The sequence below is a fragment of the Vigna unguiculata genome, chromosome 5 (genome assembly GCF_037176805.1).
Source record: "Vigna unguiculata cultivar grain cowpea cultivar isolate G323 ecotype 2 chromosome 5, ASM3717680v1, whole genome shotgun sequence".
In the NCBI taxonomy this organism is placed as follows: domain Eukaryota; kingdom Viridiplantae; phylum Streptophyta; class Magnoliopsida; order Fabales; family Fabaceae; genus Vigna; species Vigna unguiculata.
Window position 1 is genome coordinate 19,662,021 of NC_140796.1, and position 72,089 is coordinate 19,734,109.

The window sequence follows — 72,089 nt, forward strand, 5'->3', positions numbered from 1 at the left end:
TCAGATACTCCTATAACAAAATATAACAAGTGGATCGCGTCCATAAAAGAATATCAAGAACTCAAATAAATACATGAAATCCGCTTACATTGCCAATTGCAATGTGCATATAATTCCCCTCAACAACATACCACTGCACTCAAAAACCAACTAAGCGAAGAACCAATTCTCAAAAAGACATATTTACATCAAACTTACCATGAATCTGTGGCTGTACGTGGGAACCGTTTGGTACAGTCCGGGCTGCATAACTGCTATTAGACTCAGCCGAATTCACCAGTGCAGGGTTTACCCTAGATTGCCCACCTTGTGCATTGTTATTAGACTTCTTGTTAAAACTAACACAGGCAACAATATATCAATAACAGAACAGAAACAAAATAAACAACAAAAGCACGGCACTTATAACGGTTAAAGGGAAAACACAAGCAAATCATATAACCCTAGGTCACCGAGCAAGAAACCCAATTTCAACCCATACCACCTCGCACTGAAAACAACCCTCCCCAACACGAAATAAAACAAATAAATAAATAAATAAAAATCGCAATCCCAACACCTATGAAAACAGGCAAAAGTTCAGAAAGAAAGAAAAAATAGAATCAAATAGGAAGAAAACCTCAAAATTGCAAACCCTACCAAACTCACCTCCGGTTAGAGGAGAGCGACGGAGAAGGCCCAGCGCCGCCACCGCCGCCTCCGCCCCTGCCGTACGCACCGCCGGAGGAGCCTCGCTGCTGATTGAAGCTGGCGGATCGCCCGGATTTTCGGTACACAGCGTCGCTCTTCTCGGACTTTGATTGATTGAAGGACATAAATCCCAACCCTTAATTCCTCAAAATCAAAGTTTCTTGAAAAAAAAAAAACAAAAAACACAAAAAGAGAGGAAAAAATATAAATTTTTCCTCCTCAATTTCCCCTGCAACGAAACAAGCAGATCCACGTCATCATCGCACGCAAGCAAAGAAAGCCCGTACGAGGAAGAAGATGAAAAAAGTGAGGTTAGTTGGGTGAGAGAGTGAGGCACCTGAAGAGTGTGCAATTAGGGTTTCTTTATGTTTTCCTTTTTTCCCTTTGTGTTGTTATTATTCGGTGGATGGTGCTTCGCAGTGGTGCGTGTATCTGAGACCGATGGATAGAAGAAGGGAAAGGGCGATTTGGGAAGAGAAGAGAGAGAGAAAGAGGAAGAGAGAGAAAGAGAGAGGGTAGTGTGCGAAAGCGTGGTAACAAAAACGAAAAAACTCGTCCTAAGAGTGAGGCTTAAGAGAGTGGTCAAAAGAAGGGGTAGGTTTTTTAGGAGATCACTTCATAAACGCCTCGCTCGCGCTTTTGGTGAGATAGATCATAGATACCCTCCTCTCCTTCAAATTCCTTTCTTCATTCACTTTCTCAAATCAAATAAATAAAACAAAAATCCACCTTTCTAAACAAATCTAATCTTTAATATTATGTTTCTTAAATTTACAACACATTTCATAATACATTATAACAAACTAACCCCGATTTGTTATGTTTATCATAATTCTTTTAAATTTATTCAAAAATAATATTTAATTACTTCACTGTATAAGTAATCTTACACCGCATAATACAAATAATACAGGTAGTATATAATATTAAAATCTACATTTATTCCAATTCTTATGTCAAATTTTATAGATTTTAATTGATAATAATTTATTCATAATTAAAGTATTTTTATTCTTATACTATTGAAAACTTTTAAAGTAAATGTATATCCTCCCTCGTATGTTAATATAATTTCGCTAAAGACCTCATTATAATAATTTAAAATAATTAGTTAAAAGCCTTACTATATAATTTCGCTAAAGAGCTCATTATAATAATTATATTAAATGATATTCATATCTTAAATATACATTTACGTTACCAAGTAATTTAATAAGTTATACACATTTTTTTATGTTTTTTCATAAAATGATTTTCTTTTTTATTTGAAAAGAAATATTTAAAAAAAAAATTGTTCATAACAAATTTTTAATTTTTAAAGATTATTTTTTAATGAATATGATATTTTTAATTAAATTAAGGAAAGTACGTATCAATTTATTAAAAATATTAGATTATTAAGTGTTATTTATTAAAATTATAATATAAGCAAATATTTATTTAAAAAATAAAAGAAAATCATTGTGATTTTGATAAAAATATAAAGGAGATAACGTTTATTTTATAAATACGATGAGTTTATTTAAAACAATAGTGAAATTTATAAGTATAAAAGTGACGGAAGATGAAAGAAAATAATAGATGATTTGTATTCGTTTTTTTTTATTCCAAATTTTTTTATGTGATAATAAATGATTAATATATAAGTTTATTTTGATCAAAAAATAAAACATTAATAATATATCCTATATTCTTATACATTACTTTTAATATATTAGTGGAACTCATTAAAATATAAGTAATGTAAAACTCAGGAAATAAATTTGAAATATCTTTATAATTTTCAGTAAATATTAAATAGAATTAGTGGATCCATTAGAATATATAAGTGAAATTCAGGAAATAAGAATAATAGAAAGATTTGCATAAACCTTATAATTTTCAGTAAATATTAAATAACACTAATCCAAATATTAGTGAGATTTACAAAATATTATAGATTTCAATTAATCTCATAAAGTATTTTAAAAATATTACCAACACTTTTTATTGAATTATCTAATTAAAAGAGTAAAGATTATAAAAATCTATTTACTAAATACATATTTTAATTTATAATATATAAATATTAACGAGACGTGCATTTTAACTGTTTACAAGATTTTAAAGCACGTTATCATATGTTTATGTCGTCTTAACCCAACCTAGTTGCTTTCTTAATATTCATTATTAAATATAGTTTTTAATAAATATGGAAAAGTTAGTCTTATATGGCACAGTTTTAATAGCAATAGAATGTATTATAAGATATAAAATTTTAATTGGTATTTTATTCGATTGTTGATATTTTAAAGATAATAAATATTTTGATTGATCAGGATTGATTTAAGATTTAAATCTTAAATTTATGTATTGAATAGATTTTATAGGACTCAGATTTTAAACAACCTTTATAATAAAGATATCTGCTTAAATTAATTTGAATAAATATTTACAATAAATATTTTATTTTGGAAGGAAATTTAATTAATGTCACACAAAAATCACATAACTTATTTATGGTAGTATTTCACTCACATAAAAAATAACACTCTCACAAAATTATCTACTTTATCATAAATTCAAGAAAGAGTTTGTATTAATACTTAACTTACAACTTAGACATATAATATATATATATATATATATATATATATATATATATATATATATATATATATATATATTACAAAAAGAGAGTCAAAATTAAATTTGTTTGATCTGTTACTTATAACATCTCATTTTAATAGCATAATACTACTAAAACAAAAAATATATTTCAATATGAATATTTAGAAAACAGATAATTCAATGTATATGCTAATATTAGTATAGTTTTGGACTACAGTAATATTTTCATATGCATTCTCAAACTACTATACTATGATTCTATTACAAAAGTATACCTAGCATGATCTAACATTGCTCAACTTCGCATGCAACTCACTCATGTGTCTCTACACATGCATCTCTATCTACTCACACCAACAAGGTGATCACCACAAAGAACACATAACACATAACAGACAAACAAATAAGAGAGGGTAAGTTAATTTACAAAAAAAAATATTAATAAATGCTTAAATACTCTTTTGGTCCATATTTTCGTCGTGTTTGTTCAATTTGGTTTTTATTTAGTTTCAATGTTAAATTAAGTCATAGTTTTCATCAATTTTGGTCAATTTGTTCTTTTTTACAAACTGTAACATTTGTGAACATTGCATTCCACGTGCCAGTTTGTGATTTTTTCTACTTTTCTATTTTTTTTTCTTTTCTTTTTTTTTATTTTAAAAAAATTGTCCATGTGTCAACTCCGCATTGTTCCATCACGTGACAATGTTAGTGTCACATGTCGGTTCGTGGTTGTGTCATTTCCTTTTATTCAATTTAGTACATATAAAAAATAATTATTTTTAGTTGGAGTTGTTTTTGGCGTTTCTGGGGGTTTTAACCCCCACTAATGACTCTATCCGGAGTTCTTTATTTTCCTGGTAGAGCCACTGTATCTAAGAGCAACTTACTAGAGGTTTACAAAACTCCTGGTAATGATTGGGGTTTTAAAACCCATGGTAATGGTCGGGGTTTACAAAACCCATGGTAATGGTTGGGGTTTGAAACCCTCGGTACTGCCTACAATTTTTTCAAAAGGTTTTAAATCCACCTTATGTTTGTTACTTTTTTTTAATTATACATAAATCTTATAATAAATGAAAACTTATAAAAGACAAAAGTTTTAAATTTTTTGTATTTATAATTTTCCTATAACATTCATAAAAGGATAAAATGAAATCTACAATTTTAAATAAAATCTACAAAAGAGTGAATAATACAAGTTGAGTTTTGTTTCTTCAACCACATTTCATAGTATTGTTAACACAAGCATCTTCTAATATCACAACACCTAAAACATCTTCTAAGATGTATTGTTAACAAAGGAGCAGTTGTCAAATTTTAGGGGCATTGGTTATGGTGTGCATAGACTGTTGTTACAAGCACCACCATGAAGTCACACTAAATTTTGCAAGGTTCATAAAATGACAATTAAAACCTTGAGCCAGATGAAGCTGAATGATGCAAAGAATTCATGTGATTAGGTAGCTACCTTGAGACACACTACTTTTTTAATGGCTAATATCAAGTCTAGCATGAGACACTACACATTCGTGATATCATGCTTGATAGAGTAAACCTGCAATAAGGGACTTGATGAACAAACAAATAACATAGTAATGCTTCCTGGTCAAGATTGAATGGAATTAGTTCAATTTATAGAGACCATGTGAACACTAACACAACAAGTTAAAAGCCTTATTCTCGCAACTACTCAAAACTTTATTACTTGAGGGAACTTCCCAAAAAATTGGCATTTGTATGCATTTGAAATCAATATGACATAGAAGGAACACACTTGCTTGGCCTTTCTTGCAATTGAAATAGGTTTCCATGAGTCCCACACACTCATTGGGTATACTAGCTCAAATGTATAATAAAAAAAATCATCAGGCATATAAAAAATCTTGAAATAGGTGGTTAAGCTTGTTTAGCTTCTGAGGTCTGTTTAACTCCTTTTTCAAGCAAAAATACCAAACATTTTCTAGTCCTATTCCCTTAAATTGGTTGTTCATCTAATTAATAGTTTACCTACTCCTTTTCTCAGTAATCAATCTCTTTATGAATTGGTCTATTCTACTAAACCCGATTTTTCTAATCTAAAAGTTTTTTGTTTTCTGGCTTACGCTAGTTCTACCAATACTAAAAGAACTAAATTGGATTCTCGAAGCTTAAAATGTGTTTTCCTTGGTTATAAATATGGAACAAAGGGATATGTTTTGTATGATCTTCACTCCAAAGTCTATTTTTGTGACTAGGAATGTTATCTTTCATGAAAATATTTTTCCTTACTCATTCTCTTTGCCATCTAATAACTTTATTGCTTCGATTGATGATTCTCATGACTGTAATATTAGTATGTATGATTTTCCAACTTTACCTGTTTCACATGCCACTTACCTTACTATGGACCCTATTACTAGTATTGTTTCTAATAATGTTGAAGTTATTGATCCTGATCTTAGAACTTCTCATAAAGTGAAAAATAGGCCTCGATACTTAGATCAATATTATTGTGGTGTTGCTTCCATTTCATGCTCTACTTTTTCCACACCTTATCCAATGCATTCATTTGTTTTTTATGATAATTGTTCTTCTGACCATACTGCTTTTTGTCATAATATTTTTGTCAAAGCTGAATCTTTCTCCTTCAAAGAAGCTGCTCAACACGACTGTTGGAAACAGGCTATGGATGCTGAGTTACATGCTCTTGATAGAAACCAAACTTGGACTTTAGTTCTTCCTCCTTCTGGCATCAAGCCAATTGGTTGTTGTTGGGTTTACAAACTCAAACATAAATCAAATAGCACAATTGATAGGTTTAAAGCACAGTTGGTGGCTAAGGGTTTTATTCAAACCGAGGGGCTTGATTATTTCGAAACTTTCTCTCTTGTTGTTAAACTTACTACTGTCTGCATCCTTTTAGCCTTGGCCACTGCTATTACTGTCTGCATCCTTTTAGCCTTGGCCACTACTAGTGATTAGTTTATTCATCAGTTGGATGTTGATAATGTTTTCCTCCATGGAAACTTACATGAAAATATCTATATGAAGCCTCCACCTGGTCTTTCTCTTCCCCAACCAAATCTTGTTTATAAGCTTAACAAGTCTCTATATGGTTTAAAACAAGTCAGTCGTAATTGGAATAAAAAACTAACTTCAGAGCTACTTCTTTTTAGTTACACACAAAGCTTTGTTGACCACTCTCTCTTTGTGAAAAAATATGCCTCTGTTATTACTACTTTATTGGTTTATGTCGATGATGTGGTTCTCATTGGCAATAGGATTACTAAAATGAATGTTGTAAAAGATCATCTTCATTCTAGATTTCATATTAAAGATCTTGGCCCTATCAAGTATTTTTTGGGCCTTGAAGTTTCTCGTTCTCTTAATGGATTAGTTTTGAATCAAAGGAACTACTATTTGGGCCTCATTTCATAGGCAGGGATGCTTGGATGTAAACCTGCACCAACACGATCTGATCCTTCTATCAAACTTCATGCCGACGAGGGAGCTCTTCTACCAGATCCTTCATCCTTTCGGCGTCTGATTGGACGATTACTTTACTTGACTAACACCAAGCCTGATATTAGTTTTGTTGTCCAACAACTCAGCCAATTTGTTTCTTCTCCGCGTGAACCACATATGCAGGCTTTATGGATCATTCATTACTTGAAAAATGATCCTAGATATGGCCTTTTGTATAAATCCAACACCTCTCTTAAAATTCAGGTGTTTTCTGATCCTGATTAGGCAACATGTGCCACTACCCGACGCTCTGTTTTTGGATATTGTGTTTTCTTAGGCACCTCTTTGGTTGCTTGAAAGTGTAAGAAACAAACCATTGTTTCATGGTCTTCTTCTAAGGCTGAGTATCGCGCTTTGGTATCCCTAGCATGTGAACTACAATGGATTCAATACCTTCTTCAGGATTTGCATTTTTTTGTTCTCACTCCCTACACTACCTTTTGTGACAACAATTCCACTATTCACATTGCTAAGAATCCTAATTTTCATGAGAGAACCAAACATATAGAACTTGGTTGCCATATTATTCAACAAAAGCTTGTTGATGGCCTTATTCACCTTTTCCATGTTCCTTCTAGAAGTCAACTTGCTTATATGTTTACTAAGTCCTTATATCTTTTTACTTTCGAGGTTGCTACTTTCAAGTTCGGCCTTTACAATCTTCATGCCGATCTTGAGAGGGGGTGATAAAGATATTATATATCTCCTGCTTTTATGTATATTGATAGAGATATCATATATTTGATTCTCTTTTATTATTATCAAATATATTCTGTTTTATTAGGTTTTACTTTTCTTTTGATATGATGAGATATTGTACTCTATATATTGAACAAAAGATTTTAATAAATCAATAAGCAAGTAAACTCTTTTTGAGTTGTTTTTCACCAAATATCTATTGAGCATTTTTGTACGCATTCCTTTCTTCTTTCTCTCATAGCTTATACATATCTAACACATAAATATCGTATCAAAACAAACATTTTGAAAAGTGTTATCATAATTAATTGTATAAATAATTATTCAAAATTAATTATTTTTTAACAAATTCTTTATAATCGAATTTCCATCCGTCAAATGATTCCCAGGGATGATTAGATTTTTTTTTTTCACCGGCCAAATTCCATTAAACTTACTATTTTTTACCAATTTCTCTTGCTAGTATTCCTGATGTTAGAATTATTTTTATAAATGAAAATAATTATATTTGATCCTTAAATTTATAAATAAAATATTCATTTAGTATAGTACAATGGCGATTTTCAATATATGTGATCATTAAATTGTAATATTTAATATCATTTTAATACTAACTTGTGTTGTAAGCACTGACAAACTTAGATTTTATTTCAAACGAAATATTTTCAAAAACTTATTTGATAATAAGTTATAAATATGTATACACCAATATGTCATTGAGGTATACTGCAGGACATTATTGTCAATTTATTTACCTGTTTAAGATTTTTTTTAAACACTAAATGTTACCACTTTACATATTCACAAACTAAAATGATAATTTCTTTTCAAACTTGAAATAGGTTTAAAATATTTGTATCATATAAGTTAATTTATTTATAATAAATTAATAGTATGGATTGGATTTTGTAATTGCTGTTTGGTGTAGATATTTTTTTATTTTTTATTTATTAATAATATTTTAGTTTTTATTATTTTAAAAAATAAATATAAATATTAGAAGTACTTCTACAGTAGAATTTTATTGTTTTTATTTTGACACTACAAGAAAATTTCTAGTTAATGATTAATTTTAGTGATAAAAAATATGTTTAGAAATCAATTTATTAATTTTTCTCATAACCAAAATCTTATAGTAATATTAATAACCGCTTCATAATAGAAATAATTTTAGTTATCAATTAAGAAATTATTTATAAATTTTTATTCATAAAAAAAATTATTTTAATTATCAATAAATTTTTATTATTAAATTGATATCTAAATTGGTTATTATAATAACTAATTATTTTTAGTCACTAAAATTAGTTATTGTTTAAAAAATATTTGGTAGTATAATAAAATGTAAGTATTCTTATTATATAATTATGACTTTAAAAACTAATAAAACATATTTTTATAATTATTTTCTGCGTATATAACTTCGTATAATTTTATTGTAATTTTTAGTAACATTTTTTAATTATATTATTTATTATTATACCAAAAGTAAATAAAAATGCATCATAGTTATCAAGAACAATTTATAATTATATATAAATAGAGTTGTGTTTTATGACTACTCTCTCGACTACATTTTTTTTCTAGCCTTATAAATATAATTATTTATAGGAATGGAGTTAGTAGGAATACTTTTTTTCATTATTTTACTCTTTAAACATAATGAATTTTATTAATTTAATGGTATGTAAAAACTTACTCACCGTAAATATTGATTATTTGTACTGAGAAATTACAAATATTATAAAATTAATAAAATATAAATATTATATATATGTATAATTTTTTATAAATTTAATAATACTTTTTTATTTTAATTATTATATATTTTTATTATGGCAAAAAAATAGCACACATAGACATTTGTGCATAGGTAATTTATAAATATTTTTTTAATTGACTGTTTATATTTTGTAATAAAATTATGACATAATCACTAAGTTTTAAATTTTAAGATAAATGATATCTCAACATACTGAAATAAGAATAACAATATCAAAACTATAATTTAGCTATCAGATTTTGAAATAATTGAAATGATCAGAGAATATATAAAAAAAAAATCAAATACAAAAAAAATATTATTCTAATTGTATGTAATTAATTTAGTTGATCACTGTTGTTGCTCACGTGTAACATTTTGTATTGAACCAAATACCGATGTGCATGTTAGACGAGTATGACATTTCAGTGGGTAATGTATTTATGTCCTCATTTCCTTAACGTCAAGGTTCTTTGGTGTTCAATTGCCACTTTGTGTTCACGAGTCACCAATGTTACTTTGAGCTTAATTCTTTTGTACCTGTCCATTCTACTTAGAAAGCTACTAAAAAATTATTTTACTATATAAGGAAGGAATATTAAAAACAAATACAAGTAGGTTACTTCATGGCAAAGTTAAAATAAAAATAGCAACAGGAAAATAGATCTAGTTCTAGTAGTTCTTAATAAGTAACACTAATATTAATTTGTTCGCAAAATATAACATCATCTCCTTTATTATTACTGTTAATGTGTGTACACAATTTTTTTATAGTAATAAAATAATGAATATAATTAAAATTTTATTATTATAATTGTTATTAAAATAAAATAAGGAGTATAAATGGTTATTGTAAATTATAGAAACTAAAGAATGGATTATCCGAGATAAGAGTGCCGAAAAAGAAAATCCAAGATAAAAGGAACTTAATAAAACTATATAATTGTAAAAAAACGTGAATTGAACAAAATGGTTACCAAAATCAATCTCTTCTGCTAATTATTATAATTATTTCTTAATAAAATGATACTTATGTCTTTCTTAAATTTTAAATAAGTATTAATTGCTTTATGTTTTACTAGCGAACACACAGATGTTAGATGTTGTGTTCGTATTTTCTTAATTTTTATAGAAATTTGAGTTAAGATGAATAAGAAATATATAATTAATTATTAAAATAGTTTTTAAATGTAAAATTTGAAAAATAAAATATGTACACAGAAGAAATTTTGAATATAACGTTTAAAGATAGAAGAAGTTTTAAAATAATAATTAATTTTAAAAATAATAATTAAGGGTAAAACGGAAATATCACCACTAAAATAAACATTACATGTTTGATAATTCAAAACAGTTAACGTAGAGTATAAATACGATCATCTCGAAAGAAACAACCATACATGAATAAAGGAAGATTTGCTATCGTATGGCTCAGGCTAGGGATGTCAACGGGGCGGGTAGGGTACGGGTAGTAGCTCCCCCGTACCCTACCTGCTGGATAAATATCTACTCCGTACCCGTACCCATATCCGTTGGGTATCCGTTATGCGGATACCCACCTATTTTTTTCATATCTGCAGGTATCCATGGGTACCCACGGGTATTTGCAAAATTATTTAAAAAATAAATATTTAATCATAAATTCAAATAAAATAAAATAAAATACATCACTATCATAAATTTTAAATAAATTTCAAATAAACTCAAGTTGATACATGTCCAAATAATTGTAAAAGTAAATATAAAATGACGTTTAACCCCATGAAAATTCTTTAATTAGTATTTTGATCAACAAACTCACTTTCTCCAATTGATTCTTGAAAAATAAAATAAACAAAATAAACAAATAATAAACCTCAATTGTCACGTGCCAAGTATTCTTATTTTGATTCCATCATTTGACAACAAGCATACTATAAACGTCATTGTATATATAAGGTTTGATGTATATGCCCAATTTCAAAGAAAGGAAAGAAAAGAATGTCGGGATGTAAGTTTAGCGGGTGCGGGTATCCACTGGTATGGATACTATGATAACCGTACCCGCCCCGTTAACACGCGGGTATCAAAAATACCCGTATCCGCGGGTAGCGGGTATCCATTTTTAATATTCGTTTTCTACCCATTACGGGTTTTATCCGCGGATACCCGCAGGTACAAATTTTTTTGACATCCCTAGCTCAGACGGTGAGTTGTACTATGTCATGTGGTGGCTCCATTCCTCTATCATTCCCTGCTCACACTAATGAATAACGGTCATTGCAAAAGAAGAAAATACACAAACAACACAATAAAATGAGGGTAAGCTAATGATAAATTTAAACATACATACTTTAACTTCATACATAAAATGTGCAAACAATAAGATATCACACCCAAGTTATATGTTCATCATTCAAAAATGACAAAGGAATCTAATCAACACATATAGACATAAGACTCGATTATCCTGATTTATGCATTGACTTGGACATAAGAAGCCTTGTACCTGTCAGTGGATTACAACAAAGGCTTTGGCTCCACCTGGCCTAACAAACCGATAAAATTTCTCTGGACAAAGTAAGTTAATTTATGGCATCGCCAAACGAGGGGTCTCACCCCTAATATCGCCATAAGAACATCTTTCAACTCTCACCTCCTAGACTACGACACTCTATGTGAGTTTATAAGCCTACTAAAGTATAGGCTGGCTTTTGAATAATACATATCCCTAGTCAATGCATAACACTAAATTAATAAGGATTTGTAATTCTTCCTTAGAATCCAAAACCCCAAACAATCATACAATTCAAAATTGTTCTCATTCCATTCCCTTGATCCACTTTCACTCTCGTAAAGCCATCATACTTCCTTAGAACACAATTCACAACTATTTTCACCACATTTCCACTTCATACATTACTTGATATCATAATATAACTTTCCCAATTAAGAATACAAATATCATAACAAAAGTTCACAATCATACATAGCTCATCACACCAAAACAAACAACAACAATGTTCCTCAATCATTCATCGTTCACAACACAAGAAACATCCATTCTTGACATTTCATATCACACCTTTCAGATAAATTGTACATATATACCTATATATTCTACAATTTGTACATCACCTAAATGGTTCACATGCTTTCAATGAATACTAAAATAAATCTGCACATTCTCACACAATATATATATATATATATATATATATATATATATATATATATATATATATATATATATATATATATATATATATATATATATATATATATATATATATATAAAGATACAAAATGTCCAAAACTGCAGTTTGTACAAAATTCAAAAAATTATGTTCTTTTATTCAAATTAAAGATAATTGACTCAAGAACTTAATGTAAAAAGAATCAACCCAATTGGATACATATAAAAAAAGTTATGCATTAAACAAGTGACAAAGGTTAAAGTTGTCAACAACCTAATCTATGGGAACATTACAAGAAAATCTGCTTTCATTATATACTTTCAAACAAAGATCACAACGGTCAAAACAGACCATCATATGTCTAGGAACTTTTGTAAAAATTTCAGCTCAATCTCACGGTTAACGAAACGAAAATTCAAATGTTTTTGAGATGACATCATTATTCACTTGCAATGATAATTTTTTTTATATGAATATAGGATAATGTAGGTAGGGATTGTCAAAACCTAGAAAATTATGTTTTAGAATTGATAGTGGTTTAAAAATAGAGATATTCGTTTATTTTAATATTAAAAGGTTTTAATATAAATATTATTTTAAAACACACTATCTCTCTAGAAACCATTTTCCTAAAGTTGTATGACTTCTCTCTAAGAGTTTTCCCTCCCTGTTCATCTATTTGAAGATTTGAGACCAGTAGAGTGATCTTTGTGGCGAGCTCTTCAAGTTGGACCAATCAATCTCTTCATTTGTGTAAGTTAGTTTTCATCATTTTTCTTGGTCCAATATGTTTTGTTGTTGCATGTTGTCTTTCTTTTGGTTGCATGTGTCATTTAAGTCATCAATATGAGTCTCTGTTGATTAGTGATTATAATAATATGTCCTTATTATTCTTGTGATATTTTTGTGTGTAGATAGAGCATCCTGTGGAGTTAGAGACGTTTTGGTATTCTAATTTTGGTCTCTACTTGAACTACAAGTTGCACATTAATTCTTGTTTAAAATTTGAGGTATTCGATGGTAATTTCTATCAAGATTTGTAATTGAAACTTGTGTTTAATTGAATGGAGTAAGATATGATTATGTGTGAAATTTTAATTTCAATGGTTGATTGGTAGTCGGATTCTAGTATGTGGTAGATTTTGATCTGTGATAGAATTGACATGGGGAAATTAGCCAATCTAGGGTTGTCAAAATGTGCAGTGGTGCTTTGTTGGTTTAAATGGAAGGTTGATAAAGTAAGATTCTATTTTCTGAGTTAAAACAATTTTTATTGAGTTATACAAGTTTATAAGTATGTAATTCAATTTCAGGAATCTGAAGATGTATTCTTTGACAAATCCAGTATAGTATGATAGTTATAGCTTAGTTAAACATTCATTTGTGGCTTGTTTATCTTAGAAATTATTGTTGGTTTTGGTATGCGCTTAAATGAGATATTTGTGGTTAGTGTAATTGATCAATCTAGTATCCATTAGAAAGTGTTTTGAAACTAGTTGGAACTATGAAAGATGATTGATATCATATTAGTAGTTGAGCAAGTAAAACTCTCATTTTCATGCATTTTCTGGTATGACACTGAGCGGTGGCCTAGAGGTGTTGAATGTCAGTTTTAAAAAAACTCAAGTTAGTGGATATGTTCATGCATATTTAAAGTGGGAATTAATGATTGGAAATGAAAGTTCTACTTCTAGGAAGGAATTTCAAGGTTGATAGAAAGGCTTTATTACTTTGCTGATTTATTTTTTGCTTGCATTGCCATATCTTTCCTAAGGAGGAAAGGTATGGTAATTTTTTTAGTGTTATGCATTGACTAAGGACACCCTTTGTGAAGCCATCCTTATACTCTACTAGACTCATAGACTCATGTAGAGCACGGTGTCTTGGTTGTGAAGAGTCAAAGGGATTCCTATGTTGGTCTTGGGGTTGTGGACTCCATTTCTTTTAAGCTATAGAGAATTTACCCTGAGGAGGGGGAAATCAGGTTCTATTATTAGTCTGTAACACTTGAGGTTTTAAGAATTTCTATTTCATTTGACGATAGGTGCACAACTTCTAGAATCCGAGTCAATGCATAAATCCATATATTGAGTCTAATGTTATATTTTTCTTAGGTGTCTATGAATGGTACGATGACTGGATCATTAAATGCTATGTTTTTAATTGGTTTAGATATTAAGTAATAAACTGTTTATGTATGTTCATGTTAGCATTAACTTACCTTTCTTTGTTATTTGTGTTTGTATCTCCTTTTGTAATGATCATCTCTATGACGTGTGCATATGAGGTTACATGTGGAAGTTATTTAGTCAATAGGCCATGTTTGAAGTCCTAGGTTTTAGAGCGACGTACATAGATATAAAATATGGTATAGTTCCTTGATTTTGTTATATTGTATAAAAGTTTACATGACTTGTATTTTCTTTTTAGAAATTTTAAAAATAAAAGATTGTAACTACATGATATTGATCCATCAAATTGACGAACTAAATATATTAGACCAAAATGGGTTAACAGGTTGGAATTTTCAACCCAACTCATCCCATTTTGGATGATCTGACAAGTCGACCAGTTGAATCCAACCTTTTTTCCATTACTTAATAACATTTAAAATACTTTAAATTAGTAAAATAATTTTACTAATTAGAAGTGTTACATTTTTTATATCTTTTAAATTGCACAATTTAAAAATCATTTTTGGCTTCTAAATTACACAATACAAAAGTCTTCTTTCGCTTTTAGGTTGTGTAATTCAGGCCTCTACTTTTTAAGAAAAAAAAATGACTTAAAAATTGTGTAACCCAAAAATTATCTTTTGCTTCCAGAAAAAAACAAAAAAAAAAAAATTCTTATTAGTGAAGATGCAGGACAAAAACGATTTTCATATTCGTGAAGAATTTACCTAAAATTGTTAGCAAAGAAACTTGATCTCAATTGACACAAAAATTGGGAAAAAAGAACACAGCAACACACTTTTAGTCTATAAAGGGTAATCTGAAATATAAAACTACATTCCGGATCTATTCATTGATAAAAGGCTGTTGACTTGAGTCTCTTTGGGGTGCATTAATATACCAAAACTTGGTCGATTCCAATGAGAATGTTTTTTTTTCTCAAGCTAACTCATGAAAATGGTCACTATATCGATCATCATTTATGTTACTACGAAAAGGAATCTAGTCTAAGGCATAGCACAAGTCATATACATGCTAACGTATCAACGACACGGCTACTCTTCAAAAATCTATCGTAAACCTATGAAGTAATATCCATCGGCATCAACAGTTTCTAGGCATGTTTGAATTCATGCACGGTTTCAAGTCCTCTTAATCTTCGAAAATGTTCCTGTTTCAGAGAAGTAAGTGCTTTGAGTTCCGCTACCAAGTTGATGTGCATGAGCTTGTGGATTTGTCAGCTCAATCCCCTGAAAAACAACAATATATGTAACTCAATATTAATGCAAAACTTGAACGAAAGAAAAAGTAACTGGTTATTGTGCAAAAAGTGCTATCAAGATCAAGTATTCCATTGTCGATCATTAATATCAGTGAAATTATTGATATGAACTAACTCATAAGAAAGACCACGTGTATATGCTATCCAATATTAAATCCTGCGAAATACATTGTTGCCAAAAATTGTGTTCCATAGCTACTAATCCATGAATAGCATATTGTGGCAACCAGGGACCTAAACCTACTAAAACGTCTGAATTCCACCGGAAAGCAAACATTTATCCCAATTTCATTTTTTTGTCTAATTTAAAATAGGATTTCACAACTAACGTGTTTAAAATTATTTTCTTGCCTCATTTACTAGCTGCTTCTCTTTTTTTTTTGGAAAAACAGAAGTGCCGCTTCTCATGTTTTAATCATATCTAACCTAGTAAAACATATTTAAAATTCAAACTCAGTTTACTGAGTATAGTTATAAGATGCGATAGAATACACCCAGTCTACAAATCTTTCACGTCTCTCAGTATCAATCAAAACCAAAAGTGTTGCACAGAAACCATCAGTTGGAAATACCAAGCAAACAGAAGGCAGAACAGAAGCACACAAGGAACTTCGAACTCGAAAGTTCTTCCACTGTTTTATACATAACATAGGCATCAGGTTTCACAAGGCACATAAGTACAGAACAACTTTCCAAAGCTTAACCTAGGGCAAGAAGACATTCTTGCTAAAGCTAAGTAATAGAAATATTTGCTGTCTTGTACACTATTTTTTGACGACTTCACAAATTTGTGACTCAAATAAACCAAATTATAACTTGTTTTGATGTGAAATTTTTGTGAACCGAGAAATGGCAGCCAATAGGAATTTTAATTTTGTTAGCAATTCGTACAATTGAAATAAATAAATTTTGGATTAGATGCACAGGATTTTCTTCATTTTTCAATCGCTTTGTTTGGACAAAGTAATTCAAATGTCTTATATTTCAATTTTTTTATTTGTACACAATAATTCAATTTTCCCTGGAGGTATTAAAATTTAATATTAAATAAGCAACGGTCAATTTTTAAATATTTAATAAACTTGAATACATTGTTAATATTAGATCAAATTTTAAAACTTAAAATAATTACTAGTATTAAAACAATTCCATTAAATCTAAATTTTTTACAAAATATATATAATATATACATGTACACACACACACACACAAGTGAGGATTACTAAACACTTTACTAAAATGGTAGAATTTTAATTACTTTTTAAATGTTGCATCCAAACACTTTACTTTACAGTAGGTTATTTAAAATTCTTCAAAAAATACATTACACCCCAAATTGCCCCAATCCAAACCCACACTAAAGTTTATCTAAATGAGAAAAACTGGGAAATCGTCAACTACAAAACTGAATTATCGCTTTCATCTAAGTAGGTATTAGTCAATTTGATGCGGGTTAAGTATGTTTTTAGTCCCTGAACTTTGACCCAAAATTGGAATTCATCCCTTTCTGAAACTTCGATACATTTTGGTCCCTAAACTTTAATAATGAATGAATATAGTCTTTTTAATCCAATTACGTTAACTTTTTTTGAGGTGTTGAACGCATTTCTCAGCAGATATTGAACCGAAAATGTGTCAAACGGTGTAAACAACTCTAATACTAACATAAAACGCGTTCGACATGTCAAAAAAAGTTAACTTGATTTTTGTTAAAAGGACTATTAATTCATTTTTTAAGTTTAGGGACCAAAATGTATCGAAGTTTTTGACAGGGATGAATTCCAATTTTGAGTCAAAGTTCAAGGACTAAAAACATACTTAACTCATCTGATGAACAACAAACACATGGCCTAGATACAGCAGTTTACATACATGAGAAAACCTGGCCACGTTTTTCAGCAACTTAACCAAAGGCTCAATATTCTTTTACTTTCAGGACTTGTGTGTAGTATGAAATTCTCCAAACAAGACCTGGAAAATCTAATGATTAACATGGCCAGAGGTGCATTATACACCAGGAATTCCGTGTAACTCGTAACTGTCAAGACGTGTTGAAGCAAGGAGAGAATGGTGATAAATGTGAAGGGAAAGTACAAGGGGTGAGCAAGCATTCAGTCGAGAGGGAATTGAGAAGGTATGAGCTCTAAGCCCCTTAAGCAACTAATAAGTATGATAATTATTTATTTCTCATGCTTTTGAAAACCCTTATTTGTCTTTGTGTCATGCATTTTGTGACTATTTCATGGAAAATTTAGATTTAAACGTTTTAGTTAGAAAATAGAATTGATTAGCCTCTTTGTTGAACTTTTGAAGAGAATGGGAAGTTTGAGGAAGATTGGAAGAAGTTTTGTAAGACTCTCTCGCTCAGCTAGAGGCTTTCTCACCGGAGAAAATCACCTTAGCTCACTCAGCTAGTCTTCCTTTCACCCAACAAGAGGACTATTTGTTCAACGAGTAGAGGAAGTTTGCTTTGACACGAAAAGCAACCACTTGCCCAGCGAGAGGTTAGGTTTGCCCAATAAGAAGTTGTTTTCTAACCGCTGTTTAAAAGTCGAGATGTGAGCAAAAAGGGGAAGTTTTTGGAGACCTAGAGAAGGGAAGAGGCACATGGAGAGTTCAAGAATCACTTCCATCTTCATTCATTCCACTTTTGTTCCATTTTTGTGCTACTCATGTGTAGAAGTAGCTAACTCACCTATTCATTGAGATTGGATGCAATGTACCTTAACTTCATGTAGTTTTCTCTTATGTAATATAAGTTTCTTTCATGACTCTTGTGTTCTTTCCTGAGGCTTCATGTGCATGATTGATTATCTATGTTATTTTGTAGTATCTAAACATTGGAAAATGCTTTGAAACTTAGACAAGGATAGAACAACTTATAGAATATAATCTCTTGGTCATTCTAAACACCTTTCCCTAATGCAAAACTTGTGTTAAAATAACTAAGGGATTAGTATTTTCACATGGAGGGTTAGAACTTGTCTCTAAGGAATTAGTACTTATGAACTTGTGGTGTGAATATTTGAGTTGTTAGAAATATATTGTGTAGAGTATTGCATTGAGTTCAGTTCATGAAATCAACTCCAGTGAATCTATGCCCTGCTCGGGTAACATAACTTTAATTTAGTAGTTTTATATGTTTTGAATTTAGAATCATCACTATTGCAAAATTTGAATCAAATAGTGTTAATATTATTAGTCTGAATTAGTATTGATATACAATTAGCTTGACACACGCAAATCCCTTTTAAAATGATGCTCAAACTTTCCAAATTACTACTAGTGTGATTTAGTACACTTGCCAAACTTAGCAATAACCACTATAACTTTTAACTTTTAGTTTTTTTTTTTGTAGTTAATTCCCAGTTTTCAACAATCTATTCTAATTATGGAAATAAGGAGTTGATCCTATACAATTAAGAATGTCTACATGATACATGTATTATTAGGAACATTTTTATTTATGTCCTGTATCATATTTTTGTTATTAGAGGATATCAAATCTCTTTTATCTATTTATTGTATAGGTTTCTTTTTCTGAATATAAGAAAAGTAGTCGTGTTGAGTATTAGCACCATTTCGAACCTATCTTAGTCAAGTTTATTAGGCCTATCATGGCACCTGCTATTGTGTTGCTCCTATTCCCACACTTGAGATTTTCACTACAGCTGACAGAGTGTTGGAAAACTCACATTGACTAGACATATGACCAAATTATAATATATAAGTGGGTTTGAATCTCATCTTACAAGCCTGTTTTATGAGGCTGAATTAAGCTTAAGCCCACTCTTATAGTAGAGTTTTCTCATGTACCCTCTTGCACTGGTTTACAATCAAGGAATTGAATCAGATTTCCTCCTCAATTTTTCAAGCATGTTCAACTTATTACATTAATAGTGAATCTTACTATTCACAATACATTTTGATTGCAATTTGGAAAATTGGCTCTCCAATTCATAATTATTATCCTAATTCAACTACCTTGGTCAGTCCCAAAAACACTAGTGTTAGTGAGATAGAAAGATGATCACTACTCCAAGCACTATGGATAGATACAAGCTTAAACATTTAAAATGCTAAACAATGTTTTCATTCACAGCTTCCCACAACCAATTTGGGAGAAATTCACTAATTTTGGAGTGATAACAGGATGACTGCTATTCCAAAGACTATAGGTACAGGCTAAATTATTTAAATGCTAAACAATGTTTCCAGTTACAACTTCTCATGACAATTTTGTGCAAAATTCACTACTTTTGCACTAGTTAGGTACTAGAGAGCAGGAGAAATATACAAAAACAACAAAAAGATGTGCAAACCTGAACTGGTGTGAATGCAAGACTTGATGTCAAACCAGATGTAGCACCGCTGCTACCATAATTCTTTTCCTTGAATCTGACAAATGAATAATAGTCCACCAGAATTGTCATCGTGGTCAGTTAGATAAATAATGTACCAGAGACATGGGTGGTAATTTATCATCTCGCCACAAAATCAGAATATCAAGTAACTAGAGCATAATATTATAGAACTCAAGCAATGAGGAGCACTTACCTTTTTGCAACTTTTGCAGCAAGTTTGCTTTGACCAACAGACACACGTAGTTTGCCACTGCCAGCCTGACCAAGCATTCCATAGCCCTCACCCAGACCATCTCCTATAATTCACATGCATAAAAGTATAAGAATATAAGGAGAGATTAAAACTTTTTCATTTGAAGTTTCCAAAGGATTTCATACATAGTAATTAATGCCATTTTAGGACTTGAGGGGCTTATGGTGTTAGCAATTTGGCTAAGCATGCAATAGCTTTACCTTTTTATTACCATTGTACTTTGACCTGGATTGCAAACATGGAACATTAGAGGCATAATATTCTGCCTAAGGCTTGTAATACTATTTGTTATACTTGTACCTGATAGATTTAAACTTTGGATAATATATTATATATGTACTTCTTGTAATTGTAAAAAGCTGTTTTCTTCTCTCCTATTCTTTCTGAATTGTATACTGCTGGCATCTATAGTAGGCAATCTGCTTTGCTTTCTTTTCTGTCAGAGCACACATTGCTTCTTTTTTATACACATTACATACATATACATATACATATAAATATATATACATATATATATATATACATATATATATACACATATATATATACACATACATATATATATATATATATATATATATATATATATATAATATACCGCTGAGTGCCAAAATGAGCAACTCAGACTTTTCTTCTCAATATCTCAAGTTGGTATCAGAGCACATTAATTCACTCTGCTGCCTCTATCAATGGTGACCATCATCCACCACCACCTCCCACCACTGGACATCACTGTCCCACACCACTACCTGTTGCCACCATCTGTTGCCAGCTGCCATCAATTTATCTTTTTTTCTGGACAACGTCTCTAACAAATTCATGATTAGATGTTATCTTCTTATGTCATTGACAAGCACCGGCTCTTCACTCTTCTCCTTTAGTCCTAGAAGGAGATTTTCTTTCATGTTTTGGTTCCCAAACATATCATCAGTTGGTCCAGTTGTCTTTCTCTGGAACACATACCATTACTACTGAAAAACTCAAAGGAAAGAACTACTTTTCCTGATTTATATGAATAGAGCTTTGTTTTCTTGGTCAAGGATACCATCACCACAGAGGAGGAAATTGAAATACAATCAGAAGATAATGAATGCTCAATGGCTGAACTCATAACGTGTGGTTAATCACTTCCTTTAAAGACTTATTCGCCATTTGTTGCACAAGGCCCTGGGATATAAAAGGAATCTCTTGTGTGATATACTGAAGTTACGGAACTGGCAAGGCTAAGACCCAGGATAAGAGAAGAGTACTAAAAAGTGTTTTTGGAGGAAAAGGGATACTCCTATTTATACAAGTTTGGATGTGACCAGCCTCCACTCGCACAAGAATGCAGGAGTAATGCTGAGAAGAAAAGGAAGTAATATTCACATAGATATAGAAGTCAACGGGAGAAAGGCGTGAACCATATTCTGACAGAGAGAGATATAGAAGACTTGTGGGAAAACTCATTTATCTTGCAATCACAAGATTTTTTTTTTTGCAGTCGATGTTGTTAGTCAATTTATGCTAGCTCCCCGTTATTAGAATTTGTGATCCCTATTCTTCTATGGTATATTAAGAGAACTCCAGCTCAAGGTCTATTGCATGGAGATAAAGTGACAAATCTCTAGGTTTTTAATGTTGATTAGGCAGGATATCCATCAGACAAGAGATCTACAACTGGATATTGTATATCCATTGGTGGTAATATTATCTCTTGGAAGAGTAAGAAAGAGAATGTATTGTATATCCATTGGTAGTAATATTATCGGTTGGAAGAGTAAGAAAGAGAATGTTGCACGGTCTAGTGCAGATGTAGAGTACAGTACAGAGCAATGGACATAGTCACTTGTGAATTGATATGGATTAAACAACATCTTCAAGAGTTAAGATTTTCTAATATTCAACTAATGAAGTTATATTGTGACAACTAGGAAGCCCTTCACTTCTCCTCTAACCCAATGTTTCCTGGAAGAACCAAACATATAAAGATTGAGTGTCATTTTATTGAGAGAAGTTGTTGGCCAAGGAAATTTCTACTGAATTTCTCAACTTAAATAATCAACTTGCTGATGGCCTCAAAGTCTTTGAAAGGGTATCAATTTCAATTCCATATAATTTATATGCTCCAGTTTAAAGGGAGTTTTAGATTTAAATTTTAGATAATATATTATATGCACTTCTTGTATTTGTATAAAGCAGTCTTCTCCCCCATTCTGAATTGTAGCCTACTGCCATCCATAGGCACAGTCTGCTCTGCTTTCTTTTATGTTATTGTACTCATTGCTACGTTTTTGATATATACATACATACACATATATATATCCATGTGTGTGTGTGTGTGTATGAATATATATATATATATATATATATATATATATATATATATATATATATATATATATATATATATATATATATATATAATATGCAGATGAGTGCCAAAGTGAGCAACTCAGACTTTTCTTCTCAATATCTCGAGTACCGAACGCACAATTATATTTCAAGCTATTTTCCTAATTTTCAACTCATTTTTCAGTTTCACTATTTGCATGCCCAACCTGGGGTTGAGATGCCTTCATACTCTGCCTTTTCAGAACATTTTGAATTAAAAAATATCAGAATTCATCAACTTGAGTTGTGAATTTCACGCATAGTTGCTCCATCAATTATTAGTATAATTGGATTAATAAATTGTTAGGAATTAGACCAGAATTGCCATAACAAACGGATAGAAAAAGCTAGCTATTTGGAATCTCTGATGTGAAATACAGACGAACACACTGGACTAAAGAAATAGAGAAAGTCCTGTCGCCCACCAATTTCTAAACTCAATTCTTGCTCACTTTTCTCTTCAAACCTCTTTTTCACTAATAGCCTAACAGAATATCAAATTCCTTTTTTCCCATTACCACCAACTACATTAGCGGGTGGATATATTTTCAATTCCCTCCCTTATTTTTCCCACTAATCCTTCGCTTTCCTTATGTGATCGGCATTGGTTCTTATCATAGGGTTTTGCCTCACTATCACAACTTAATTATTAACAGTCTAATTACTTCCCGTTTTCCTTTTTATTCCATCTAAATAAATCCCTAACTCCCTATAATAAATATAAATTCAAGCATGAAATTAAAAAATCAAAAGGAAAAAAATTACTATGCAAATAGGACAAGAGCAAACTGGTAAAATTACCTAATGAACTCTCTTCTGGGACTCCAAATTGCATCCTATTGGCTAACTTCCTCATGTCTGTTATTGCATACCTGTAATTAGAATCAACCGGTCATATATTTAAAAAAAAAATAAAAGGCATAAGCCAGCATACCTTCAACACAGCTACCTAAAACTCCAGTACAAACAAGAATTTAAGACTATGCTAACCTTTCCTTCATCTTCCTAAGCCGTCGACCACCTCTCTTCTTTTTAGGCTCAGAATCAGGAACTGGTAGTGGTTTTGGTTGCTTTGCAGGAGGAGGCTCCTGCCACTTCTCAATTTTTTTGTGAATCTCATCCTTGAAAGCCCTTCCAGTATTTCCAGATGGATCCCCCCGTATGGAATCTACACGTGCTGCAAGTGTAGACTTCGCAGCCAGGAGTCGACATGCTCGCATCCTTAAAGATGGAGGAGTAGTCTGAAATATCTCTGTTTGCTCGAGGTAACCTACACGAAATTGAGATGTTGCTGTGGAGAACCCAGCAAGATTCTTTTTCTTGGCACCTAGAAGCTGAACGTTACAAGCAGGCATCTTTGCTAGAGATGCCAGGCCACCAGCTGTGCCCATGAGTTTAGCTGCAACAGCACTGCCAACAATAGCAGAGAGATTGGGTGCAATGTAACCCATTCTACTCTCAACAAAATCTAGAACTTTCTTCTTCGCTGAATCAAGATCAAGTGCTCGATCACAGGCCTCAACAGTCTTACTAAGGACTTCTTCCGGAAGAGGCTTGCCAGTTGTAGTTGAAGCGGTAACAGACACAACCATTATAATGGCTGAGGGTAAAAGCCCTTCTAAATCAACAAGAGTCAAATCCATTTCATTTCCTATCTTCTTAACGACACGTGCATAATCGATCGGGTGATGCACCAACGACTCAAGCTCAGGAAATTTCAATCGATATTTGTCACGAATAAAATTGTGGATTATAACAATTTCATTCTCAATGTCAACTGACAGAGCATTGCAATCCACAATCAATTGATATTCAGGATCATCTTCTAGATTCACTCCCTGAGTCGAGACATCTGACCCCATTTTAAGGGCCTCTTCCACTTTCTGCAATAAAAAATAACATTTTCCTTTATTCATGCACCAATGTCAATATGTATGTCTCAATAAATAAAACACCGTAGATATCAGAAAAAAGAAATTGAAACTAAAAAGACAGAACACCATTTACAACATAAAAAAGAAAGAAACCTAAACTCCCAGCTTAGACAAACTGATTTTAGATTCTACAAAAGTCAATAAAGCACCCAACAACAATAGCAATAACAATGACTGTTCACAGACAAGCCTGGTTTAAAATTGTGACAGTAGGAGTAGCGATATTGGAGGTCCCACCAACAACAACTGGGAGCAAGGTTTTAAGCAACAGTACGTGACCATGATTTTGGCTGCAACATCAAGTTTTATAGGGTGTCTGCAACTGTAACAAGATCACAATGGTGGCTGCATCAACAGCATCTGTCCCCAATTTGGCGTAATATCAAGGAACACGATGAAACAGCATCCACAATTTAAATGCTTCACTGTGGTCAATTTATAATAGCTTCAAAAGAAATGAGAGCAACTAACCTGTATAATATCAATGTACCTCTGGGTTTTCTGTAACTTGGAAACACTGTCCAAGTCATCATAGTTGAGGTTTTCTAGGTCAGCCAGATCACCATCAACATCCTCTTCCATGTCAGCAGCATCAACATCGTTATCCTCCTGAAACAACAAGGAACCAACCACCTTATTCGTAACAAAACTTTGCCTGAATTCTTTCAAACTTGGCGGTTTAGATAAAAATAAATAAAATGATGATGAAGAAGAAGAAGAAGCTTACCGGAATTTCAGCCTCATTATCAGAGAGTTCATCAAGGTCGGCAAGAAAAGAATCAGCAAGTGTAGCCTGGAATCAAACACACAATAATAAGACCCTAAATGTCCATACTTCAAAATTAAAATTTGAAACTGAAAACGTTCAATTAAAACACAGAAAAGGAAGATAACGAAAACAAACCATGTCTGTAGACGAGGTGGGTAGAATCGATGTTGTTGTGAATTGGTATTCCGGTTAGTGACCTTCCAGAACTCAGAAAATAGGATTAGAAGGATGAAAGCACGTGTGAATGTAATGGGCCCAGCTTATTTGGATGAAAGACCTAACCCTGTTTTTTCATAAATACTCATCTTCCATATAAAAAAGTAGAAGGTAAAGGATGGGTTTGAATGAGATTTTCTTTAGAAAAAAATAATAATTTAAAAAGTAATTATTATAATCTTTTAGATTTTTTTTTTACTTTAAAAGAAAATTAAAAATTAAAAATAACTAGTTTTATAAATTATTCAAAGTAGTTAATAGAAATAAATGGGTAAAGTTGTCTTCAAAATCGTAAAGGAACACTTTTAATTAATTTTTTTTATTATTATAACTAAATATAAATAATTTATTCTTTTTGTAAGAACTACTTAACAATAATCACTTTATTTCAAAAGCTCTTCAATTTTAATTTTAAGCTAAAACAAACTCATCTTAAATATATTTTTAGGCATTGTAAAGTGTAGAGTGCAGAATAATACGGAGTCAAAGTTCAGGAATTAAACATTACCATCAACAGAAATCTATAAAGTGAATCGTAGCAGAAAGCAAGAACTAGACTCGGTATGAAACTAACGGCCCCATTTCCTTGAACTGAACTTGGATAATTCACAACCCCTCCTAGTCCCTTCTCTATCATTTATTCATGAATTACACTACCTGATGTTGCTTTTGTTTCTCTCTTCAATTTGAAAGGAAGAGGATACTTCCAGAAACTGGGAGTGAGGGTGTTAAGATTTTTCCCTACTTGATGCATACCAAATAAAATTATGTACATCTCATCTCAGTTGAGGAATAATCTACACAAAGATTTCTTTCTAGTATTCTCATTTCCCACACTGCACACGCACACCATTTCCAGCTTAGTGGTTTGTCCCATAACTTAATAAGCAAACCTGTGGGCTCTATCATACAAGTCTAACAGTTAATTTTGGTTTTACCAAAACTTCCAGAAGTCAAACTAAATTTTTCTTTAAACACTTCTTTTGCCTGATTTGGATGAGGACAATATTTTTTTACATAGTTGACAATTTATTTCAAAAATTATTTAATTAATAAATAAGTTAACTTTTGTATCATAAAAACAAGAGAAATTAAAGAATAAAATAGTAAATGTAAAATATATGTGAAAATTTGTTACATGTCAACATAATACTACAATTTGGATTATTTGTTATTTGGAAAATGTAGATTGATAAAATTTTACAACTTCTGCTTTTTATTGTATCGAGGGAATGACATTCCATCATTGGTAATAAAAGAGAAAAAAAATTGAAAAATCTTAATAATAGTAAAAAATAAGCTTAACTTACTATCTCATGAATTCTTTGAATTAAAAATCATAAAAAATTAATTTAATTGTACATATATATTATATCTAAAACTTAATCATCATTATATTTAATGTGTTATTATAAATTCTTGTACCATTATTTGTTATTAATTCAAGTAATGACACACATCATCTATATTTTTATAACATTAAGAATAACTTTTATCTTTATATGGATTCACCACTAAAAAATAGACTTTTGATTAACAATATTAGCAAAATGTAATACTATTATCATCTTTATTTAGTCAAAAATCAATATGGTCATTGAAGTCTCTCCTTTAGTGAACAATATTTAGCATATTTCTCTTATTTATTTCGTTAATTGTAAAGATAGATAAACTCTATTTTTTTATGAAAAAAGCACAGAAAATTTGAAAAGCATAATAAGAACCATATTTAGATATCAAGAAACCATATCTTTGTGCACATGAGTAAATTAGTATGATGCTATTCCAATTTAATTGATGGTATCAAGTTCGAGTATTGGATATACAATTAAGTAAAAATATTCAAATAGAAAGTATTTGATTAGTTCTACCCAACAAAGGAGCATCTCCAATAATAATAAAAAATATGCTATGTGACTTATTAAAAGAATATATTCAATAATAATTGATAAGACACCATACATCATAAATTTTCTTTACATGTACATTATTTTTCAAACTTGTTATCCCTTTGAACATTTTGATTGTTCATTATATAACATTCAAAAGATTATTATTTTAAACAATATAGTTATCACATGTTTAGCCATTTTGAAGTCCTTTACAAAGTGGTCCCAATTATGAAAAATGAAGGATATATGAAAGGAGAGTGTTTGTGGTGATGATGAAATTAGCAGTGCAGAGGAAGCTGAAAATTGAATGCATGAAAATGGTTTAAGCTTGCACAAAAACATACAACAACATTGACATAGTGAAAGGATGATGATGCTTTAAAGGAGAGACAAAATGTAACTAAAAAGATTCAAATGGAAGATGAAAACCCAATCCCCATAACCACAAATGGATGAAAAATTAGAGAGCAACTAGGTTATGTGTTTGACAATGAGGGAATGACCATGTAAGATGGTATAAATGTCCTTAACATCTCATATAATCTTACACAGACACATTACAAACTGCATAAAGAAAATTAGTAAATCAGATTCTTGCATCTGAAATTGGAATTCCAACTTTGTTGCATTTTGTGATAACTCCTTTGTATACTATAATTCAATGAATGCATCCATGATTTTACAACAAACATGTGATGGTACTAACCCCATGGCTTGGCTCGTGAATTGATTTTTTTTATATTTTGCTCGATTGTAACTACTATTATAGGTGAACACATTAGGACCAGAAAAGGAATTCAATTGTCAAACTTTCCCCTAATATTCATCGACAAAGCCTTTATTTTGCATTAGTTTTTCAAATTCTTATAATGCAAAATAAACCTAGCCCTTCTTACAAACATTCTGTCATAAAATCAAGCCTACTCTGCTGACCCAAAAAACAAAAACTGAAGCCTAATATTGAAAATTCTTAAGCCAACCAATTTAAACCCAATGGCTAAAAAACAAATCTTGCCTTGAAATATTACATGAAGGCTGAGGCATCACAATTGTACTATAATAACACAGGACACCATAACTAAAGGAAAATGGGTAGCTAAAAAACCTAACAAAATTTTATGTATCTTCATGTACTGAGGTGGATAAATATCAATCTCTGTTTTTCTTCATCATTTCTTGAGCAGCTTGTTGGTAAACATCAAAATATCCGCTCTGGTAAGGATTTCTCAGCCGGAAGTTGAAGTAATTCTCGAATCCCTTCACAAACCTGCATTGTAAGAGTTTAAAGTTCATGGAACTCTACCATAAAATAATTCTTATTGCATAAAAATAGATAACAACTTTCCTAATATATCTTGATGGAAAATTCAATCCTTGGTTCGTACTAGAATTATCTTTAACACTACCCAACATTCTTTTTTCATAGAAAAAACCATCACTTAACTTGGGCAAATCCACTCAACTCAGTCAGCCCTCACCTACAATGGTCAATGCAAAAAAGGACAGACCCAAGTAGGTTGAGTCCAGCCCATTAAAGATTAGCTCACTTCTCAGATGTGCTAATCTTATGAAATGAAAAGGCCCATAACTTGGGGACAGTAAGGTGAAGTTTTACCATGCATATTACTTATCTCAATATCTAAACACCTAATTTAACATTTCCAAGTCGAACAATATAAATATGTTTAGCAAAGGACAACAAACAATAATCCTTGGTAGACTTCAACTTGATCTTCATGCATGTTAAACTCTACTGTCTATGTATTTATGCCCCATGACTAGAAAATTCTAAATACGTATGTATAAATTAACAACTAATTATAACATTATTTGGACAATTAATCCAACATAGTCAAACAAGAATACACGAGTGGTAATAAAAATTTAAGCATAGCAACACATTACCACTACTATTCAAAACAAAACCATGCATTTTGTTTCAATTAACATATTTGGTAATGTGGATTACATTTTAATGCCCATAGTTAATTCATTGGTATGCACCAGTTCATGCTGAAGCAAACACAAACCCAATTTGAGGTAGGGTGCTTTTTTTTTCTTAGTGAGCTGACCCATAAATAGGTCATAACATACATGCTCTGTAGGCTTTTGGCCTCAAGGACATTAGACCCTTTGAGGGTTCTTCTGAGCTTCTTATCTGTCTCATGTGGTCTTAGGTTGTGTACGATATGCTAACCAATGACCACCACTTACGCAGGAATAATTATAAGAAACAAAGGAATTAAGGACATACAAGCTTGATTTGGGCTTTAATTGATGCAATCAACCGGGTGTACTCATCTATCTGCCTGCAACATAAGCATGCCTTAAGTTTCAACATGCAACATTATTTTCAAGTTTCAACCTTAAAATGAATAGGAAATAAATAAAAAGAAAATTACTTGCCAGTGTGTAGAAAGATAGACAAAGAAGAACAAAATGAAAATAACTTGACCCTCATAGCCAAAAGATAAAAAATAGACCAAAAAATTCAAGACCTAGTCACAATTCTAGGGCTAAATGCATAATTTAAACAAGGATCTATTAACTGTTTCCATAATGATGTTTGACAAAACTTCTGTAGTTGTATCTTGACATCTAATCTCATAGTGGAACAAAGAACCAATTGATGGACTAATACCATATTACCCAAAATGCTTAAGCACACATTTTTATAATGATAATCAAGCCTTCTAAACTATCTTATCTTTCTATATCGGTCAAATTTGTTTAGTATAATGACCCACAAACCATCCTGAAAGTTCACTAACCTAAGTTACACATACATCAATCATGAACTCTAAGCCTATCCATGTCCAAAACACATGCAGGGGAAGTCAATGAGATTAAAAAGGAAAACCATAGAAAATTTTTCTAATTTCAATCATATGAAAGATAAGAATTCTACAAAAGTATAGAATACGATCATTTACTATACCTCTTAGCCAAAGAAATACCAAACTACAACTAAAGAAAACAAAGTGTTTCAGTTCATTTTTGAAAACACATGTACATGGATGAATCAAACTCATGGAGAATAATGATACAAAATATGTCAATAGGAAATATACGGATCTTGACCATGGGTTGACTAAAGTAAGTTTCAACATAACAAATAGACTGAAAAATCATAATAAAGAGATTGGTTTTCATGTTTCAACTGAGTAAATTATGTTCAATCCAAACTTGTACCTGGCTATCTTTTCTTCCCTTTTTTCTATGTAGTTCAAAGCTTCCGACCAAGTAAACTCCACATGGAATCCAAATCCTACATCCACAAATATGCGTTGTGTATCTGGCCTGTAAAGTTTAAATAAAATACATGAAATATAAGAGATGTACTAGTGGGAGAAAGGTTTCCCTGAGTTTAAATCTTTGTCAAATTGATTGTACCCAAGAGAAGGAGGGGAGTGGCAGCAGAACGGTGTCTGCATCCACGTTAGCCATATAACACAAATCCTAATGGTTGATAAGATGATGATGACTGATGTTGATAATGATAATATATCAAAAATGTCTATGACCACTAACTACAAATATAAGATATGCAATTGAAAAACATGTTTGATCATGATTCATATGGACTGGTGATAAAATATGAGTGCCCCATAGGAAAATTAAAAAACAAATTGAGAAAAAAATAACATTATTAGTAACCAATGCTAAAACTAAAATTCTAATGACTTACACTTCTGCCTGCAGGTACACTTCAGACCCAAGATTGACCAAAGTTCTTAGACTGGTTACACTATTCTTCTCTAGATTTTCAATGTTTCTTCGCAGATCAGCACTAGTAAACAAGTCAAGTGATATAACAATGTAAAAATTTGTTTTGACCTTTAAGTGTTAGTCCTTAGATGGAGATTAATCACCAATTCAGTTCTGCCTACAACTAAGATTTACATGATTTGAACTTTCAATGCTACTGCAGACTTTATGACAAATAAATAATACATAAAGTTGTTGTATTGATATTTCAGTCTTACAAGGTTATTAAATGATCCTAGCTGCACGCACATACTCTAAAAAGGATACAAAATTTTTTGTTGTTCAAAAACCTTGTCCCTGAAATAAAGAGATTAGAAAATGAGTAAATACCATTAGCAGAATTTGAGTCATGCACATATAAAACTACTTTAAATCCATTTTCGAATACATAAATTGGAGACCTCAAAAAGCCTAGAAACACACATAAATTACTTATTATACAGAATGAACTAATTATATAGCTTATGTACAAATAAATTTCCCATTAAAAGGATTTAGGGTATTAATAAAAAAAACACATTTAGTAAGACAAACATTTCATACACATTGTTTCAAAACAATAAATAGAATGCAAAGGAGAGAACATCATACCGTTGACTAATTGCATGAATAAGATCAGGTTTCAAGCGTTTGTCAACAAATTCTTCATACTTTCTAACTTTCTCTCGGCGTGCGCTGTCCTCCATATGATGAGAGTCCTAGTAAAGGAATGGTCAGCAACAAATTGTAAGCTATATTAGTAAAATGCACACATTCATGCTTAAATTCCCAACACCAATCAACAAATAACAGACAAACATATCCTAACTTGATGTTCACTTGAGCATTTTATCAAGTATGGGGGACAAGGAACAAATCTATTGGAACAATATTTACATTAAACACTTTGCATTACTTTCATAAAAAACCATTTTTACAAAAAAGAAAAAATAAATAACAGATCATTGAAGATACTACATAGAGAGAGTTTCATATGGTCGGAAATCTTACCAAAGAGAAAGAGAAGAGCAGTAATTGCTTAGTGGAACAGAGTATGCAAGGGAAGTGTCTCCAAAGGTAGGGTTTTTTTTATTCAGTTTGGAAGATCAAAAAATTGAGAAGTGTCCCGTGACTATGTCGTTTTCATATTTTAAAGATCCATAAACTGATTGGGGGCAATAACATCCCATGTCACAGAAGAAATCGGTGTATCGTTCACTTTTTGTTGTGTTTCTGAGTTTGAACATATCACTTATTAATTATTATTTACATCGATATATATATATATATATATATATATATATATATATATATATATATATATATATATATATCTAGAGAGAGAGAGAGAGAGATATTAAGTGAAGACTCTAAAATGACAAACTATGTTATATTCCAAGCACGTCCCTTCATGCAAAACCCTTTGGGCTTGAAGTGTAGACAATCCACAGGTCCAACTATCTCATGCTGTAATTATACAAACATTCAACCAATAAAAAACTGTTGAAACGAAAGAATGGTGACAGCACTGTACCTATATTTTATACATAATACGTAGAATCCATCTCATAAATTTAGGACATCATTTCCTTAATGATAACAAATATCTGAAAAATGTTTCCTGTGATATCTCAGCAGACCCCCTCTAGTTAAGATCTAAGCTAGTAACAAATAACCCCTTTAAATAAAAGAAATCAAACTACATAATTTGAGATACGAGAATGAAGGGACTGTGACGATTCTTTCAGACTATAGAAGGGCGAACTGATACTTTTGGTAATGTCATGTGAGTAGATAGATGTCTCTGATCTCAAAGTGTATGACTTGAAACAAAAGAGAAAATATATCGGAACAATGACATAATAGGGGATTGGTTGCAATGACCAAAAATTATTCAAATCATGCCTAAAGTATGAAAGGCAAAGCAGATAGGACCTAAGACATAAACACGCGTGCGAGAGCACGGCTGATGAAAAAGATTATCAGAACAAAGAACACAGCAAGAACAAAAGGAAGACAAATGTAGCCGAAAATGTGAAAATGTGTTTGAAACATGGCAATAGGATGCGCTGCAATACAATTGTCTGAAACACACCGGTAATATCATAATATGCATGGTGGTGGCTAAGATGGCAGAAGATGTGGTTGGAATGAATAACACAGCTGGAAAACGGCTGAACTTGTAGGAATCAATAACATAACAAAGGGGATTTAAAATGTCACAAGATGTTGGAGATTGACACAGCATCGAAGACGATTAATTTGCAAGAAAAATCGTGAGATTAAAGCAGAACTCGGAATTTTAAGAAGCATAGCAATGAAACAATGATGGGTAGGTCAAAAGGACTGTGTTGCTCTAATACAACGTTGAAATTAAAGAATAGTGTGTTTATTCCACGATAACAGTACAATATTCATATACAGGGCTAAGAGAATCAAGCTCATAAGTTTAGGGATTAGAATCAAGGACAAAAATCAATCTACCTGCAGAAATAATAGAATAACAGAGAGATGGTATAACTTCCTTAATCACATTAATGGACAAAAATTCTCTAATTGTAACAACAAATATCTCAACAAAAACATTGTCATTTGAAACACCTTAAAGGTAATACAGTTACTATCATGAACCAACTATTCCAAAAGCTTAAGTTGCTATCTGAAGACACACTAATGATTTTTCTTAGAAAGTGGGATAGGCCTAACTCAACCCTACAAATTTGATCATATCTCTAGCCAACATGGGATCTCCTATAGTTTTACATTATATTTCTAACATATTCCCTCAGGTTTGAAGCAAAGATAATGCAACTATCTCATCCTGAAACTAAACTTTTTTTATCAAACTCTAGACCACTTGGTCATAAAAGCTTTGCTAGCATGTCAAGGAAGGACTAACTATCCAAAAATTTTAAACTGTTAAATGAAGATATTTCATAGTTCTAAGAAAAGAATGCCATAAAGTAATGCAATCTAGGCCCCAAATATACCGAATGAGTATCTGCCATGCCAGCCTCCAACAATTCTTCACGGACAGCCTCATCAGAAAAGGGGTGGATTAAACGAAAATAAAATTAGGATTTTGAAGGCACCTTGATCAGAAACAAGCGAGGTTGAACTACATTTGCGGGAGAGATTAGCAGAGAGCTCACAGTACTGACGCTCGTACCCTTCGAAAACCTCACTCATCTTGCCACACCCTTGATGGAAAAGATGAAGAAATTAAAATTGAGAATTGGAAAACAGAAATAGAAACTGCATGAGTGGTGGATGATTCGATTTTACCCTAATTTGAATGGAAAAGGGTGCGAGGGATCTGAACAAGATTGGGGCTTTGGGTGTGTTGTTGGTGTTAACAGTGAAATACGTTCGTGGAAGATGTGAGGTGAGGAAGGAGCAAGACCAAACAAGTTTCCTTCTGCACTGAATTAACTGTAATTTCACCAACCGCAGGGAAGGATCGCCTGCGGTTCGAACAATTTGGTATGGATCTAGGTAATGAACTATGTTTTATTTTATTTTGTACATACACATATACACACCACTCTCAGTATAAATTTACAGTCCCTACCACACACCCTCAGAAAATAGAAAAAACACGTGCATACACTCATTTCGGGGTGCAGGAATAAAAGCTCAAGCCACCTTACTTTATAAACCAAAAAAAGGCACAACGAACCAAAACCACTCTATTATTTGCTTTGTATCACATTGTTTCATCTAAGTGTGAAATACGTATTGTCTTCGTATATTCTTTTGCTTTCTGAATTATTCTATTGCAAACTATATTGTTTTCTTCTAAGTAAAATTGTATTAAAAGGCATTCCAAGTACGAGTTTGGCAGCTGAAATCAAAGGGACTAATCAAGAGAAGATCAATATGATAAGAATGTGAATCAAATTAACGAGAACAACCTGAAAATCGAAGAAAGCCTCTGCGGGGAAAAAATTCTTAACAGGGCACCTATTAACAAGACCCGATTCACCAAATCTTACTCAAATAACAAATAAAACCTAAACCCAAAATATTGGACACAAAACGAAAAGCAATAAAATTAATTTAAGCAAATGAACCAAAACAACAGAAAACCCTAAAATTCGTAGGTTGGAGAACGAGATACTAACCTTTATTCACTATTCACGAAATTCACGTCTGAGGTAGAAAGGGAGACGCACGGTGGTGTTGACAGAGACGCACAAAACTCAGGCGAATTGGTGCTTTGGTTTGAGGTAGATGAAGAAGGAGGTTGTGTGCTGAGAGGGAGACGAAGTGGGGCGGTGCAATGGTGATTAGACGGAGACACGGTGGTGATTAGAAGGTGACCCGGTGGTGATAGACGGTGGTGTGAAAAAGATTAATAGGGTAGAGGGGAACTGAGAGGAAACGCAGTGAGAATTGGTGCAGGGAAATTGAGATTTTTCACTGTTATTTTTAAGAAAGAGGCACGGTTACACTCATTAGCCCCCATATTTTTCAAGGACAACATTTATAAAATCGTGGCTTTGATTAGTTTTTAGGTTAAATTATTATTTTACTCCTTTTATTAATTTTAAATTGGCCTCCTAATTATTTATTGTTTTAATTTGATCTTTAATGTTTTATAAATTATTTGTTGTTTCAATTGATCTTAATGTTTTATAAAGTAACTTAATTTAGTCTCCAAGTTAACAATATTAAAATTGATAATGGAAAAGTGATGTGTCACTTTAACTGTACGTCGCATGTAACTATGTGCTTACGTGGAAGATCAACCGAGAAAGAAAGTGGGTTCGTCATTTTAGGTGTGATTCATGGGATTGGGATCAGCTCATTTGAAGGATTGCGAGTTGGGTGTGATCGGCATCATTGGGATAGAAGGCGTTCAAAAATTTTAGAATTAATTCACGAATTAATTTTATTAGTGATTCATTTAAAATATTATGATGGGCTCAATTGTGATTTAATAAAATATAAAGATTTATTGGTTATTATTATGGGAAGTGATAATAAAATAAAATAAAGATAAAGATAAAATAAAAATCAACTTGATGGACGTTGGTTTATAAAAGGAATTAGGGTTCTGTCTCTGGCCATAAGGTAAGGTTCTTTTCACAGTAACCGATCAAGAACGTGTGTAAAGAGAAAGAAAGACAAAGAGATAGATTGGAAAACGGTGATTTATCGTGTGAGAATTATAAATCTTAAAGATCTTTTATAAGTTTTACATGTAGTATCAGAAAGATTGTAGGATTTATGATTCTCCTATTATGTGATGTTTTCCCCTAATGCTATAAACCCTAATTTAATTTTTATCCCCAATCTTCACGAACCCAAATTATTAACGAGGGTTTATAATTGCAATGCAAGGTTTAACTGCAAATAGAATTCAAAGCTTTTCCTTATGCCATGCCTTGAATTAAATTGGATTCTTGTTTTTCCGAAGTTACAAAAACTGTTACCGTGTTACCCTGTGAATGGCAAAATGGTATTGAAAGTTTAAAAAACCTACCTGTGAACGTGTTTTTTGAAATGAGGGAGTGAATGGAATAAAACTACCCATGTCTGAATGTGCTTAGGGAAAATAGGTAATGTTTTGATTGGTTTACGTTATCAATAAATTAATATTAATTATTTTATTTATATAAATAATTAATAATTTTATTTTAATTTGTAATAATATTTATGTTTGTTATTGTTAAATTAAAATTAATGAGGATGCTATATAAAGTTTATAGCAATTAAATATATGTGTATTTATTTATTTGAAATTAAGTATGATAAATTTTGTTAGTCACTAAAGTGGCCAAAATTTTAAAGTTTATATGATTTCAAATTATTAATGTTTTTTATTTTAATTACCCATAGTATGGATGCTAAATTATGAATAATTAAATTTATGGGTTAATTAAAATTCATTAATTATAAGGCATTTAAGGATCGCCCAAAGGTTGATTAATTGTTCTCATAATTAATGAACATGATTGTAGATAATTTTGTATGTGTCACTAGTTTTATTTATATACCCAAAAGTAGTAGGTGATTCTAGTTGATGCATATTTTAATTATCAATAATGTTATAATATGATTAGCATCATTATGCTTATGTTTGTATATTATTGGATCTCCCAAAGGAGAACATTAGTATGCATAGAATGATTGTTTATATCTGAATTTGTTTTTACATTTAGTTTTATGACTCAAAGCATTAATGTTAGGCATGTGTTAATTGCAGTCTCTGTTTCGGTATCTTTACACTCGCATGCTTCGTCTGTTCCAGTCTTTAATGGGTTGAATTTCCCTGACTGGAGTGAGCAAGTCTAATTTCACTTAGGTGTTGGATCTTGATCTAGCTCTTCTAGTTGAAAAGTCGGCTGCTATCACGGATGCTAGTAGCAATGAAGAGAAAGCCCATTACAAAGCTTGGGCAAGATCAAACAGACTTAGCTTAATGTTTATGAGAATGAGCATAGCAAACAATATAAAGTTAGCTCTTCCCAAAACTGATGACGCAAAAGAATTTATGAAATTTGTGGAAGAGCGCTCCCAAACTGCTGATAAGTCTCTCGCTGGGACATTGATGAGTACGTTGACCACTATGAAGTTTGACGGTTCGCGTACTATGCATGAGCATGTGATCGAGATGACAAATATCGCAGCAAGACTTAAGTCTTTAGGAATGGCAATAGATGAAGGTTTTCTCGTGCAGTTCATTCTGAACTCATTACCGTTTGAGTATGGTCCGTTTCAGATGAACTATAACACCATAAAAGACAAGTGGAATGTGCATGAGTTGCACAGTATGCTAGTTCAGGAGGAGACCCGACTGAAGAACTTAGGAAGCCACTCTATTCAGTATGTGAAGAATCAAGGAGCTGTTGGAAAGAAAGTTGCTAAGAAACATGGAAAGGGTAAAGGACCACTGAAGATTGACGAGTCCTCAACCAAAATCTAGAAGAAAAATGACAAATGTCATTTCTGCGGGAAGTCTGGACATTTTCAGAAGGACTGCATAAAGCGTAAGGCTTGGTTCGAAAAGAAAGGTGAACATAATGCTTACGTATGTTTTGAATCAAACTTAACTGAAGTTCCCCATAATACGTGGTGGATTGATTCTGGATGTACGACTCATGTTTCTAATGTGATGCAGGGATTTCTTACAACCCGAACCATAAACCCAAATGAGAAGTTTGTCTTCATGGGCAATAAAGAGAAAGTTCCAGTGGATGCGGTCGGGACTTATCGTCTAATCCTCGACACTGGATATCACTTAGACCTTATGGATACTTTTTATGTACCTAGTATCACTAGGAATTTAATTTCTTTGTCTAAGCTTGATATTGCTGGATATTCTTTTAAGTTTGGGAATGGTTGTTTCAGTTTGTTTAAGCGTACTTTTATGATTGGATCTGGTATACTTTATGATGGTTTATATAAATTGAATTTGGATAATTTATATGTTGAAACTCTTATGACTTTGCATCACAATGTTGGCACTAAACGTAGTTTAGTGGATGAACGATCTGCTTACTTGTGGCATAAACATTTGGGACATATTTCCAAAGAAAGAATGCAACGATTAGTAAAGAATGAAATCCTTCCGATTTAGATTTTACTGATCTGAATGTGTGTGTGGATTGTATTAAAGGCAAACAAACTAAACACACAAAGAAAGGAGCCACGAGAAGCACTCAGCTTTTTGAAATCATACACACTGATATATGTGATCCGTTTGATGTAAATTCTTTCAATAAAGAGAAGTACTTCATCACCTTTATTGATGATTTTTCGCGTTATGGACATGTCTATCTACTGCATGAGAAATCTCAGTCAGTAAATGCCTTGGAAGTTTATATAAATGAAGTGGAAAGGCAATTTGACAGAAAGGTGAAAATCGTAAGGTCTGATAGAGGTGGTGAGTATTATGGAAGATATGATGAAAGTGGACAACACCCTGGTCCATTCGCTAAGTTCCTTGAGAAACGTGGTATTTGTGCTCAATACACAATGCCAGGCACTCCACAACAAAATGGTGTATCAGAAAGGCGTAATCGAACCTTAATGGATATGGGAAGTGAGCTCTTAACTATACTAATAAATTTGCAAATACTTGATTGTGAGTTGATAATAAACAAATATGTGACCATTTAGTTGATGCATTAATTAAAACCATGAAATATATAAATGATCAACATGGTGGGTGTATTGGACCAAAAATATCACCCTGTATTCGTTTTGTAAATGAGATTGACTCATTTCTAATTTTTTTGGTGATGGTCTTATTATCAACTTCTATGAACGTATAGTACATGAGAACTCATTGGTCTGAAGAAGTTTCTTGATTCTTAAGTGGGTGTCCACATGAGTTTTTCAACCTTTTTTTTCGCATCATAACAGATCCAGGATGGCCTAACTGATCATATCAAACAAGAAATTCTTTTTGATTCGTAAACTTCTAGTTTACCATGACATGCATTTTAATTGTACTAATATATGCATAGTACAAATCATCCAACTGATCATGCCAAACAAGACATTCATTTTGATTCGTAAACTTCTGGTTTACCATGACATGCATTTCAATTGTACTAATATACGTGTAGTACAAACCATAAGAGAATGTTGATAATTTCTCCAATACACATTTTTTTAACTCAATCGTAGAGATATAAAGATATTTCATATCTTTTTCATTGTTTGTCTCCATATGATATCTATTTAGACAAATATCATTGAAACTTAATAAGTTTCTATCAACTTCTTGGTAGAAGTATAATAGCTCTTCTAAAGCCTTCAAATATATTTAGTACTATAAATAATACTAACATTGATGTCTCACATTATCAAACAAGAGAAAACATTATTACTCTTGAGAATTGTATAAGTTGTTGCACTATCAATAAGACACATATCCCCATCATTGGTATTAATGTCAACATTCGTTCTTCATATAAACGTAAATATCAATATGAGATAATCTTTTTTTTAACACCCTCATAACCAATGAGGTGATTAATGCTTCCATTTGGTTTAGCAAAGAAAATAATAATATCAAGATAAGTAGCATCTATATGGTCATAATCAAAATCACCATCTTCATAAGCAAAATGTGTTTCTATTATTTGTAAGATGCTTTGGTGTACGACAAGTACAACTCAAATGGCCTTTACTATCATAAAGATAATATATACTTTCATCTTATTTGCCAATATTTTCACATTTTTCTTTTCCCTTTTTCACATTATTGTGCCACTTCTAGTGACAAAATGTGTCTTTGAAATTTCCTTTATAACCATGTCCATAATCAATATCACGATCATGAAAATATAAATAAAATGTTGTTTCATTCACTTTTGGGAATGAAGCAAAACCAATTGGACAAGTTTCATGATTTTCTATCAAAAGCTCAGTGCTTTGTTCGGCCATACAAAGGCATGAAATAAATTCATAATATTTATTGCTGCATTAACTTATGGGAATGGAACAGATTGGATGCATCTGATGATTTTTCATTAAAAACTTCATTGTTTTGTTTAGCCATACAAAGGCATGAAATAAATTCATAATATTTATTGCTGCATTCACTTCTCGGAATGGAGCAGATTGAATGGATCTCATGATTTTTCATCAAAAGCTTCATTGCTTTGTTCAGCCATACAAAGGCATGAAATAAATTCATAATATTTGTGAAATCTCTGTTCACAATATTGTTCTCGTAGGAACAAATTAGTTGTTCAGATGCTTTATTTATTTCTTTCATGGTATCACCAAGACCCATTACATCTAAACGTATTTCAACATTTAATATCCAATATAAGTAATTCTTCCTTGTAATATCAAGGGTCACAAATTCAAATTTTGCAACGTTTCGTGTGTTTATAACTAGCACATAAAATAATAATAATAATAATAATAATTATAATAATCACCATCATAATAAAAATAATAATAATAAAACAGAGAAGAAAATTAATAAAGTCAAACTATTCTTATCCCAAGAACAAGAATATAAGATAAAATTGTAAATGAAGAAAGGATTAGAAAAAATCTGGATTGAGACACGCAAAACATTAAGAGAACAAAAAACACTTTCACTAGCCTTCAGTTGGTTGAAGCATCATGCTGATAACATGTTATAAAATAAAGCTAATAATAGAGAGAATAATAGAAGGAAGATTAGAAAATGAGAGAATAGGAAGCAACTTTTAGGTGTGTCTTATTAATGATAGAAATAGTCCTACCTATAGATATAATAGGGTAACCCATAAAGGATACAAATCAAATAATTAATACAAATATTTACAAAAAGAGTATTGAATCATGAGTATCATATCAATCATATGAGTATATGAGTAATTGTGTCAAATCAAATCAATGGACGATCATTAAATCATACCAAGTAATTATATTTATAATGATAATAATCATAATAATAATAATAATAATAATAATAATAATAACAATTATGGATAATAAAAATAATATTAATAGTAATAATAATTATGGTGGTTAATAATATAATATTTTTGGAATGCCAATTTTTTAAATTAGATATGATTGTAATTATAATAACTAGCGTAACACAGGCGCTATCGCGTCTGTGTGTATACATCTATTAAATATGCGTGACATTATATTAATAGGTGATAATATTATAATGTTATTAAGTTAATATATATATATTAAAATTATATTTATTAAAAATAAAGTGAAATATATCAGAACAGATAAAAGACTAACCATTGATAAATAAAGAAGAAGAGAAGAAATAGAAACATCTGATTTTATAAAAGGTTTGTAAAAATAACGGTCAATTTTTAAAAATTTAATAAATTATTATATTTATAGGAGTAAAATCGGTATTTTGAAAAGTGGACACAAAAAATGGAATCCCCTTTATATATTGTTATAGATAATATAATAATTATAGTTCTTAACTATAATTCTTAATAATGATAATAATAGTAATAATTAATAATAATAATAATAATAATAATAACTTTTTTAATATTGCTTTTCTCATATCAATAATATTATTAACAACTTTACTACTAATAATATTAAGGCTTAAATATACATTTGGTCCCTATTTTTGTTGATTTTATTCAATTTGGTCCCTATTTTCGTTTTATGTTTAATTAGGTCCTCATTTTCGTTAAATTGTGGTCAATTTGGTCCTTTTCACTAACGGCGTTTAAATAGTTAACGTTTTTGAACAGTACATGCCACGTGTCAGCTCCTGGTTTTTTTGATTTTTTTTTTAATTTTTTTTTTAATTTTTTTTAATTTTTTTTAATTTTTTTATTTCAAAAAAATGGTCCACGTGTCAAGTTACAATTGTGCCACGTGTCAGTTTGTGGTAGTATTATTTTTTTTGTTCAATTTAGTCCCTATATTCGTTATTTTTTGTTCAATTTAGTCCCAATTTTTATTAAAATAAATCAATTATGTCCTTTTCAAATTCACACTAAATTTAATATCTTTTATACAAATTATATTAATATCTTTTCTAAAATTGATCTTTAAATTTATTATTTTTTAAATTCAATTATAAATTATTAAATTTAATTATAAATTGAATAAATTCTTATATTTAATTTCTAAATAGAATATAATTATTTAAAATATTATAAGAATATAATTATTAATTTTTTCTAATATTTATATTCTAAAATATTTTTAAAATTGATATATAAAAATATTTTAAATATTCAAAAAATTTTAGAAAAATAAACTAATATTTGTAAAATTAACATTTACATATAAAATATTTTAGATTTTAATATCTAAAATGCAATAAAAATATTAAATATTTTAAATTTAAATGTAAATTTTACAAATGTTAATATATATTTTTAAAATTTTAATAATTATATTTTAATAATATTTAAATAATTATATTTTAATAATATTTAAATAATTATATTTTATTTAACAATTGAATCTAAAAATTATATTCAATTAATAATTAAATATTATAATTTATAATTAAATTTAAAAAATAAGTAATAATAATGTCAATTTTAAAAATTAAATGGTTCTATTTTCACAAAATTTGGGACTAAATTAAACAAAAATAACGAATATAGGGACTGAATTGAACAAAAATAACGAATATAGGGACTAAATTGAACAAAAAAATAATATTACCAAAAACTGACACGTGACACAATTGTGACTTGACACGTGAACACTTTTTTTTAAATTAAAAAAAATTTAAAAAATTTAAAAAAAAAATTAAAAAAAATTAAAAAAAATCAAAAAAACCAGGAGCTGACACGTGGCATGTACTGTTCAGAAACGTTAACTATTTAAACACCGTTAGTGAAAAAAACTAAATTGACCACAATTTAACGAAAATGAGGACCTAATTGAACATAAAACGAAAATAGGGACCAAATTGAATAAAATCAACAAAAATAAGGACCAAATGTATATTTAAGCCTAATATTAATAATACTAATAGTAATAATATATAATAATAACATATAATAATAATAATAATAATAATAATACTATTATATAATAATAATAATAATAATAATAATAATAATAATAATTATTATTATTATTATTATAATAATAATACTAATATTGATTATAATTGTACTACTATCACTACAAATAATATTTATAATAATAATGTTATTAATAATTACAAATAATAATACCTATAATAATAATTTTATAGAAGTTTAAATGAGCAAAGAAAAAATCTTATAATAACTAAATTACATTTTTTTTACATGTAGTTTGTTATTTTTTTTAATAATAATGAATTTAGGTTAAAAATATAGATGAATATGAATATTAATACTAATGTTAATGTTAACAATAATAATCTATAACTATATAAAGAGATACATCAATAACAAAATAAATAAAAAATTCAAGTAATTGAAATATGATCTCAGAATAAATAAAAGTAGAAGATGTCTATCTATAATAATAATAATAATAATAATAATAATAATAATAATAATAATACTCTACAATATTATCTTGTAATGATACAAACAATAATAATAATAATTTTTCCGGTCAAGGACTGCGAGAGAACCCTAAACCGAAGATAAAAAAAAAAGAAATATTCTAACCTTAGTTAATGATTCACTTAGGCCAAAATAATTCGGTCTCTTGACAATGAGAGTAACATTTTTATTTATAGACAATAAATCAATTACAAATATTATTGATATACATCCTCAAACAATGCATAATAACATCCTTAGCAAATAACAACTAAAATATCCCCCTAAATAACAACTAGAAGATTTTCTTTAAATAATAAATATTATATCTTTTCTAAATATCTCTTCACCCAAAATAATTAACTTCATAGAATCTACGCTCTTATATTCACCTGCATATCTCCTCAGTCTTAGCTTCTTACAGAGAGGTCGGTCTAAAGACGACTCCCTCTCATAACTTGATCCATCTATCATTTTCAGTGGCGTTGATCTACAAACGACTACCTCGGTCTGCTGGAGATTTCTTATACCTTTGCACTTTGACCTCGGCTTCGTGGAGATGTCTCTTTACCTTCATATTGTGACCTCGGCTTCGTGGAGATGTCTCTATACCCTTGTATTGTGACCTCGACTTCATGGAGATGTCTCTACACTGTCGTACTATGACCTCGGCTTCGTGAAGATGTCTCTATACCTTCGTACTGTGACCTCGACTTCGTGGAGACATCAACTTCCCTTCTTAATTTATTGATCCTGACGTTTAGCCTTGGTGATTTGTCGACCTGCTAGACCTAGCCAGGTACATAGCTCTCCAACATCTGAGCTACCTCTTCTCGAGATGAAGAACTCAAAAGTTGTCTTATCCATCACTGCCATTTATCATTTCCCAGATACCATCATAACTTCCCACCTACTCTCTGCCATGTGTCTTCCATCAAACGACCTTTTTCAAACCACTATCTCCACTTCCCCCTTTATGTCAACATTACGTAGCCCTAAATCGACCATTTTTCCTTCCCTTACTCCAGCACTCTTTCAGTTTCCTCTCCCTCCCCGTTGCCTCCATTTTCCTTTCTCACAAGTATTTCTCCTCATTCTTTTCTTCCATTTCCATATCTCGTTTGGCTATATTGATTTCCTATTTTTATTGCTGCTATTGTATTTAATCATTGTCGTTGTTATTACCATTCTTAGACCTCTAGTTACATTGTAAAAAGAGCTCCTTCCCTATTTTGCCCTACTGCTTGCTTTATCCTTCTTATTCTGCCAAATGACCCATTACGATTCTCTGTATCCCTGGGCAGCTCTTGCCCTGCGAAGAGAAACCTCTTCCATGACCACCCTGACCAGAATTAGGGCATTTAGACGCCATTAAACTCTATGTAAGAGCAACGAAGCTGATGTAGTAGTAGCCATCTGTGATAATGATGAACCTGTTTGTAGAGATGGTTCTTTGTATCCCTTGCCTCCTCAAAAGTTTACCTATATGTATATCACTTTGTTCGAAAAGCTAGGTTTAAGGCTTCCCTTTAACACTTTCGAGAAAGAACTCCTTACAATCCTTAATGTTCCTCCCTATTAATTGCACCCCAACAATTGGGCTTTCATTCGAGCTTTCCAGGTTCTTTGTACTCATTTCGGTATTACTCCCTCGACCAATATGTTCCTTTATTTCTTCGAATTACGAACTCCTCCCAAACAGACGTGGGCTTCCTTTAGTGGGGTCAATGGTCGAGGCCTATTGACCCTATTCAACTCTTCCTATAAGGGTTTTTAATGAGTTTTTATTAAGATAGTAGCTCCCGAGCACAATCTGTCCCTGCTATTGGGCTTTCCCCTATACCGGTGTCAATCTCCCAACCTACAAAGTCCTCGGCAATTAGGAGATCTGGACCTCTATGAAAAAAGGGACTGCTTGATGTTGGAAAAGCTGGATATCATTTTCTATACACTAAAACTCTTAGAGCTGGAATTCTTAGTGGTAGATCTAAAATTCCATATCGGTACTTACCTCCCTTGTCTATCTCCTTGTGATTTTTCACTTCTGCCTTTTCTAACCCTTTAATTTTTATTTTTACAGAAAGTCTGATGGCGATATCATAGGAAGATGTACTGAAACGAGCCTGCCAATTGAAAAAACAAAAGACTTCAACTGTTGGAGCTGGCCCCTCACTTCCTCCTACTACCGAGGTTCAGGAAGACTTGTCCGAGCATGATCTCGAGCCTTTAACAAGGAAATTTAAATCTTCCCGAGGCAAGCAAGTGATCAAGGCTACTTATCAGCATTCCACTTCCTAGCTTCAAACTCCTCTCCTTCAACAACAAGTAGTAGATGATACAGAACTAAGTTTTTGGAGTCCTATTTTGCCTCACTCTAACCATAGCCGAAAGCACAACCTTTTGCTTCATGATGCTACTTACTTACAAACTTGAGACTTTAAAAGTCTCTAGGAGGGCCTATTTGAAGGTGTTCACAAGGCCGAGGCGTTCGCCCTTATTTTGATGAACTAATTCAACAACCTTTCTTCTCAAGAGGAACAAAAAACTAAAGAGTTGGTGCTGAAGGAGAAATCATTGGAATCTTCTCGGGCTGAGGTTGCTCGTCTTAATACCGAGGTTGTTGAACTGAGGGCTTTTCATGATCAAATAAAAGAAAAAGATGACCAATTGCTAGCGATGACCACTCAAGTGAAGGAGCTGGAAAATGAAAAGAAAACTTGGCTTGATAAGGAGAAAGAACTACTCAATAACTTAGAGTTCCTCAAGGACCAGATCGGTTCATCACTTAACATGGGTTTTCAGCTAGCCCTCGACCAAGTTCGCATCTTCTACCCTGAGGCTGACTTGTCACAAGCGGATGTTTCCAAGTCTATTATTGATGGGCAACTTGTTGAAACCGAAGGCTGATATATTCTTAACATATTTTCTTTATGCTTCTCAATATTTATTTGGTCTGTACCTTGAACATCTATTTACGCTTTATGATATTACCATGCTTTTATTGATCGCTCGCCATCTAATTACTTGTTTTTCTTGCTACAACTTTCTCTTATTTCTGACATTCCTTCGTATAATGATAATCTTATCTCTACATGCTTCTCCTAGGGATTCATTCATCATTATCAAAGCTTCCATTTACATCCTGTAAATCATTCTTTCTTAACCATTAAATCCCTCGAGCTTACATCGAGCCATTAGTATTCACAAGTCAATCTTAACATTTAATCAATAAAGTACTCTGTCTTTGACCGAGCTTTCAATACATGCATAAATGTAAAACTCAATCAACAAATTACTCAATTTTAAAACGAGCTTTTCAATACTTGCAAAACACCTACTCATGAACCGAGCTTTCAGTTCCTTCAAATCAATCTAAGTACTTAATCAATAAATTAACCGATTTTAAACCGAGCTATCGAATCAAAACTGCAAAACATCTAAACATGAATCGAGCTCTTAGTTTCTTCAAATCAATCTAAGTACTTAATCAATACATTAATCGGTTTTAAACCGAGCTATCAAATCAAAATTGCAAAACATCTAATCATGAACTGAGCTCTCAATTCCTTCAAATCAATCTAAGTACTTAATCAATAAATTCATCGGTTTTAAACCGAGCTATCGAATCAAAACTGCAAAACATCTAATCATGAACCAAGCTCTCAGTTCCTTCAAATCAATTTAAGTACTTAATCAATAAATTAATCGGTTTTAAACCGAGCTATCAAATCAAAACTGCATAACATCTAAACATGATCCGAGCTCTCAGTTCCTTAAAATCAATCTAAGTACTTAATCAATAAATTAATCGATTTTAAATCGAGTTATCGAATCAAAATTGCATAACATCTAATCATGAACCGAGCTCTCAGTTCCTTCAAACCAATCTAAGTACTTAATTAATAAATTAATCGGTTTTAAACCGAGCTATCGAATCAAAACTGTAAAACATCTAAACATGAACTGAGCTCTCATTTCCTTCAAATCAATCTAAGCACTTAATCAATAAATTAATCGATTTTAAACTTAGCTATCGAATCAAAACTGCAAAACATCTAATCATGAACCAAGCTCTCAATTCCTTCAAATAAATCTAAGTACTTAATCAATAAAGTAATCGGTTTTAAAGAGCTATCGAATAAAAAATGCAAAACATCTAAACATGAATCGAGCTCTCATTTCCTTCAAATCTATCTAAGTACTTAATCAATAAATTAATCGATTTTAAACTTAGCTATCGAATCAAAACTACAAAACATCTAATCATGAACCAAGCTCTCAGTTCCTTCAAATCAATCTAAGTACTTAATCAATAAAGTAATCGGTTTTAAACTGAGCTATCAAATCAAAATGACAAAACATCTAAACATGAACAAAGCTATCAGTTCCTTCAAATCAATCTAAGTACTTAATCAATAAATTAATCGGTTTTAAATCAAGCTATCGAATCAAAATTGCAAAACATCTAATCATGAACCGAGCTCTCAGTTCCTTCAAATCAATCTAAGTACTTAATCTATAAATTAATCGGTTTTAAATTGAGCTATCAAATCAAAACTACATAACATCTAAACATGAATCGAGCTCTCAGTTCCTTCAAATCAATCTAAGTACTTAATCAATAACTTCCTCGATCATGGACCGAGCCTTTAGTACCCACAAATCTGAAATACTTAATTAGTACACATTCAGTTTATACATCTAACATTTATGCTTATCTTCAAGTAACTCAGCCTGGCATGGAGCACTAAGACTTATCATCAAGCAACTCAACTTGGCATGGAGCACTAAGGCTCATCATCAAGCAACTCAGCTTGGCATTGAGCGCTAAGGCTCATCATCAAGTAACTCAGCTTGGCATGGAGCAGTAAGGCTCATCATCATGCAACTCGGCTTGGCATGGAGCACTAAAGCTCATCATCAAGCAACTCAACTTGGCATGGAGCATTAAGGCTCTTCATCAAGCAACTCGGCTTGGCATGGAACACTAAGGCTCATCCTCAAGCAACTCGGCTTGGCATGAAACACTAAGGCTCTTCATTTAAACATAAATTCAAATTAAATAACGGTCCAGAATAAAAATTAGGTATAATTGGACTATCTTTGCAAAATATAAACTAAATAATTGTTAAAAAAGTACAATCCTTTAACTGAAATAAAAACGCAGATTTGACACATTTCAAGTTCGCGGTATCTCCTTGCCATCTAGCGTTTCTAGCGTGTATACTCCGCCCCCTACTACTTCCTTAATGCGATAAGGTCCCGTCCACTTAGGCGCCAACTTGTTATCCATCTGAATTAGTTGTGCTTTTCTTAACACCAAATCTTTCACTTGAAAACTCCTCGGTATTACTTTGGATTTATACTTCCTTTCTATCCTTGTTTTGACCGTTTCTCCTGAAATCCGAGCCAATTCCCCGTATTTCCTCTATAGTGTCCAAATTTGCTCGAAGCCCTTCGTCCGAGTGTGTAGCATCAAATGACCTCAGCCTTCCTACATTTTCTGCAATCTTTGTTTGTATCATTGTGTCTGTACCATATACTAAACTAAAAGGGGTTTCATGGGTAGTTGATTGAGATATGGTATGATATGCCCATAATACTCAATGTATTTCATCTGGCCAATCTCCCTTTGCAACCATCAATCTTCGTGTCACTCCCCTAAGTATAACTTTATTAGCAGCCTCGGTCTGGCCATTCGTTTGAGGGTGCTCCACAGAAGAAAAAACCTGTCTAGTTCCCACCTCATCACACAACTGCTTCACTTGCAAACATATAAATTGGGTTCCATTGTTAGAGATAATACATCAAGGAACTTCGAATCTACATATTATATTCTTCCAAATAAACTCTTTAACTTTGTTCCCACTAATCACAGCCACATGCTCTGCTTCGATCCATTTTGTAAAGTATTCCACCGCTACTATAAAAAACTTGAGTTGTCTAACTGCTTGTGGAAATGGGCCCAATATATCTATCCCCCATGCGTGAAAAGGCCAAGGTGTATTGATTGAATGTAATACTTCCGGTGGTGCTTTAGTCCAATCTGCATGCCTCTAACATTGCTCACACTTTCTGACATACTTTACACAATCATTCTTCACAGTTGGCCAAAAAAATCCAGCTCTCATAATCCGCAACATTAACGCCCTACCCCCAATATGGCTTCCACATATTCCTTCATGGAGCTTAGTCATGATTCATGTTGCTTTTTCCTTCTCCATACAAATCAACAACGAAAATAAAACCTATAGCGAAACAAGTTGCCATCAATCAATGTGTATCTACTCGAAATTTTCTTAATTGGACTTGCCTCCCCAATGTCTCTGGGTAACTGTCTATCAGCAATATATTTCTTTATTGGAGCCATCCAAGTCTCTTCCCCCTGCACCTATATTTCCATGATGTGATGCCTTTCTCCAACATCCACCCGAGGAGACACCAACGTTTCCCTAATCACAGATTTATGTTGCCTTGACTTTGTACAACTAGCCAATTTTGATAATAGATCTGCCCGATAATTTTGCTGTTTGGGGACGTGTATAAATTCAAAAACAATAAAGTTCTTGGTAATAATTTAGACATTTTCCAAATACTTAGCCAACTGTGGGTCTCGCGCTTGGAACTCTCCCTTCACCTGTCCAGCCACTAATGCCGAGTCACTTTTGACTAGTAGTCTTATGGCCCTCATTTCTTTTGCTAATAACATCCCAACTATCAGAACCTCGTATTCTGCTTGATTATTGCTAGCCTTGAATGTGAACCTCAACGGTTGCTCAATCAAAACTCCCTTTGGTCCTTCCAACACTACCCCAACTCCACTTCCTTTCAAATTGGAGGCCCCATCAACAAACAAAATTCATTGTGGTGCCTCGTCTTGCTTAGCATTTACTGGGTCGGTAAGTTCTACCAAAATATCTGACAAAAATTGAGTTTTAATCGGGCTCCTGGGCTTGTATCGTATATTATATTCTGATAACTCTACGACCCACTTCACCAACCTGTTTGATATATCTGTCTTTTGTAATATTTGCTTAATGGGTAAATCCATCATTACTTTTATCCCATGGTTATGAAAATAATGTCTCAATCGTCGAGTTGTCACCACCACTACTAACAACGCCTTCTCCAACATTGGGTATCGTATCTCCGCTCTATGAAGTACCTTGCTCACAAAATACACAACTTTTTGTTCTTCCCATGTTTCCCATACCAAGACTGAATTGACCGCTTGCTCAGACATTGAAACGTATAATGCTAAAACACTGTTCCTTTCAGGTCTACACAATACTAGGGGCTTGCTCAAATATTCCTTCAATTGCTGAAAAGCTTTTTCACATTGACTGGTCCATTGGAATTCCTCATTCTTTCGTAAGCACTGAAAATATGACGATCCTATGTCACCACTTTTTGCCAAAAATCTGGACAAGGCCACCATTCTTCCCGTTAATCGTTGTATCTCCTTGACGTTGCTCGGGCTTCACATATTTATAATAGCCTCACATTTATTTGGATTAGCTTCTGTGCCTCTCTGAGTAAGTAAGAAACCTAGAAACTTCCCTGTCTTGACCCCAAAGACACATTTCTCAGGGTTTAATTTGAGATGATATTTGTTGATTGTGGTGAATAGCTCTGCCAAATCATCCCGATGTCGCATCTCCTCAGTTGAAGTTACTACCATGTTGTCAACATTTGCTTGCACATTGCGCCCCATCATGGGGGCTAATATACAATCCATCAACCTTTGATAAGTGGCTCCCGTGTTTTTTAACCCAAATGACATTACTTTATAACAGTAATTTGAAGTTTCCCCCATAAAGGCCGTGTTTGTCCTGCAGATGCATTTTTATCTAATTGTACCCAGAATAGGCATCAAGAAAACTTAATAGGGCACAACCTAAGGCACTATCCACCAATGCATCTATACTAGGCAAAGGATATGGTTCTTTGGGACATGCGTTGTTTAAGTCGGTGAAATCGACACACATCCTCCATTTGCCATTAGACTTCTTGACAATCACTACATTGGCTAGCCATGTGGGATACTAAATTTCCCTAATATGTGTTGTAACGTCCCTAAGGGAAATTACTCAATTAAATAGATAAATAAAAGTTGAAATTCAAACATCGCAATATTATTATTCCCAAGAGCGAAAAAAATTAAAACATCATCTAATACTCCAATATTCAATTAAAGACAAGGAAATAATCTTATTACAAAATTCAAAATCCGATAACGTAATTGAAAATATAACAAAATCCCTAGCTCGACATCCCCAAACTAGCCCTCTATCCGTCGTCTATGCATCCACAACATCACCTGTATTATCATATGCTTCCGTGTAACGAATCACACGATCATCACCAATCACAAACAGAAAAGGTGAACTTATTCACAAAAGAAAATATAAGTTATTGAAATAAAAGTAATTCACCCATCTTATTTTATTCTAGTTAGTTCTTGGCCAAGACGTTATCCTCAAGGCTTTTCAACCTTCACAACACACAAATGGTTAGCCTCAGATTCAGGGTTTATGATGCTCACAGGAACCTGCCCGCTCGTGGTCCTGCCTCTACAAACCTCCCCGCTCATAGTCCTGCTCTATGGACCTGCCCCCCCGTAGTCCAACACACGTGATCCACCAGCTATGTACCTCCCTACACGCAGCATCTCTCAAGTGTGAGCACGGAACATACAAACCTACCTCGCTCGTATCCCCACACGAGAGTAACAGGATATAAACCTATATGCTCATATCATCACGTGTTCACCACCATCCATGAACCTACTCGCTCATGGCACAACATCTCCTGATCCAAGTAGAGCATCACTGCTTAAAAGCAACAAACACAAGCCATAGTCTGCAGCATTATCGCTTGGCGTAGCCTAAGCGTCGCCAAGCGAAACCTGCGTAGACCGCCTAGCGGTACAAGCCCCGTCGCCAGGTGCCAGGCCCACAAACATAACCCCTGCTTCACCGTTATCGCCTGGCGGGTCACCCTTTGCCACCAAGCGCCAGCCTCTCGTAGACCCACTGTTGCAGGTCTATCGTCTGGTAGATCACACCCTGCCGCCAGGCGCCACACAGTGAAAGGATCCCTCACACTAGTCTTATCGCCTGACAGACATACCCGTGCTGCCAGGCGCCATACCAGAAGCACCCTCTGCTGGTTTTGGCACTCAAATTGGTTTGTTCTCCAAATCCAGATTGCTTGAAACCTATATTGCACACTCTCGTATCAGTATCTGGTTCTAATTGCCCATTCACTACAACACGATTTGATTCCTTATAACTCATGTTTACCATTCAACCATTTTAATTTATGTGATTCCTCCACCATTCACTAGTTACTCCATGACTTAGTCAACTTATAACAGAACAAATTTTTCTCAATCCTTGTACCGCATTCAGCCCATTAGCAATCTTAGACTTAACCAATTAGTTATACATTCTTTCATCAATCTATTGCTATGCCTAATTTCACATACTCCAATTCATTAACCCTTCCATGACTCTTTAATATTATATACTTGCCTCTCATTTTTATATGATTATTTCCAACTGCCTAATTATCCTCCTCAAATCCTCACCACTAACCACACTTAGGGGTGGCAAAACGGGCTGGGCCCAACGGGCCAGCCCGTCAGCCCGTGCTAAAAGGAACGGGCTGGGTTGAAGATTTCAACCCGTCAGCTCGTTTTGGCCCGTCCCGTCCAGCCCGTCAACTTTACGGGCCAAAGTACGGCTGGCCCGTCCTGGCCCGTTGGTCCGTTTTAAAAAAATAAAATAAAATAAAAATAATTAAAAAGATTAACTTTTTAGATTATATATTTTAAATGTAGAAATATATAATAGTATTGTAATTTAAATCATCAACACCTACAAATTAAGTTTGAATTATTAGTTATAATTGAATAATTTAATATGTAAATTTAATAATTATTTTAGCTTATCTAATTAAAAACATTAACTAATCAATTAAAATTTAAAATAATATTTTATTTGATTAAATATGACTTTAATAATAATTTATATGTATATATAAACAAATTTAAAAAATAAAACAAATTAAAAAATTTGAAAACTAATTAAAAAAAATAAAAAAATTAAAAAAAAAACTAGACGGGCCAGCCCAGACCGGCCCGTTAGCCCGTCCTATACGGGACGGGTTGTGATTATTGGCCCGTTTCTATTTGACGGGCTGGCCCGTCCCGGCCCGTTTTTTGACGGGCCACATACGGGCCGGGCCAAAACGGGCCGGGCTGGCCCGTTTGCCACCCCTAACCACACTCAATAACACCCATTCTAGTCAGAATTCATAATGATAATTCAGCCCAATTAGTCGATTTATACTTGTTCCCCTTAACTAACTTTCCCATTCACCCTTTTATTTATAGGCCAAAAGTTACCAAATCTCCACATTTTGGTATATAAATTCTTAAGCCCTCTTATTATGTACTCTATATCTTTTCTTCTTATCACTCAACTAATTTCACCACCAAAACAGATTTCCTCATTCATTCCCACCCTACTCCCAACATAGCATACCTTCCAACTTCCCCCTTGACATGCTTACAATAAATTCCAGTATACCAACTCCTCCAATTTTATTAAACAGTTTTCCTATTCCAACTCACCCCAACCAATATTTATCGTGACCATCCAGTGTAGGGCAAGAACTGCCTCTGTAACAGTTGTCGCTGGCGGCAAGCAAGGTGCTGCTAGGCGGTACATTAGTACCTGGCACAAACCAGGTTTTCCGCACCTGCCAAGAAATCCTTACTTCCTTGGTTTGACACTCGATTCAATTACACCAAGCCACACAATTCACATAAAATTTATCAAGACCACATAGTCCAATATCACCCCTTTCGCGTCATGTAATTATTGATATAATGAACATCAATTTATCACTTCTTCCCTTCCAAAACCCATATATATGTATATATATATATATATATGTATGTATATATATATATGTATGTATATATATATATATATGTATATATATATATATATACATACATATATATATACATACATATATATATATATACATATATATATATATATTCATGATTTCTCATGCATGACTCTTGTCTAAGTATCACCACATACGTGATTATCATAAATTACAGGACAATAAGTCACCAAAATATTGTATGCAACCGAAATTTAGAAGTCACACTGACTCCTGCACAAGCAACATCAAAACAACCAAGAAAACGAGAACAGTGTCGTGCCGCCTGGCGGATAATCATCCCTGCCAGGCGGTTCATGAAAAAAAGGCAGAAAATACAAGACAGTCTGATGCGTCGCTTGGCGGCTCGGGCCTTACCGCCAAGCAGTTTCTAGACAGAAACCCAGAAACCTCAGAAAATAACGTGAAAGCAAAGGAATTTCATGCAATTATCTCATGGCAAGGCTCAATGCAACTTATACGAATTTAAGACATATAGAAACAACTCCCCTTACCTGGAATCCTTGCTCAATTCGAATTTGGAGTGTGTGAATCCTTCAACCAACTCCCCTAACCTTTATTTCCACTCCAATAACAGCTTTCAGCCTCAATTCTGTTTACAAGCTAGTCCGAAACTTATGGAAAAACCTCTGCCCAATGCCAATACGAAATTGCAGTGTTTCCCTCACTTCTATTTCTTTCATCTCTATAAGTTAATACCCCCTTAATCACCCTTTACTCCATTAAACGAAAATTAAATTAAAAATTGATTAATGGCTATTCAATAACCATTAAAAGAGTGTTTCTCAATCCAAAAGGTTGCCCTTCTTAGCAACTAGGGTTTTCCTCTGCCTTTTCACATTCATGCCAAAAGAAAATTGGGCCCATTTTATCACATGTATCCAAGGCCCAAAAGGCCCTATAAATACACATAGTATTTCACCAAGAAACACACACTCTCTCATACTCATTCTCTTTTACTTTAATGATCCAAACTCTCTTACTGACTTGAGTGTTAGAAAATCTTTTGCAGTTGGATCTCCTCCTATTTCAACTGTTAGGAGTACCCTCATCAAGGTCTATCAAAGCCATCAACAGTCTATCAAAGTCATCAAGATCTTGCTGCCTGTACAAAGGTCTACACTCCAAATTGGTAAAAACATTTGGCGCCCACCGTGGGACCTAGGTAAAACTTTATCCTGCCTACACCTTTTATAAAATCTTACATGAGATAACTCATTATTAAGATCGAAGATGAAGATTGTCCATAACTACTCACAATTAGTTACCATGAATATCTATGGTTAGAATTTCACAATGCCGTGTAAGAATGTTATCTTGACACCATTCCTTTCATTACATGTGTTTTATTCAAATTTTACGAATAATTATTGTGAAAAACACCATTGCTTTGAAAACACCTTCAGAATAAGGCCAAATTCCAATGGTGGTCTCGTGAGATAAAAACGCATAGAAAATAGAATTTGAGTTGCATAAAATATTATCTTGAATATTCTAATATTTTTTTATGCAACTGACGTTATGTTAATATCATACAAGGTATGAAAATAAAGAAATTACAAAACACATTCAAAATTTGGCCAAATTCTAATAGTGGCCCCGTGAGATAAAAATAAAAAATTATTATGAAATTTATGGATTGTCCATTGAGTTGTTGACAATTACTCAGCTTGATTACTATTGGTGATATTTACATTAAGTATGTAACCTTTGAGTTGTACTATTTGGATTGTCTTATGTACCTATAAATAGGAACTTTTCTCCCTTGATAAAGTGAGACAGAAAACATCTATTCTTTCTCTCTATTACTATTATTAACTTTATTTTATAACAAAAATAACATTTGAGTTGCATAAAATATTTTCTTGAATATTTTAATGTTTATTTATGTAGCTTAAGTTATATTAATCTTGCAAGGTGTGAAAATGTAAAAATAAAAAAATTACAAAAAACCTTCAGAAAATGCCAAAATTAGCAAATTTCAAAAAGATATGGGATGTGTTCCCTAATTTTAGAGTAATGATAGTTTAACTCACCAAATTTGACCCCTTTTTAATTGCCTACATGTCACTAAGATGTGGCATTTTGATTTTTAGTTTTCAATTTTTTTAACTTCTGCGACGTGGAATTTGCATTGACTGGTGTAGTCTAGAGTAGAAGAGGGCATTTGCAGTTCAGGTTTCAAGCCAACCCTTTTCATTCTTTCATTCGTTTCCCCTTCACGTCTCTCATCTCTCACCACTGAAATCTCCTCAAGTCTTTGTTTGCTGGGACAAGGTTCTTCGTTTTTTCTCTTCCGTCAGAGGCACTTTGAACATTGCGTGATGATTAAATTTGGTGAAAAAGAGGGGTTAGGGTTTTGTCTTTCTTCCTCGCAAGGAACACACCCACACGCACATTCATCAAATTTTCTTTTTCATTCCACATCTCTCACCGTTGTGTATCCTATTCGGTCTCCTGGGTAAATGAGAGTTTCTATCTTCATCCTCTCTCTCGTTTTAGGGTTTTTTTTGTTATTTCTCTCCCTGGTCGTCTTTTTTTTTAGGCTTATTGTTCCTGACCTGAGTTTGTTTACTATATGTGTTTGAGTGTGTGCGTGTGTGTGTATGAGTGTGTGTGTGTGTGTGAGAGAGAGAGTATGAGTGTGTATTTATAAGATTCAAAATTTTATTTGTTGAAGCTCTACAGGTTCACAGTTCACTCTTGTGAGTGTGTGCAGAGAAATAAAATCATTTACCTTTTCTAATTTTTATCACATAGGGATCAATGCATTCCTATCTTAAAAATAAGTGGTGTAAGGAATACTTGGTTTTATAAGGAACAAACATACAACCCAATTGTATCTTGGTATATAAATAGTTTAATATCAATAGAACTTGTTGGCAATATCGTAGACAAATTCTTTAAACTGGTGTTGTAAGAATTGGCATGTTTTCAAAGTAATAAAGTATATGTTGACTATATAGTATATAATATTTGATTGATAATTGTTTCCCCAATCTTTTATTGATTGTGGTTTTCCAAAATTGTTATTTGGTTGTCACACCATCTGATTTTATTATTATTTACAATGAGTCAATGATGGAGTAATTTAAAAAATTGAGCCCATCATCTGTAACAGCAACAGTTGGATCTTACCTTCTGATTGTGTTATCATTTACAATGATTCAATGATGTAGTAATTTAAAAAATTGAGCCCACCATCCGTAAGTGTTGGATCTGGGTGGAAGTTATTTTGTTTTCTTAACTATTAACTTTGATTGATTTCTTTTTTTTAACTATGTTTGTCTCCTATTATATTTACTGATATTCATAGGTTAGTGCAATGCTTGTTTTGGGTTTGGAGGCAAAAATTTGTTTTAATGTTATTTTGGTTATAAGGAGTGTATACTCTGCCGATTAAGTAAACTATAAAGTTTTATTTCAACCAAAGTAAGATCTCTGTTGAGTTAATGAAATTTTTTAGGTTGTCTAGATTTCTTCTCCCGAAAATCTGCTTCAACAATTTTCAGATGTAGCATAGCTGCGGTTGTCTTTAACTTTTCCATTGTTATTAGCACTTATGTTTTCCGATGTTAGGGAACATGCAAAGATAAAGAAAAAACTTCTTTTTGTTTGAACAATATATAGTAAACTTCTTTTTTTAACGATGTCTGTCTCCTATTATATTTACTGATATTCATAGGTTAGTGAACTTGGCATTTGAAGGTTGTAGATACTGTCATACCATAATCTGACTAGAAGCCAAGAGCTTGATTCAAACTAACTTGTTTTATTTTTATTAGAACTTGTATTTTATCCTTTATGTTTGGTGTTTGAAGGTTTATGCTTTGATGTTTGAAGGTTGTAGATGATTGAATATTAGCAAGCATGTTCATAATTCAATTACAGGGATTTGGATAATGGAGTAAAGTCATCATGGATCATGGCGGGCGAGGTTAATACCATAAGGCTCAGTTATAGCAGTTATATCGCACAAACATAATCATTATCCTTGACATGAAGGAATACCGTGCTATATAACTCCTTTCTAGAAAAAAAAGGATAACAATTTTAAATGTAGAATTCGTCTTATAATTTAACATCTTTCAGTATTGTATTTTTTTATATGGGAAGACTTTGCTACAATAAATGAAGAAAAAAAATTGTTTCTTTTGTAGTGTTATAATTTTGTATAGACTGTGTTATAATTTTTCTATAGATTTAAATTTTCATTACTGAATAAAAAGTGTACAGAATGAATATATATATATATATATATATATATATATATATATATATATATATATATATATTTGTTAGTTTCTATGTATTTTGTTTTGTGTCAGAATGGATGTATATATATCTGCATGTGTACAAAATCTTAAAAATAAAAAAACAGATAATTGTACGTAGAAACTGCACTTACTGTTGCTAGTAGAAGTATGTTATAAGGAAGGCTTTGAAATGTGCATTTATGTTTTCGGTGAACTTTTATTTGGTGGAACAATTAATGAAAATTAATATCGTATTTGGAATAATCATTTACTCTTGACGATAACACTTCATGGAATAAGCAAGTCTATATGTACAAAATCTTATAAAAGAAAAGACAGATAGTTGTGCACAAAAAAACACTTACTGGTACTCTATGTGTACAAAATCTTATACAAAAAAGACAGATAGTAGTACACAGAAAGACACTTACTATTACTGAGAGTGTGGTAATGAGATGACCTTTGAAATGTTCATTCTTGTTATCAATGAACGTTTATCTTGTGAATCAATTAATAATAATTAATATCGTAGTTGGAGTAACCCATTACTCTTGGAGATAACACTTAATGGAATAAAAGTCCATATGTACAAAATTTTATAAAAGAAAACACATATAGTTGTGCACAAAAAGACACTTACTGATACTCCATGTGTACGAAATCTTATAAAAAAAAGACAAATAGTTGTACACAGAAAGACACCTAGGAATCACCTTTTACTCTTGAGGATAACACTAAATGGAATAAGAAAGTGTGTATGTACAAAATCTTATAAAAGAAAACACAGATAGTTGTGCACAAAAAGACATTTACTGGTACTCCATGTGTACGAAATCTTATAAAAAAAAAGACAGATAATTGTACATAGAAAGACACCTACTGTTATTGATAGTGTGGTAACGAGATGACCTTTGAAATGTTCATTTTTGTCATCAATGAATGTTTATTTTGTTAACCAATTAATAAAAATTAATATCGTATTTGGAGTTACTCTTTACTCTTGAGGATAACACTTAATGGAATAAGCAAGTGCGTATGTACAAAATCTCATAAAAGAAAACACACTTAGTTGTACACAAAAAAACACTTACTAGTACTCCATATGTACAAAATCTTATACAAAAAAAGAAGACAGGAAAGACACATACTGTTACTGATAGTGTGGTAATGAGATAACCTTTGAAATGTGCATTTTTGTTATCAATGAACCAATTAATAAAAATTAATATCGTATTGAAAATAATCATTGAAAAATAGTTGTATTTGTAGATGTCCATGAGATTACCTTTGAAATGTGCATTTGTGGTATAATTCAACAAGGTTTACTTCTTACTTCGTGAAGGAATTAATGAAAATTAATACCATATTAAGAAAAATTGTTGAAAAATACTTAATTTATTGAGCACATCCATTTGTACAAAATCTTACAACGAAACATATAAATAGTTATACATAGAAAGACACTTAATAATCATTCCTTTAGTTAATTGAATGAGGACATCCTTGTGTGTAAAATCTTACAAGGAACAACATACGTACTTGTACACAGAAAGACACTTAATACACAGATACATATAACGTGTCCTGGTCAAATAGATTGATGAAATTCTAGAATGAAACAACCAAATAAATTTTGAAATTATAAGCAAGCACGCCATAAAACTTCTATAATTGTGGTTTCAACAACAAAAAACATTGAACAAAATTTACTAATATCAAGAAAGTTGCAATCAAATCTACCCCCACAAATTATAGGATTGGTTCAAAGCTAATAACCAATGAACAACATAGTTTATCATATATGAGAAACTTTAACAACTTTACGAAAAATAAAAGGTTATCTAATATTTTTCTAATGTATCTAATTAGGTATATCATCTATGAGCAACTTTAACAACATTAATCTTTAGAGTTGCACGTGGTCTGATCTTCTTTATGCATATGGCAGATTTTGACTTGGACAACATGTGAAACCTTTAATACCCTCCATGAATAGGCAATGCCCACGAGAGTGTTGTAGTACATTAATCACTGGATTTACATCAAACATCGAATTGTATTGCAATTAACTCCAATTGATCAAATTAACTCCACCACCAACACTTGTCACATGCACAATTGAAAAAGTAAAAAGAAAAAGAATTAGAATCATAGAGACATAATAAAATTTGCTAAGATGTGAAAATGAGACATTCATAGCTGTCAAGATCTTATTTTTAAAGCTTTTACTTCTAACTTTGAAAGAAATAAAATTTCAATATTAACTAAGCAAGATTGACTAGGGGTTAGGTGTGAGAGGTAACCCCAATTTCAAAACTATAGAATGACAAAGTAACAGGAATAATCAGGAAAAATGGTGCAAGAACCTAGAGTATGTTCATTTTGGATATATTTTTTCACAAATAGTTACTATAGAGAAAAAATTAATAACATTAATTTATGCACAAATCAAAAGTAAATTTTTTAGAAATTAACATAAAGTGTGAAGTATTTTCATTTCATGTGAATTTTTAAGTTTACTCAAAGTCTTTGATTTCATCTTCTCACAACCGATATGAATTCTGAGTTGGTGGTAGTTTATCTTTCACAATCAGATAAACTTATGTTTCAAGAAACTTCATTGCTCTAACCTAAAACAAAATTGGATTGAAGTATGATTGTTCTTCTTCACTTGACCACAAAATCTAATGGCTCACGGAACCATTTGTTAATGGTGGAGGAAAAGGAATACTGGTGATATTCCTATGCCTTAATAGAACAACAATATTTACATATGGGTTTGGAACCTTAGTTTATAACAACCAAATCCTTAGTATACTTAGTAAACTATTGTACATTAGATGAGGTCCAACAAAAAAGATAAAGTGAATGCAAGAAGTGCCCACATTGACTTCCATGACACAAATAAATAAAAATGTGATTTTATGAATGCATAGGTGGCTTGACATGAAAAAAAAAACCTATCACAAAAGGTTGTTTATTCATGTTAGTTGCAGAAGTAGTTGGTTGCTCTATGCCGACGTTTCTTTGCTCTATGCCAGCGTTTCTTTACTCTATGAACTCCATGTAAACTCCAGAAAAGTGAACCTCAGATGAAGATTCCATTAAATCCACAACTGACTTAGTTCCATAGGCAAAGATCTACAAAAATAAAATGTCAAACAAACACTCAATAAAAGACAGAAAAACATGAGTAGTAATAATAATAACAATAATAGTTTTTATACCTTTCAAATGTATGTGGCTGATTGGATCAATCAAGACAACCATTTCACCTTATCAACAATGCTTAAGTTGGATTTACGCTTTCGGATGAAGTTCATTCAAACCTTCTAAAAGATGATTTCAGTACACCATACAAGAATCTTAACAATTTCCACTTCCTATAGGGTTATACATATAAATAATCAGAAAAGTGTTATTAGATATTCAAGAACTGAACTAAAGGACAAAAGAAGTATTTTGAAATTTTGTTCTGTCCATGGCATGACCTATCAAATAAATAATAACGATTCAGGTCATCATCAACATCATATTGAGAGGACGAACTAAACCAAGCTTAGGCATCAGAGATCAAGAGAAATAACGAAAAAAAAAACCCTAGAACGAGAGAAGGGATGAAGATAGAAACTCTCACTTACTCATGAGACAAAATAGGATACATAACGGTGATAGATGTGGAATGAAAAAGAAGAATCTCGATGAATGTGCGTGTGGGTGTGATCTTTGCGAGGAAGAAATAAAAAACCCTAACCCCTCTTTTTCACCAAATTTCATCATCACACAATGTTCAAAGTGCCTCTGACAGAAGAGAAAAAGCGAAGAACCTTGTCCCAGCAAACAAAGACTTGAGGAAATTTCAGTGGTGAGAGATGAAAGACGCAGAGGGGAAACGAATGAAAGAATGAAAAGGGTTGGTGACACGTCATAGAAGTTAAAAAAAATTGAAAACTAAAAATTAAAATGTCACATCTTAATGCCATGTAGGCAGGTTAAAAAGGGGTCAAATTTGGTGAGTTAAACTATCATTACTCCTAATTTTATTATATACTCCTCTTTCAAGCAATGGACACATGTGTCTAAGGCTGCCACGTATCCATTATCCTCCTCATAAAGTTGTCTAACTAGAGCGTGACATGTGACAACATCTTAGCACTCAAAAGTTTACCAATGGCAGTCTGCCATATGTTCCTCTTCATAAATCCCCATCGGATCCAAAACACATCCATCACACAGGCCACCTCCACCTCGTCGGTGCAACTACAGCAATTTGACAGCCAACACCAGGCCTCGCCAACGCTCACCAAAGCACCGCACGCAGATCTAACCACCAAAGCATCGCCACCCACACAGATCGATGGTGCAACAACGCGAACGACCAACCACTACGGATCTCCTCTATGTGCAGACTCCGACAGCAGCAAAACCTCCCTCGACATAGCATCCACCCACTTTGGCACATTGAGCTCACAGCAATCACGACATCACAATGGCGGGGCCAGATCTTGTTTCAGGGGTTTAGAAGGAACGCTTCCCGGAAGGAGAAAGACGAGGGAGAATGAAAGATGTTGGCGGTGTGTGATTGGCCGTGCTGCAACCACGTCAGAGTCATTGCTCTTGCCCACTTACATTAGTAAGCTCCATTAAAGAAATATATATTGGAGGTTGCTCTAGACAATCCCAATCTAGAACAGCGCATGTGCATGTATCAATCCATCAATTCAAACACGCATCAACCATGCACTCTTAAGGGGAAATGTGTTGGAGATGATTGAGGTGGGAGCAAGCCCTTAGGCCGAATCCGTAAACAAGTTTTCAGCAAGAAAACGTTATTGAATTGAAAGGTATTGCTTTTCAATTGTGAGAAACAGGCAATGCCTCTACAACACCAAATATATGGTTTTGGTTAGTAATAAACTAGTGGGTCCCACACCGAGGTCCACCACCCCGCCATTCATTGATCAAATAAGGTTGGGGCCTGTGCATATCACACAATTCTATGCATATGAAAAAGTTATGCCATGTAATATCATGGTATCAGGCGTTGCATACAATTGAACTCACACATGGTGCATATTAAGTGCATGCATTTGCAATTACGGTACAAAGTTAGTATATTTCTCTGCTACACTTTATTATAACGATGGAGACCAAACACCTCTGCAACATTCAAAATATAGGAGTAACCTAGTTCCAACAGCAATAACAAACTCCATCTTCGTGTTCCTTTATATCCTCAAAGGAAGAAAGCATTGTGGAAGGTATCCATACGCGTCGACCCAACATAGGATGATGTTTTGATCTAGTTAATTGTTCTCGAAGCAAGAGAACCATAAAGCCAAAAGCTTATAACAAGTCACACAACTTTCAAGTCCGAACACCAAGAGAAGAAAATTGATCCAATCCAAATTTCAACAAGAGCCGAGAACAACAAGCTTGGATAGAAAGTCATTCCAGAACTATCTTAAAGTGAAAACCTCAGATGGAAAGTTATTCAAGAATTGTCTCAAAGCCATAAGCTCAAATGGAAAGTCATTCAAGAATTGTCTCAAAGGCATAAGCTCGAATGAAAAGTCACTCGAGAACTATCTCAAAGGCATAAGCTCAGATGAAAAGTCATTTGAGGATCATCTCAAAGGCACAAACTCATATGGAAATTCAATCAAGAACTATCTCAAAGGCATAAACTCAGATGAAAAGTCATTCAAGAGTCATCTCAAAGAAGGACAGAACATAATAATGATACAGGAGAGCCCTGGCTCTCCCAAAGTTTTCTAAATTTATATTTTTATATTTATTTTTATATATTTTAAAATTATATTTATATATTATTATATTATTTACATTAAATTTATATTATAGAAAATTATAATAAAAAATAAAATAAAGATAAAATGAAAACCAACTTGATAGAGAAGTTGGTTAATAAAAAGGATTAAGGTTCTCTCTTTGACCATGACGTTCTTTTATAATAAGTCATCATGAAAGTGCAAGAGGGGAAAGAAAAACAAAAATATAGATTGGGAAGCAGAGGTTGGAGAATGTAGCGATTGAAGTAGGCATTCTCACAAGATATAGAGAGATTGAAGTAGGCATTCTCACAAGATATAGAGAGATTAACGTAGGCATTCTCACAAGATCTAGAGAGGTTGAAGTAGGCATTCTCACAAGATATAGAGAGATTAACGTAGGCATTCTCACAAGATCTAGAGAGATTGAAGTAGTCATTCTCACAAGATCTCTCACGGATCAAGGTTAGTATCTATTACGATTTATGTATGTTAAGTTTATTTCTCCTATTACAATGTTTCTACCAAATTTGTATGAACCTTAGTTATGACTTTATGGATTCTTTTATGAAATTGATAAGAACCCTAATTATATTATTTCCCCAATTTAGTATAATCCTAAATTTAATTTAGGAATTTTATGTTTTCGCTGCGTATGACAAATTTTTAAAATTTTTGAATTTATATAATGTTGCTTATTTAATTAAAGTAGTATGAGTTTTATTTTGTTTTGCAACGTGATAAATGTGATTTGTGAAGATGTTAGTGGAAAACGACAAGTGCACCGATCACACACAACAAATAATAAATATCGTTCTCTCCACAGGGACTTGTGCAACACATGACAACTCTTACAATTCACAGCTCAAATACATAACAAAGCTCACAAAAACACAAAGAAACCCTAATTATATTATTTCCCCTAATTTAGTATAATCCTAAATTATAAAATTTAGGAATTTTGTGTTTTTCGCTGCGTATGACAAATTTTTTAAATTTTTGAATTTATATAGTGTTGCTTATTTAATTAAAGTAGTATGAGTTTTGTTATGTTTTGTAACGTGATAAATGTGATTTGTGAAGATGTTAATGGAAAATGACAAGTGCACCAATTGCACGTAGCAAGTAATAAATATCGTTCTCTCCATAAGGACTTGTGCAACACATGAAAACTCTCACAATTCACAACTCAAATACACAACAAAGCTCACAAAAACACAAAGAAACTCTTTTTGGTATTTTATCAAACAGTTGGTGTGCAACAAAAATTTAACATAGATTATATACAATTGTCAATACTAGATTTCATTCACATTATTCTCTTGCATTCACAAACATCTCAATTCCAATTTCATGTCAAAATCAACTCACAAGAATACTCAAATCCTATTCCTAGCGACTTTGACTCTATGATAACTCATCAAGTTTTAATTCCTTGAATCCTTAACAAGTGAAATCATGCATTAAGTTCAAGAGTCTTAAGATTACTGATGAATCATGTTCTATCCCTAGATACAAGCTCCATTAGGCATTCAATTTCAATTTTAGGTTCAAAAGACATTTTCCAACATCTCAAGTACCACAAATCATGCATTGGTGGCTAGACCAAAGCAAGCATTAAGCATGGAAATCAAATACTAATATAGAAATGGAAAAGCATATGGATTAACATCACAAAATGCACAATATTCAATTTATTACATCTAATCTCAACACATAGGTTTACCTTTCCATGGTGGAGAACTTAGGTTTTACAAATTGAAGAGATAGGGAAGAAATGGAAACCAAAGAGAAGATGCAAGCCCTCTCCCAAGGTTCTTGGCAGCCACTCCATGCTCGAATTGCACCTCCCATTCGTCTCTACATCTCCCAATCACAACCCATCTTCCTCTCCAACCCCAAAAAGGGGAAAAAACCACCATGAATGGAGGAGAAGACCCAAGGAGAAGTGGGAGCGCTTTCCAACAACCCTAGCAACCTCCAAGAGGCTCTCCAAGCACCAAAATATGTTTCTCTATCATGCAAAAATGAGGAATGGTCCAAACCCTTGTGAGAAACAAGATTAAAAACTCATTTTTTGACATGTCAAATACGCCACTGCTCAGCCTTGTCTCAGCAACGCTCAGGGCCAGGTTTTACGGATTGAATGGCGCTCAACCCCACTTTCCACCGCTTAGCCTTGTGGTGCTCAACCCCAGTTCGCCACCGCTCAACCTTGTGGCGCTCAGCCCCAGTTTTCCATCGCTTAGCCTTGGGTAGTTTGATAACATTATGTATTCATAACACAAGGCGTGATTCCAGTGGCGTCTGATGCTGGTATTTGCTTCAAAATTAACCATTTCTTGTCGAATTATGTTCCTTGAGTTCTTGCTTGTTTTCCTCCACCACAAATTTTTCCTTTTAACTTATTTAACACACTTAAAAGAGAGATTAGAAGCAAAACAAGTATATAATAACTAAAACACAAAAAAAATACAAAACACACTAAACTTGAGGATATAACAAGATAAAAGCTAGGAAAGAGTTGATTTTTTCATGACAATAAAGACACAAAAAGAGATAAAAATGGACATTATTAGAAGATAAATTTTATCTTTTTCTAAATATGTTTGAGGATATAAATTTATATTAAAAGATTTATGATAAATAGTAAAAGATTTTTTTTTCAAGAAGACGGATTGTGATGAAAATGGAAAAAATGCATCTACTCTCAACTAAACTTGAGAAATTTCATCAGAAATGACGAATTGAAGAAAATGAAAAATAACTCTCTCAAGTTCCCAGATATACATATAATGAATTTGAAAATTCATTAGAACGTGATTCGAGAAAGCGTCCTCAATTTTGACAATAACCCACCAAATCAAATTGATAAGATACGAAGGACTTATCTAAAATGATGTTCATATCAAATTACATATAGTGAATGATAGTCATATTTATATATAAAAGTAATTTATATATAAAAATTTAGTTTGCCACCCCTGAATTTTTTGTCCAAGGTTCGTCATTGATCTCAAAGGCACAAGCTCGAATGAAAAGTCATTCGAAAACTACCTCAAAGGTATAAGCTCATATGAAAGCTAGACTTTCAAGAGCCTAATACTCCAACTTATAGATAAAGTTATGATGAAGCTCACAATGAGGACAACTTATAAATCAATCTCAATCACAACGACTACAAAATCTTCAATGCATAAGAGCGTTAATAGATCGATATGCACAAGGTACGAGAAGAAACTCAGAAGTATAAGTGACACTTTTTAGCAAAAGCCATGAATATTGGTTTCTTTTTGGTATTTTTGTGGTGCTCTTAGGAATATGAAAAGTTGAAGGTAAATCCGTTGTATCTAGTCACAAGCACAAGAAATAATGGTTCAAGGTGAATTAAGTGCAAAAATAAATATTAAGAATTTAATTTTTAAATATTTTATGAGTAGAAAATTGAAAAGGTGATCAAAATAATTTATATTTTGGTGCAACCATTATTTGGATTATTTTATTAATTTAGAATGGATTATTAGAAAAGGGGAATTAAGACAGAAAAAATATTTTTAAAAGAGATATGTATCAGTCTTAAATTTTATGGGAAAATAGAATGACTTTGTACTAAGTTAAATTTTGGGTTTTGAGGAGTGGTGGGCAACATAACTTTGAAAGAGAGAAATCAAAATTTTGGTTAAGTTTTGGAGGCAGGGGAGAGAAGAAGGAGAGTCTCTTTAGAGTAGTGGAATTCTTAGTTAAGAAGAAGAGAACTCTTGTTTTAGAAATTCCAAGTAAGCGGAGATAAACCTTTCTTATTATTTTTTTATTGTGGTCAATTGCATTGAATTATATTGAAGTGAGAATATGAAATTGTAAGGGAAATTATGTTTTTCTTTTGTAAAATTTTGAAGTTGGGATGATAAGATGAATTTTCTAGATGATTATGATATTATTTTTGGATGTCTCTTCTATGGATGAGTTTATGGTGAGATGATGATACAATGTTGTTGACGTGATAATGATGGTGCAAAGATATATTTCTCTTGTAACGTGAAATAATAATATTTTTGGTTTTGAGGTGTAATCTTTGGGTGGTAAAAGAGGTGATTTAAGAATTTATTTTGGTACGGGGAAATTTTATTGTCGTGGTTAGAATTTTTTTTTATGCTAGGTTGATATGATTAGGTGTTATGGTTGTTAGGATATAGGAAAATTTTAATTATTAATGAATTTTGATGACATTGGATAAATATTGTTGTGTGGACAGCAAAAAGTTGGCGTTGAGAAATTGTTGGTGGTGAAGATTGCTTATGAGAGATAAGTTGATTGATTTTGGTTCATGTTCATGTGAAGTTGTGGTATGGATTCTTGGCATGTGATGGATGTAGTATAGTTTGGTATTTTACGATTGAATTTGTTGTTGTGAATATGATGTTGAAGTGGTTTGGTGGTAAAATTTTGTGCCTAACTTATAAGTGGAGAATTGTATTTGGTTCATTATGGTTGTATGAATTGGTAAAAGAAATGGATTATCATAAGAGCATAACTTACTTGAGGATTCATTAGGTGCCATTTTCTCTTCGTAGTTGTTTAATTAGTTGATTGAATCTTTGTTGTGGTGATGTAAAATGCAACTAGAGTGGAAGATTGAAATGTATGGTTCAATGTTTTGTGAATGGTTAAGTGTGGATTAGTGTGGTACATTGATATTTGGTTTATTTCTAAGTTAGGTGTTTAAAGATTTATAAAATTATGCAATTTCACATCAGTTTTCATATTTTGGGTGAGTGTATTTTTCTAGTTTGTGCAATTTTACTAAAATTAAATTTCCTGGTTCGTTAACCGTTGGATTGAGCTAATATTGGGACAATTTATTCATAACATGTTATTCTTTGGTCTGACCGGTGGGATCATCGATTAAAGGTCTGTAGTTTAATAAATGTGTCACGAAATCTTACTGACGTTATTTTTCATATTTTGGGTGAGTGTATTTTTCTAGTTTGTGCAATTTTACTAAAATTAAATTTCTTAGTTCGTTAACCGTTTGATTGAGCTCATATTTGGACAGTTTATTCATAACATGTTATTCTTTGGTCTGACCGGTGGGATCATTGATTAGAGGTCTGTAGTTTAATAAATGTGTCACAAAATTTTACTGACGTTATTTTTTGTATTATAGGCGAGTGTGTTTGTTTCGTCTGCACAGTTTTAGTAAAATTGACTTTCTCGACTCGTTAGTTCGTAACATGCTATTATTTGTTTGACTAGTGGGATCTTCGATTGGATGTCTGTATCCTGATAAATATGTCATGCATTATTGCAGTGTTTTGAGTTTTGTGATGATAAATTTTGCTTTGGAATTTTGGTGTAAGAATTATGGTTATGCGTTGTGCTTGTTTGGAATGCATTTGCAGGGTTTGGCATGATCATATATGTGTAATAAGGTATGATATGCCATGATATGATGAAATTGCATGATGAGTTGATGTATGTTTAATCATGTGGTGAGTTATGATATGTGTGTGTACATATATGATGAGACAATATGAATTCTTTGATAGCCGTAAAGCCCTAATGGTTCTTTTACCCATATGGCTTTATTGAGTCAAGGTAAAAGGGCTTCTTTCAGCCATAAGTATTTGACATGAGTTTAGCAAGAGTGCTCTTATCCAAGGCTTTGTCGAGCGGGTAGAGTTGTGGCTTGTAAGTCTATGGAAAACAAGGGAAAGGCCTTTTCCAAGAGGCGTTGTTGCGTAGGAAAGGTAGAACAATTGGTTATGAGAGAATGTCATTCGTTGATATTACTTGATGGTAATATGATTTGATTATTGTATGTTGTGGTTTTGGAACATGTGATATGTTGATATCTTGGATGGTATGGGTGAGAATGTGATATAACTAATATTACATGTGATGTTTATTTGGTTAGCTTACCTTGCTTTTGTGTGTTGTTTGTGTATGTGCGATGATCATATAATGTGCGTGTTGTAACGTCCTAGCCAGAAATTACTATTTAAAAATAAATAAGAAATAATATTTATAAAACATCGCATTTATCCTCGCAATTTCCCAAAAACGCGAGAAAAATAAAAGTTCAACATCGCTTCCGTAGTAATTAAAATCGTACTATCCAGTTATTACAAAACCAAACCATAAAAATTGCAAAAGAAAATCATAATAAAACTGAATAACTAATCCCGTCGTGATCCTCACTCCGTCTCTACGTATCCACTTGCTCACCTGCATTAACATCTGCTCCCATGTAACAAGTTAATTGATCATCGCCACACACACACAGATAGGGTGAGCTCATTTAAATAAAACCAAACAGATATAATATTAATTACAACTCACAACATTAAAACCCCGGGTTAGTACTCTTTTCCCTTTTTCCTTTATTCTTCACTTCCAGTACTTGCATTTCTATACCCTTTAGGTGAGAACAATGATCGATCTTCGCTGCACGAGTGTCTACTAGCCCCTCCGACTACAGGCTACCACCTGATAGTTCACACGTGGGAATAACCTTGCCACAGCATCTCACCGTGACACCAAGTGGAGCTCCCCGAAACAAACATAAAGTTTGTAGCTGTTCCAGACTACCAAAAGTCTATCAGAATACTCTGAAGAGGGCAATCACCCGAACCTCACCGTACGAGCCACAACTCGCACACTCCACTG

At 32.4% G+C, this 72,089-nt stretch overlaps 3 protein-coding genes across 11 annotated transcripts in view; all 3 read right to left on the bottom strand.

Annotated features, from left to right (window-relative positions):
• LOC114184279 (eukaryotic translation initiation factor 4G-like) overlaps nucleotides 1-1,277 on the bottom strand; it is a 9,015-nt gene extending 7,738 nt beyond the window's left edge. For both annotated transcript variants that reach the window (XM_028071569.2, XM_028071568.2), the window contains exons 1-4: nucleotides 1,028-1,277; nucleotides 649-919; nucleotides 199-338; nucleotides 1-10 (exon numbers count right to left, since the gene is read on the bottom strand). The exon at nucleotides 1-10 is cut by the window's left edge and continues 140 nt beyond it. In XM_028071569.2, coding sequence (XP_027927370.2) covers nucleotides 1-10; nucleotides 199-338; nucleotides 649-815 — 317 coding nt within the window. In that variant the 5' untranslated portion in view covers nucleotides 816-919; nucleotides 1,028-1,277. The remainder of the gene's footprint in view (nucleotides 11-198; nucleotides 339-648; nucleotides 920-1,027) is intronic.
• Nucleotides 1,278-15,439: 14,162 nt separating this feature from the next.
• On the bottom strand, nucleotides 15,440-25,876 carry LOC114185464 (U4/U6 small nuclear ribonucleoprotein Prp31 homolog). Its single transcript, XM_028073198.2, has 8 exons — nucleotides 25,729-25,876; nucleotides 25,552-25,617; nucleotides 25,296-25,433; nucleotides 23,881-24,773; nucleotides 23,692-23,762; nucleotides 20,458-20,560; nucleotides 20,223-20,298; nucleotides 15,440-15,868 (listed from the first exon to the last, which is right to left on the bottom strand). The coding sequence occupies exons 1-8, from the start codon at nucleotides 25,729-25,731 to the stop codon at nucleotides 15,761-15,763; spliced, it is 1,458 nt and encodes a 485-aa protein (XP_027928999.1). The 5' UTR covers nucleotides 25,732-25,876; the 3' UTR covers nucleotides 15,440-15,760.
• A 2,603-nt stretch (nucleotides 25,877-28,479) lies between these two features.
• On the bottom strand, nucleotides 28,480-35,918 carry LOC114185200 (uncharacterized). 8 transcript variants are annotated; one of them, XM_085673931.1, is made up of 10 exons: nucleotides 35,573-35,913; nucleotides 34,734-34,912; nucleotides 34,541-34,648; nucleotides 34,439-34,473; nucleotides 32,061-32,167; nucleotides 31,737-31,766; nucleotides 31,390-31,491; nucleotides 30,894-30,969; nucleotides 29,956-30,010; nucleotides 28,480-28,968 (listed from the first exon to the last, which is right to left on the bottom strand). In XM_085673931.1, the coding sequence occupies exons 3-9, from the start codon at nucleotides 34,635-34,637 to the stop codon at nucleotides 29,999-30,001; spliced, it is 459 nt and encodes a 152-aa protein (XP_085530057.1). In that variant the 5' UTR covers nucleotides 34,638-34,648; nucleotides 34,734-34,912; nucleotides 35,573-35,913; the 3' UTR covers nucleotides 28,480-28,968; nucleotides 29,956-29,998. The 8 variants fall into 8 exon arrangements, with proteins under 8 accessions (XP_085530057.1, XP_085530054.1, XP_085530053.1 ...); XM_085673928.1 differs by lacking the exon at nucleotides 29,956-30,010 and having other exon boundaries at nucleotides 35,573-35,915; XM_085673927.1 differs by lacking the exon at nucleotides 29,956-30,010 and having other exon boundaries at nucleotides 30,894-31,001; nucleotides 35,573-35,912.
• Between the last annotated feature and the right edge of the window lie 36,171 nt (nucleotides 35,919-72,089).

Excerpts from the sequence above, each read along its gene's own strand:
- LOC114185200 (XM_085673927.1), bottom strand. The coding sequence starts at position 34,637 with ATGAGTGAGGTTTTCGAAGGGTACGAGCGTCAGTACTGTGAGCTCTCT. Across the intron at positions 32,168-34,438 it reads GCATGGCAGATACTCATTCG|GACTCTCATCATATGGAGGA; the intron begins GTATATTTGGGG and ends TTCCTTTACTAG. Across the intron at positions 31,492-31,736 it reads TTTGAACAACAAAAAATTTT|TGCTGATCTGCGAAGAAACA; the intron begins GTATCCTTTTTA and ends CTTGTTTACTAG.
- LOC114185464 (XM_028073198.2), bottom strand. Across the intron at positions 24,774-25,295 it reads GGTACATTGATATTATACAG|AAAGTGGAAGAGGCCCTTAA; the intron begins GTTAGTTGCTCT and ends TTTTTATTGCAG. Across the intron at positions 15,869-20,222 it reads TTGCATTCACACCAGTTCAG|GGGATTGAGCTGACAAATCC; the intron begins GTTTGCACATCT and ends GTTGTTTTTCAG.